The following is a 66,220-nucleotide window of genomic DNA, read 5'->3' as shown; positions in this document are numbered from 1 at the left end:
CAAGATGTGGTGGACAGAATAAGGTCCCTAAGGGTGCCTGAGTGGCTCAGTGTGTTAAGCCTTCACCTTTGGCTCAGGTCATGATCTCAAGGTCCTGGGATCCAGCTCAGTGGGGAGCCTGCTTCCCCCTCTATCTCTGCCTGCTGCTCTGCCTACTTATGATCTCTTACTCTCTGTCAGATAAATAAATAAAATCTTAAAGAAAAAATAACAGTCCTCAAATATTAGGTAAGAGTCTGAGGAAAAAATTTCAGCAGTCTTACGGTACTGAGAAAACAAAAACTGGAGTTCAAGACCTGTCAAGAAGGAGGACCCTGGTTAACACCCCAGGATTTCAGTTAGGGCCCCTGGAGAACTTATACCCTCAGACAAAAGTTGTATGAGTAGGGTTCTATAAATCACACAAGAATTTGAACCAGGGAAATTTAATATAAAATTTCAACTCTAATAGGGTATTAGAGTACTGAGAGGTTGGCTAGTAAGAAGAAAAGAAATTCTAAAGACAGGGGTAACAGATACAAGAAAGAGCCACTACCTCTAAAGCTGGAATAAAATGTCTGGGAAGACCACCCACCCTGCCCAAACTCCCAGGGCTGACATCCAGACCTAACCTAGAGAACTTAAGAGAACTGTGACTCACTAGGGGGGCAGAGGCATCACTGAGATGCCGAGATGCTGCCCCTCAGAACTCACTGCAAACCGGTCCAGTTATTTAGGGGAAGGTGCTTCATCCACTGCAATTCACTGGGAAGCCACCCAAGAAGGTGCTAGGTGAAGCTGTTGGTCCTCGGGCACTGCTGATTGCCTTGTTCTGTAGGAGTCAGCACTGAACAAGTTGTACATGCCACTGGAGCCTGGCCAAAGAACACCAGAACTAGGAAGAGAACTCCTCCTCCTCCAGTGTTCCTCCAGCACCCTCTACTGACAATGCTTTACCTTGTGCCAGCTGGCAAAAGAGAAATAGAGGATCCAGCTCCAATATTGCAAAGCAGGAAGCAGAGGGTGGGTTCAGAGCAGAGAGTTAATTGACAATTGGCACAAAAGACAATTCAGAAAGAGGAGAGCCCAGACTAAGACTGAAATGCAGCTCAAATCAGCTTGACCCCATACTGGAGGAAAGTGATATTCTTCTATTCTAATTGCCTACCAGAAATAGAAGAATTATCTCTGAAGAAACCTAGTATTATCCAGAGACACAACTATCTCTATGATTTTTCATACAAAATATCTGTCATTCAATCAAAAATTACCAGGCATATCAGAAGAAATCATTAAATGGCTGAAAACCAAGCAGGAAAAAAAAAAAATACTCCATAGAAACAGACCCACAGCCGAACCAATTATTAGAATTATAAGACATGGATTTTGAAATAACTACAATCAACAAGTTTGAGAAAACAAATCATAAGATGCAAAATTTTCAGCTAAGAAATAAAATCTATTAACCAAATGTAAAACCTAGAATTGAAAAAATCCAATTGTCTTTATTTCCCACTTTTCATAGGAGTTGATCCATGCCCAAGTCCCACTTAATTTTTCCCATTCAGGAAATTGCTTTATTTAATAATAATTATCCTTGACAGCCCATTATACACCAGGTACAGTAATATATGCATCATATACTTCTATCCACCTGTTGACCTTACGCAAATACTAGTTTCCCCATTTAATACATAAGAACACTGACACAGATTAAGGAGTTTTCCCAAAGACATACAACTCTGAAATGGTGGGGCTTAAATCCCCACCCAGGTCTACCAGTCTGACTCCAGATCTGTGTTCTTCCCACTGCTCTACACTAGATGTCTCCTCCCTACTTGTCTGAGCAGATGGAAACTACTTTCCTTCCTATCTCTTTAGCACAATGTAGTATCTTCATCTATTCCCCCCACCTTTTTTTTTTAATTTTTATAAAATTATATCCTTATTTTCGTGCAAGCCTATTCCTTCTACAGATGCCCCTGAAACCCACCCTTAGCCACTATTCAGGGTCTTTACTCCCTCCCTTAGGCCTGTGACTCTTCCTTCTACACTGCCACTCCCCCTTCCTCTCCACTGCCCCAAGTCCTCCCCTTTAAAAAAAAGAATCCCTTGATCCTTCTTCTTGCTTCATTTAACATCTGTTCCTCTTTTCCTTCCTTTACTACCAAACTCTCAAGAGTAATCTCTGCTCTCTGCTTCTACTTCTTCAGATCCTACACACTTCACTCACTCAAAGTGAGACATAAAACTTTCCCTCACAAAGGTCACTAAAGTCCTCTTTGCTGGCAAACCCCACAGGCTGTCTTCACCTTGTTCATCATTCTAACAGATGCCTGTGGTGTGCTCATCCCATCTCTGGGTTCAGCCACAGTTGTGGTGCCCCATGTGCCCTGTGCATGAGGCCACACTCACCTTGCATGGCTAGGATCCCCAAGTCTGCTCCTTGACCTACATTCTGCTTTACAGCTGTATGAGTCAGGGTTCTCTAGAGAAACAGAGCCAATATGGTGTGTGTGTGTGTGTATATTTTATTTATTATTATTATTTTTTAAACTTATTTGACAGAGAAAAATCCAGCGAGAGAAGGAACACAAGCAGGGGGAGTGGGAGAGGGAGAAGCAGGCTTCCTGATGAGCAGGGAGCCTGATGCAGGGCTCCATCTCAGGACCCCATAATGACCTGAGATTGTCTCCAAGGCATATGCTTAATGACTGAGCCACCCAGATGTCCCCAAACATATATTTTGGAGATGTATTACAAAGAAGTTGTTCACACAAATATGGAGGCTGCCAAGTCCAAAATCTGCAGGGTGAGCCTGCAGGCTTAAAATCGGGGAGAGCTGAGATCCTAATTCCAGGCCAAAGGCAGGCAGACGGGAGACCCAAGAGCACTGATGGTACAGGTGGAGTCTGAACGTCTTCCGCTGGATAATTCTTTCAACTGATTAGATGACCTCTACCCCTATTAATGAAGGCTGCCTTACCCGGAAGTTCACTGATTTAAATGTTAATCTCATCCAAAAATACCCTCCAAGTTGACACATAAAATTAACCATCACGGGTCATTTTTCCACACAATGGGAGCTTGCTCCCTACCCGTCTCTTTGCCCATTCTAGTGCCCCAGGAGCGATCCTTGAGCAAGGTATACAGACCTGGGGAAAGAATAGTCCAGCCTCCCATCTTTCCTGTGGACAATCTTGGGAGGCAGTCTCTAAATTTGGAAGTTCTGCTGGAAGAGAGCTTCTCTTGCAGAGCACTGCAATCTCGATAAAACACCCTTCTGTTGGCTTTCCCTCCTTCCATTTCCTCCTTCCCTCCTTCTCCTGCTTCCTGCAATCTCTCCCCAAAAGTCTTCCTTGCACCTAAAACTATGCTGAGGTTCCTCTTTGGGGAACCTCAAACTTAGATGCCTTCTCAGTAGCGGTTGACTCTGATGATTGTCTCCTGATTGTGCTCCTGCCTTGCTGACCTGTTTCTCTCACTGGTTTCCCTTCTGTTGGCCTGACCTTGATTACGCTGGGTTCTCTTTGTTATTAACCCAAGAGAAGTGAAAGTATATGCCCATACAAAGGCTTGTATATGAATATTCATAGGGGCTTTATTTGTCATAGCCAGAAATTCTGTCCAGGAACAGGTAAACATATAAAGAAATTGTGGTATAATGGAATACTACAAAACAATAAAAAAGAATGAATCATTGGTAGACCCAATAATATGGGTGGATCTCAAAATAAGCACATTGAGTGACAGGCCAGACAAAAAAAGAGTACAAATTATGTGATTCATTTATATAAAATAGAAAATGCTCTGGGGCACCTGGGTGGTGTGGTTGGCCAAGCATCCAACTCTTGATTTCAGCTCAGGTTGTGATCTCTGGGTTGTGAGATCGTGCCCCACATCAGGCTCTGGGATTAGTGCAGAGTCTGGTTGAGTTTCTCTCTGCCTCTGCCCATCCCCATCATGCTCTCTCCCTCTCTCTAAAATGAATAAAATCTTTAAAAGAGAAAAGGTGGGGGCGCCGGTGGCTCAGTGGGTTGGGCCTCTGCCTTCGGCTTGGGTCATGGTCTTGGGGTCCTGGAATCGAGCCCCACATCAGGCTCTCTGCTCAGCAGGGAGCCTGCTTCCCTTCCTCTGTCGGTCTCTCTGCCTACTTGTGATCTCTGTCAAATAAATAAATAAAATCTTAAAAAAAGAAAAAAAAAGAAAAGGAAGCTTTGTGGTATGATAAATACATTCCCCATCGTAATCATGGTGATGGTTTTATGGGCATAAACATATGTCAAAATTCATCACGTTGTACATGCACTTTATTGAATACCAATTCTACATCGATAAAGCTGTTAAAATATCTTAAAAAACCCAATAGTCTCACGTGATTCAAAGACCTGCTTCCAGATTCTATCAAAGGACCTCACTCATAAAGGCAAGTAGCTAAAAGAGCAAAGATCTGAGTTTAAAACCCGCTCTGCCATAATGCCGTTGTATGACCTTGAGCTGGTTACTTAAATTCTCACAGCCTCCAAATAGCTTCCTCATCCATAAGATGGGGTTAATAGTAATATGCCTCACAGGTTTGTTGCTAAAATTTGAGGGCAATAACAGAGAATCCCTAGCACATCCTAGACTCCAGAATACAATTAGGTCCCATCTCTGAGGCAGTTAGACTCCTTTCTGTTCCCTTCCTCTCCCCTCTCCTTCCAGACAGGGAGGGATCCTAGTCACAAAGACAATCAGAGGAGAAACAATGAGGAGGAAACAGGGCAAAGGGCTTGGATTGTGTTCCCCTGAAAACAGTGCCTGAGACCAGAACTCGAGACTTCCTGGAGGGTGGTCCCAGGGACAGGGGGGCAGCGTTGGGGGGGGGGGTGCAGAAAAATGTGAGTCAGGAAAAGAGAAAAGGCCAACTGACAGGTGCATCTTGAACTAGCCACTAATATGGAGCTCAGCAGTCAGAGACCCTCTGCGGAATTGTAGAACGCACTTCAGAATGGACCCTTGAAGGACAGGAGGCTGGGGCATTGGCCCGTGTCCTCCATGGCATGAGTGTGGCCCTCAGTATTAGCTCCTCATGTCTCACCACACTTCTGTTAACTGAGGCAGAGACAGGCCTGCTGCCTGAGGCACTGGCAGGGTCAAGGGACCGTCCACACAACCTCAGCTCAAATCAAAGGTGGCCAGAGGACGTGTGGTGTGGGGCCCCAAAAGTAGCTGCCTCAGGCCCAAAGCCCATGCTGCAGTCAACGACATGGAGTACCTCCACACCAGGCACACAACTCAAGTAAGTACCTTTTAGCTGAGAAGCTAGAAACCCGGGATTAAAGTCCTCTCTCCCCAAGACTCCAGGAAGGGACACAAGTGACTTCCTTAATCCCTCCCTCAGGACATTTGTCTGGGAGAGAGAGGAGAGAATACAAGAGATGTGAGTCACTGAAGGGGCCCTGGGCGGAAAGGGTGGGGCTGGGAATTTACCAGAAGAAGGAAGAGCTATTTCACTGAGCAGTAGTTCAATCACTGGTCTCTGGTCTACAGATAACTCTGTGAACTAGAAGTGTTCATCAGGTTGAAAACACAACAATGTTTATTGCATGAGTGCCTATCACTAATGAAGCACATAATTTGTGCCTGGAAATGCCCCACGTTCTTCCATGCCTTCTTTCACATCAGCCCCACAACAATCCAATCCAGTAAGGACTATAATTAACTGAAGCTCAGAGAGGAAATGTCAAACAGCTAGTAACTTGCAAAGCCACAATTCAATCCCACCTAGTCTGACCTCAGAGCCTGGACCTTTGACCATCAGGCTGCATTCAATTCCCTTTGTTCCTACCTATCTACCTACTTACTTACATACATACTCCAGCTGGAAAATCAATTTGAAACAGTGACCTGCCCTCCACCTCATCCCCAGCAGGGATGAGAGGGATGAGATCCTGTGATGAAAGGGCCTGGGAGATTATCAAAATTAGATCTTCAGCATTAACTAGACACAGTGAGCAAAGAGAGGAGGACTCCATATAGATAGAAAGTACATTCTGATTGTCATATGTGTGCGGATCATTGATGGCTGTTCAAAATCGTTTTAGTCCCATCTCACTAAGGTACAGTTAAAAAAAAAAAAAGATTACCCTTTTCAGCCTCCCCTGCCTTGAGGATGCCTGATGGGCAATTTACAAACTGCCCACAGGACATCATGCCCACATTTGCTGTGAGGAAATAGATGACAAATGAGCAGGGATTCCATTTTGCAGGGGCAGATGGCCCTAGGGGCAGCATGGTTCTTTGTGAAATCATCATTCTCTCACCTTTGCTAAGGAAAGACAAGTTAAAAAGGGCCTTTGATCTGCTTGGACTGCTAAAGGATCCTAGGCTCCAGAAAGGGCTCCCAAAACATCAACCCCAAGGGCCGAGAGTAGCAGGGAATGTTATATCCGAGTTTTTGCATCCAAGAGACCACCAAGGAGCCAACACTGATGCAATCACACAAGGGTTTATTTGACAAGCTTAAGCTTGGGCACAAGTATATCCGACACAGCGGAGTAGGGACTTAAACCCCGAGCTTAATTAAGGCAGGGGTATTTATGGGTTCCTGTTACTAAAGCAGGGTGGGGGTTCTTGTTACTAAAGTAAAGTAGGGGAAAGTTCAGCCCTTGGGCACAGGGGTCTGAGATGGCTGCTGGAGCTAAGATGGCTGTACTTATGCTAAGGCTAAACCTGAGGTGGGATGGTCTTAATTTTTCTCGGCCTCCACATTACCCCCTCTCAGAGGAACCTAAGGAAGGACCCAATCATGGGTCTAGGCTGGTCTCAGCAATAAGGTTCAGTGGTTGGTATTACTGTCTGAGCTGAACTGTACTGTCTCTGTCTTTGACAAAAGATACTAATCTATTGACTATGTAGGACTCGAAGGTAAGGAGGAGAAGGAGGATAATGAGGGTTACTTTTTACTCCCCGCACTGGTGTAAAAAGAGGGAATAGTATAAGTAACATTAGTGGGGTACGTGAGAGCGGTGCAGTCTCAGCTTTAGGGATTGTCCTTGTCTGGCTGGCTCTTTCATTCTGGAACAAAGTCCTTGAGTCCTTGAGTGTAGTGGATCCAGGGAGTAATCCTGTCGACCTTGAGAGTGGTGGGAGTGGTCAGGATCACGATGTAGGGTCCCTTCCAGAGAGGCTCCAAGTTTTCCACTTGGCGGCAGCGCATCCAAACCAAGTCCCCGGGTTGATAAGGCTGTGGTTCCAGCTCCGTCTCTGTCTCAGTGTGGGCAGTTAGGATCTCTGCGTGGGCTAGACAGACTGTGATACCTGCAGTGACTGGGGAGGCTGCTGGGAACTCTGCAAGCAAGGTTATCAGGCCAACAGTTCCAAAGGGCTTTATGGCTCCAGGTTTTATAAAGTCAACCTTAGTTCCTTAAAGCTGTCCGATCATATCTGAGTCTTTTCAAATACGACATTCCAGTCAAAGCCTTGGTAAAATAACCAGTGTTTCCAATGGTGTCCTGTTACAAGGAGAACAGATTCTTATTGAATTTATGCAAATGACTGATTGCCATGGAAGAAAGAATACTTGCTGAGACCTTTTGGTTTCAGAGGGTTCAGATAGAGAAAAGTTGAATGCCTTGATTCATTTATAAATGAATACTTTTACAGCTCTGTAAGTTTACAGATAACTTAAGAAAAGTTTCCCTAGTCTGGAAGAGCAAATATTACAGAACCAGTCATGTTTAAAATAAGACAAAACATTAAGAGACATGACGTTACAATTTCCTTCAGTTTATCTAGTCTCATGTTGCTAATTCTGGTTTAGTCTGAATTTAGCCTTTACTTCTGGAAATTCTTACCCATTTCAGTTCTGATCTTAAAGATATTGAATACCTGGTCTGTCCTGAAATTCTTTTTATGAATCTCCTTGAAGATAAAACTTTTACAAGAGAATCAAGACTTAGTTCTAGATTTAAATCTTGGGGAAGTTTGTTAAAACCTTTTAAAGCACCTGCTTAGATAGGATTAGGGATGTTAAAGATCTGATAAAACAAAACATAGAAACTGGTTTTTCTGGGCAGGCAAAGAGAAAACCATTTACATTTTCTTAACAGCAGATCAATTAATCTAAGAAAACTTTGTCTTTTTAAACAGCAAGAGAGGGGCGCTTGGGTGGCTCAGTGGCTTAAGCCACTGCCTTAGGCTGGCTCGGGTCATGATCCCAGGGATCTGGGATCGAGCCCCGCATTGGGCTCTCTGCTCCGCAGGGGGCCTGCTTCCCTCTCTCTCTCTCTGCCTGCCTCTCTGCCTACTTGTGATCTCTCTATGTCAAATAAATAAATAAATAATCTTAAAAAATAATAATAAAAATAAACAGCAAGAGAATTTCAGTCTTATACCAATGTACCTTTAAAACCCATTCATTTCAGTCTTAGTCCGTCCTGACCATTCTAAATTCCATTCCAAAGATTTCCCTTCTCAAACCTACAACTTTCTTTGCATTCAGGTTTTGTCCCAAGTCATTTCCTTCCAAACAACCATCTCATTTAGGACAAAATTACCTTCTTTTACTTTCAACAAAATCTACTCCCATTCCTTAAATCTTTCTTACATATCTTCTACTTTCCTACATACAGAATTGCTTCCTTTATTTCCATCAGTCTTACAGTTAGAATTTTGTACTCTTAGAAACACCTTTAGTTATTAACCTCTAGCCAGTTATTAATCAATTGTGAATGGTTATAACAGAATTCTTTAGATGCCAATTTATGAATCAGTTAAGCACAAACCATGCTTACTAACAGATTTAAATATTCTTATTTTCTTTGCTGTAGGAAGTCAAAAGCACAAACCTATGTTCAGTAATCAATGACTTAACATTTTATCCTCTTTGGAAAGGACCTAAATGTCCAACAAATTTAATTCCATTTGTCATCCAAGCAAAACTTTAAACTTTCAGGTTACCAAAGACTTTGAAAGCTATCTCAACAATTACCCATTAAAACTTTGAGACAGACAATTAACCATCAGTTTAGTCATTTCTTTGCTAACAGATGTTAACAAATAACATGAGCTTATTTGACTTTCAGTAAACTTTGAAGTTTCACATTTACTGCTAATAACTTAAAAGACATGTATATCTTAATTAAACCAACAAACTTAACTTAGTTCAAATACGGATTTACGTTCCACCTGGGCCCAGTCCACTTTTTTTTTTTTTAAGATTTTATTTATTTATTCGACAGAGAGAGATCACAAGTAGGCAGAGAGGCAGGCAGAGAGAGAGAGAGAGAGAGAGAGAGGGAAGCAGGTTCCCTGCTGAGCAGAGAGCCCGATGTGGGACTCGATCCCAGGACCCTGAGATCATGACCTGAGCCGAAGGCAGCAGCTTAACCCACTGAGCCACCCAGGTGCCCCTCCACTTTCAATGTTTACCTGAGACACGGGTGGGAGGATCTGGAGTGGGGGGTGTGTTAGGTCCAGGGGGTGTTCTTCTTGCTTCTTGACAGTGAAGAGAGAAGGAGCCATGATGCATGATCTAGAGGCTAGTCATGCAGGCTGCACACACATTGGGGCAGAAACATTTTAGATTTCTGTTTGTTTGGTTTTTTTAAGATTTTATTTGTTTATTTGACAGAGAGAGAGATCACAAGTAGGCAGGCAAACAGAGAAAGAGGGAGAAGCAGGCTCCCCGCTGAGCAGAGAGCCCGATTTGGGACTCAATCCCAGGACCCTGAGATCATGATCTGAGCTGAAGGCAGAAGCTTAACCCCCTGAGCCACCCAGGCGCCCCAAACTCCTGGTTTATTATAAAGGATTTAACTCCAGAACAGCCAGATGGAAGGGACACATGGAGCACGGTGTGTGGAAAAGGGCACGGAGATTCCCTGCACCATAAGAGCCCACTGTCCCAGCACCTCCTGTTCACCAACCCAGAAGCTCTCCAGAGGTCATCCTTTTGGGGTTTTATGGGGCTTGGTCACACAGTCTTGAACGACCAAATCATCAGCCCCTGGGGATGGATTCAACCTCCAACTCATGTCCCTTCCCACCGAGATCAGGCTGGAACTGAAAGTTTCAGCCCTCCAGTTACAGGAGTGGCAACCAACCCCGACAACCGACAACCGGCCCCCTCCCTTAGGTTATCTCCCCGCTTTCCGAAGGTCATCTCATTAACATAACAGAAGACACCTCTTTCCGCTTTCCTCACAGGAAATTCCAAGGGTTTCGAACGCTGTTCCAGGAATGGGGGTCAAATATCTATTTCTTATTGTAAATCGCAATATCACGGATCTCATTCTGAGTGGAACAAACCCTGGCGTTTGTTTTGTGACTTTTCCAAGTCTTGTGCAGTCCAGTCCCCCAAAGTGACAGCTCATTTGTCTACCATTCGCCCTTGCCCCTCTGATGAGGGATTGTTTTTCAGCAGCTGGGAGCAGAGATAAGGGTGCCCCCCCAAGGAGCAGGAGCAGCTTTGCATGGGGTGGGGGGAGCAGTCTGCACTGCAGCCCTAAATAGCTTCCTGATCACTTTCTGTTTGTTTTTCACATCCAGACAAAAGAAGGAGGACTCTGTGCTTCCTTATCTACAGAACCTGATGGGAGGTCCAAACCCAAAGAACTGAGGTGACTTTCCCTAAGTGCTTTGAGAACTATCAAGTGTAAAAAAGACCAGCTTTTGTCATCCTTAATGACAGAGATGAAGAGAACAGTGCTTGGGGGAGAAAAAAGTCACTCAGCCAGTCTGAACTCCTGCCTTTTCCAAAGTTCATGTTGTGAACTTTGCACGTTTTTTGTTTTTTTTTAAGATTTTATTTATTTGTTACACGAGTAGGGAGAGGGAGGAGCAGAGGGAGAAGCAGACTCTCCACTGAGCAGGGACCCTGATTGGGGGGGGGGGGGGGGGCTTGATCTCAGGCCCCCGGGATCATGACCTGAGCTAAAGGCAGATGCCCAGTGACTGAGCCGCCCAGGCAGCCCCACCACCACACTTTTTTTTTTTAAGATTTTATTTATTTATTTGACAGACAGAGATCACAAGTAGGACAGAGATCACAAGTAGGCAGAGAAGCAGGCAGAGAGAGAGGAAGATGCAGGCTCCTTGCTGAGCAGAGAGGCTGATTCAGGGCTTGATCCCAGGACCCTGAGATCATGACCTGAGATGAAAGCAGAGGCTTTAACCCACTGAGCCACCCAGGTGCCCACACACACACCTTTTTTAAAAAAGACTTTATTTATGTGAACTTTGCACCTTTGCTCACAACATCCTCTCTGACTGTAATCACCTCTCCGGGGTTTGCCTGTCAGAATGCTACTCATCATTGGACTAACAAGGGCTAAATTCAACTAAGTATCCAAGATGATGCCAGTAGTCCTTAACAGCTGCAGGAAACCAAGAGCCCACATTTCCAGGTTTTGGCAGGTGGCAGGCCCTCCCCCCCTCCCCGCAAGCAAAGCGTCTACAACTCTGGTAGGTGTCTTGAGGGGAAAGAAGAGGCTGAAATGTAGTGTAAGGACCTATTTAGAAACTGTCCCTGCTCCCCTTCCCCCAGGGGATTTACTTGGAGACCTGTCCGGGAAACCAGCTCCCGGTAACAAAGCCCAGATACAAAGGTGGGTCAGGCCAGGTGGAGACAACCGATGGTGGGGGGGTGCATACTGTCTCCCTCGTTACCAAGGAGTATGGGCCCCGCCTTTCGGGCACCAATTCCAATCAAGGTGTAATAGGCTGGTTCAAATGTCTGCTAGGGTAAATTGTAACTCAGTTGGTCACCTAGCATCACTGTGGAGTTTCCTGTGTGTGTTACAATCTCACTGGCCACCTGTGCGTGGCCAGGCCCGACCGCGTGGCCTTTGCCCTTAAAAGCTAGTCTGTGAAACAGAGAAGGGCCAACCTCTCTTCTAAGAGGTGCGGCCCCCAATGTTCAGTTAGATTCTTGATGCTTGGCGCGAATTAAAGCTTTGCTTGACCTTCGCTTTGTATCAGTCTCGCTCCTTTAATCACGGACCCATTATTGGGGCATAACAGTAGTATCTGTGAATTCATTTTAGGAGAGTTAGGAAATGCAAATAAAAAAATACAAATGTAACACATAAAATCAAGATCACCTGTAAACTCACCCACCATAACTTTAAAATTTCTCTATTTGTCCACTTAGATATTTTTCTAAATATGTATTATACATTACAATATAAAAAATGTATACATATTATCATATTTTTCAAAATATATAAATTGATGTGGGTAACAAAGGAAAAAGAAAAATTAAACTTACTTTTGACTTACAGTCCTTTGACAAGTCCTTGAAACAGGCAGAGTGATATTCTTCTAGGAACTCAGCTGCCTCGATGTTAATATGTTGCTAAAGGCAAAAGGCAATCTTAGCCAGACCCCCAGGATCCTGTAAGTCTACTTTAATATATAAAAATGCCTTTGGACACTTCCTTAACTCTGTCCCCCAAGATACATGTTGGCAGTCATCCTCTAAGCATATGACCCACTGATATACATCTGAGGGGTCTCATGACTAAGGGTTTATTAGACAGTAATAAATGACATTTTCCCAACATTAGCTAGCCCCCTCAAGGTCCTGGAAACTTTGCTTCCAAAATTCCTTAGAGACCTGTGCTATCTCTAACACCCAACTTGAAAGTATATCATGGGCCACTCTTGATGACCCCAGTGCAGCTATTTCTGCCCACAGGTCCTGTCCTTGTGCTTTAATAAAACCACCTTTATCACCAAAGATGTCTCAAGAATTCTTTCTTGACCATCAGCTTTGAATCTAACATCTTTCCTACATCATATATTATATATAAATACATACTTTTGCTTTTTCCCCAGTAAAATTTAATGTTTAAATCAAATAACTAAATAAGTCAAATAACTTAATGTTTATTAACATAAATCTTCACATCTCACTATCTAAAACATGGAGCCATCATTTTAGGAGGTGTTTGTTTTGGTAAAACCCACACAAAATTGGGAGACCTGGGTGGCTCAGTCGGTTAAGTGCTGCCTGCAGCTCAGGTCATGATCTCAGGGTCCTGGGATTGAGCTCTGAGACTGCCTCCCTATTCAGCACCTCCACTCCTCTCTCCGCTCTTACTCTCTCTCTCTCTCTCTCTCCCTTTCAAATAAATAAACAAAATCTTGATGAAAACATACATAAAATGTACCACTTTAATGATGTTTAAATATAATTCTAGTGGCATTAAGTACGTTTACATTATTCCAAAACCATCACCACTTCCAGAAATTTCCCCTCCTTTCATCTTCCCACTTTTCATCTTTCTTTCCAAACTAATACTCTGTACTCATTAAACAGTAACTCCTCATTTCCTCCCCACCCTCACCCCTGGCAACCACTGTTCTTCCTCTGTCTCTAATGACTAGAATTTAATTATTCTAGGTGTCTCCTGTAAGCGGAGTCTGTGACTGGGTTATTTTACTTAGCATAATAGCTTCAAGGTTCATCCACATTGTACATATGTTAGAAGTGTATTCCTTTTAGGATATGGCTCAGAGGGTTGAGCCTCTGCCTTTGGCTCAGGTCATGGTCTCAGTCAGGGTCCTGGGATGGAGCCCCCTCAGGCTCTCGGTTCAGCGGGGAGCCTGCTTCCCCGTCTCTCTCTGCCTGCCTCTCTGCCTACTTGTGATCTCTCTCTCTCTTTGTCAAATAAATAAAATCTTAAAAAAATAAAAAGAATTGTATTCCTTTCTAAGGCTGAATAATATCATCTTTATATATATATATATACATACATATATAGATATGCATATATCTATATATGTATATATATATATATATATATATATAATATCTGCATACCCATTCATCCATTGATGAGCATTTGGGTTGTTTCTACCTTTTGGCCGCTGTGAATAATGTTGTGATAGACATTGGTGTACAAATATCTGAGTCCCTGCTTTCAGTTCCTTTGGGTATATACCTTGAAGTGGAGTTGTCGGTGGAGGTTTTTATTATTTATTTTAATCTTTATTTTTATTTTTTAAAAGATTTTTTAAAAGATTTTATTCATTTATTTGACAGGGAGAAACACAGCAAGAGAGGGAACACAAGCAGGGGGAGTAGGAGAGGGAGAAGCAGGCTTCCCACGGAGCAGGGATCCTAATGCGGTGCTCCATCCCAGGACCCTGGGATCATGCATGACCTAAGCTGAAGGGAGACGCCCAATGACTGAGCCACCCAGGTGCCCCAAGATATTGATTTTTAAGTCAGCTCTGCACCCAGTATGGGGATCTAACAAGAGTCCCATGCTCCCCCCACTGAGCCAGCCAGGGGCCCAGGTAGAAGGTCTTTTTTAATTTTTTAAAATTTTTATTTATTTATTTATTTATTTTTAAGATTTTATTTATTTATTTGACAGACAGAGATCACAAGTAGGCAGAGAGGCAGGCAGAGAGAGAGGAAGGGAAGCAGGCTCCCCGCTGAGCAGAGAGCCTTATGCGGGGCTCCATCCCAAGACCCTGGGATCATGACCTGAGCTGAAGGCAGAGGCTTTAACCCACTGAGCCACCCAGGCACCTCAGAAGGTCTTTTTTTTTTAATCAATGAGCGGACCTCTCCCATTTCTATGGGTCTGATGGGATGCTGATTGGTTTCCTGATTGAATTTTTGGGAAAACTGCTCTGCTTTCTTGCCTTTCACAGGTTCTGTCTGACATATAAGTTTTCCTTACCTTCTTGGTTCACATCCATTAGAATTTCTTCAGGGTTGGGTCTGATGGTGTTTAACTCAGTTTTCATTTATTTGAAAATATCTTTTTTTTAAGCCTTTGTTCTTGAAAGAAATCATTTTTCTGGGTATCCAATTCTGTGTTGACAGACTTTCCGCCCCCCCTCTCTTTTACCACTTTCAGTCATTCCAGTGTCTTCTGGCTTCCACTGCGGCTCCTGCGAAGTGTGCTATTGGTTCCGTTGTGTTCTTTTATAGAAGCTCTGTCTTCTCTCCAGCTGTGAGATTGATCCCTGGTCTTAATGATTCTGCAGTTTTGCTGAAGTGTATCTAGATGTGGATTTCTTTTCTTTCTTTCTTTCTTTTTTTTTTTTTTTAAGATTTTATTTATTTATTTGAGAGAGAGACAATGAGAGAGAGCATGAGCGAGGAGAAGGTCAGAGGGAGAAACAGACTCCCCATGGAGCTGGGAGCCCGATGCGGGACTCCATCCAGGACTCCGGGATCATGACCTGAGCCGAAGGCAGTTGTCCAACCAACTGAGCCACCCAGGCGTCACTAGACGTGGATTTCTTTAGAGTAATCCTTCTTAACATAAACCGTGCTTTCCAGATTTGTGATTCTTGTCTTTCATCAAATCTTGAAAAATCTCAGCCATTATCCCCTCAAATACTGCCTTGCCCCCATTTTTTTTTCCCCTTTCTCTCCTCATGGGAATCCAGTCAGATTATTGTGAGGCCTCCTCATTCTTGATTCCTCAATTTTTCTATCTAATTGTCTCTTTCTGCTGCATTTTGGGGAATTTCTTCAAATCTATCTTTTGGTACGCTCTTTCTCTCTTCAGCTGGGTTTTCGATTTAACCAAGCATTGCAACTTCAATTTTAGTGTTACATACTTTTTAAAAATTTCTTGATGTTCTTTTTTTTTTTTCCCCTAAATCTATCAGGGCATTTGGGGGGGGGGCATTTTTTATTATCTCTTATTCCTTGCTCATTTTTTTTCTTCTTTTTTTAAAATTTTATTTATTTGACAGAGAGAGAGACCATAAGGAGGCAGAGAGCAGGCAGAGAGAGGAGAAAGCAGGCTCCCTGCTGAGCAGAGTGCCTGATGTGGGGCTTCATCCCAGAACCCTATGATCACTACCTGAGCCCACTGGACGCCCCTCATTTTTTTTTTTCTATTCCATCTTTTATCTTTTTAAACATTTCCCAGAAGCTTTAGATTCTTCATCTGATTACTCCAAATTCTGAAGTCCTTCAAGTTCCAAACCTGTTGATTTTTTATCTTGCTGATACTCCCTCATGGGGCTTTGAATCCTTACATATTTAGAATATTTTGTGTGTGAGCCTATATATGGCAGAATTTAATCCAGAAGCTTGGGTTGAGCTGGGGTTGAGCATGCTTTCCTCTAAGGAGGATTCAGTTTGCTTCTGCCAGATTCCAGAGGCCATTAATAATCCGGGGTCACTTACATTTTTCAGTTTATGATTTATTGATCAAAGGAAGAGTAAAAATTCCAACCACAGATCCTTGTGAGAGCAGATCTCATGTGGAAACCAACTTTTTTTTTTTTTTTTTTTTTTAATTTGACAGAGAGAGGTCACAATTAGGCAGAGAGGCAGGCAGAGAGAGGGGGAAGCAGGCTCCCTGCTGAGCAGAGAGCCCGATGGAGGTAGGGGAGCTAGATCCCAGGACCCTGAGATCATGACCTGAGCTAAAGGCAGAGGCTTAACCCACTGAGCCACCCAGGCACCCCGGAAACGAACATTTTTTATTAATTTTAACATCTAATGCTGCAGCCTAGACAGGCTTCCTTGTAAGTTTCCTTGGTAAGCAGCTGGACTTTTTCCTTTCCACTGAGAATGTAGCACTTTTGAGGGTCCAGCTCTTTGGGGAATAGGGTGTCTCACAATTAGTTCTTCCATCTTCCTAAGCCCTATGACAGAGTCCCTCAGTGGTTCTCTCCCAACCTTCCATATCCCTTTCCCTGTCCCTAGATTACCTTTCTTATCTTGGGAGCTCACTAAAGAATTTTTTTGTTGGTTATGTTTTGTGTAGTATTCAGGGGGCACCTGGGTGGCTCAGTGGGTTAAAGCCTCTGCTTTTGGCTCAGGTCGTGATCTCAGAGTCCTGGGATCAAGCTCTCTGCTCAGCAGGGAGCCTGCTTCCCCCTCTCCCTCTGCCTGCCTCTCTGCCTACTTGTGATGTCTGCCTGTCAAATAAATAAATAAAATCTTAAAAAAAAAAGTGTAGTATTCAGGTATCCTGCTATAGGTTTTTGAGAGCTCTGACATAGTATTGGAAGAGAATTTTTGAAACAAACAAACAAAAATGTGATTATATGATACATACTGCTTTATAACTTGCTTTTTTCTCCCCATTTGATTTATGATAAATACCTGTCATATTAATAAACATAGGTTTAGGGACACCTGGGTGGCTCAGTGGGTTAAGCCTCTACCTTCAGTTCGGGTCATGATCTCAGGGTCCTGGAATCGAGCCCCCGCATCGGGCTCTCTGCTCATCAGGGAGCCTGCTTTCCCCTCTCTCTCTGCCTGCCTCTCTGCCTACTTGTGATCTCTCTGTCCAATAAATAAATAAAATCTTTTTTAAAAAACCACATAGGTTTAGAGCATCATTTTAAAGGCTACATGGTCATCCACTGCATAATTTATTTATAATCTTTATATATATTTATTTATGTACAATCTTTTCCTATCATTGGATATTTAGGGTTCTATTTTTTTCACTGTGCTAAACAACACTTCAGTGAATATCTTTACAGCTAAATTACTGCATACATATGGTCTTCTTCCTTCCTTAACAGCTTATAAAAGTAATATATGCTAATAGAAACTATTCAAACACTAAGGAAAATGAAAATTCCCCATAATCGTTTTTACCATCACCTCAGTTTATACCATTTGATCTATAATTGGAATCTCTTAACCAAATGACAGAGGAGAATTAGTTAGGGCTAGAATATGTAAGAAAAGAAATACATCCTTTGCCCTCTCACCCCCACCACTAAGGATAGGGAACCAGAGCAGTTACAAAGGATGGGCCGAAGGTAACCAAAGACAATCAGGAGCAAAGAACTGAAGGGATGAGAGACACCTAAAAAGATTCCAAAAACCTGGGACAGGGACGGGGCAGAGGCTCTGGTAGGGGGTCAGTGGCACAAGGCCTCAGGAAAGGCCATGGTTCCCAAACCTAGGGATCAACTCTGTTTCACTAGGTTCCCTCCACTGAGAAGCCGAGAAGCTGAGGGTCTCCTCAGGCACTCACTCCAGGCTCCTCTCGCTGCCCCTCTTTCTTGTAAATGGGTTTGGTTTATTTTGAGTCAAAAAGGAGTAGAGGCTCTGACACTCTCCCCAGCCCCACGCTTTATAGCTGCTGACCCCTGTTGCTCAGGGCCTTATCCCAATTGGAAGCTATTTAACAATAAAAAGGTTGGTAAGCACCCTTCTCATGCCTTTCTGCCTGTTCCCCCTCAAGGGGAGCCCAGGGTCTTCTCCCAAAAAAGAATCTTGAAAAAGATGGCTGCCCTCTCTGGTGGCTCTTGACTCCCGACTAGACTTGAGGACCTTCTGCACTTGCCTTGATGATTCGTCAAGATACCACCGTGTCTCTGCAATAAAGTTGACTTCAGGTGGCTTCTGTCAACCATGCAGATACAGGAGAAAGCCCCCAAACCGTAGAGAAGCTCAACCTCCTTTTTTCCTCCCTATAAGTATGGAGCTTCAGCTGGAGTGATCAAAGTTGTAAGGAAGCCCCCAGTCTCAGTTGTTTATGTGTTAATTCAATTCAACCAATATTTACTGGGTGCCAAAATAGGACAAACTGATGCCCCAAACTGGAGTTCCCAACCGCTCTAGAAATCACAGTTAACTGCTGGCCCCTCTCGCTCCTCCCAGCAGAGCCCATGGACTACTGGATGGAATGGAAAGTACGTAAGAGTCCGGTCTCCCCATGAAGGACTGAACGCCTAGGACTGGCCACAAAGAGTTTCCACAACGTCCAGCCACGGTCAGGCTTGGATATCCAGCCCAAGGATGGAGAGTAGGGAGTGGGTAAAACACAGACACTTTTTGTCTACCCTAAATCCTTAAGGATTCCCAAGCTCCTGAGTTCCCAAAGCCCCTTGTCCAGAGTATATGCTTGTTGGGAACACATGTTAAGCAGGGAATTTGCATGGAAGAGTTGGTATGGGGGGAGAGGGCAGGGATGCATTTCCCCTCCCGTGTCCACCACAATGCCAAGTGCCCTTGGCTAAGCCAGTTCATCTAGCTGACCACCATGCCCTAGGAGTCAAGTTACTACCAAGGCCAAGGTCTTGCCTCAGCAAGAACACCTGTCAGGGATCCTTCACAATACTATTCACACCTTCTTTAGCCACATTTAGCCTGCTGGGAGGTAGAGCCCAGAAGCCTGTCTGAAAATAGGAACACGTGATGGTTCTGAGGCAGGCTTAAAGTCAGCTCCACACTGACTTGAGTACGGTACTTAAGCTACTTTAAGTACCTCAGTACTTTTTCCCTCATTCATAAAGAATAAAAGTAGGACCAATCCGCTTCGGGTTGATGCGAGCAGCTGGTAAGCTAATACAGGTACCTAACACATTGGAACTTTACAGAATTGTTAACCATGATCGTAGGGGCATTTAGGGGATTGCTGAGCGCAAAAGCAACATAAAACCCTCCTCAACACCACTCCCTCCCCACCCCAGGCTGGGTAGGTGGTGGAGCCCAGGAATCCCTCCAGCTGCAGGAGTGGACTGTGGGCTCCTGAAAGATGAGGACTCCTTCTGCCTTCTGTGGCCCTCTAAATGTCCAGGGACAGCTAAGCTGACTGAGATCCGTAGCAGATGCTCAGAAAAGCTCTCACTTCCGGACTGCCCCCAGTGTCCACCGTGTTGTCAGATGCTCTGGGCTGAGCCAAGGCTTCCCTTCTGTCTCCCTCCCTGATGGGGCGGCACCTAGCTGCACCCGCCCAAGAAGGAAGTGGTTTAGTGACTGGGTAGGAGGGCAACTAGGCAGTCGGAAGTCAGAAGCCCTGCAGTGACATAGAGATTGACCCCTCTGAAGACCCCCTGCCCCTCTCCGCCACAAACCCCGCTCCCAGAAGTCACTCCTTCCCTGTGGACTTGCACTTTCCAGCCCGATGTCTAGCGGCAAGTTATGGTTAGTGGAGGGCGGGGATATATGCACAGTGGGGACCCTGCCCCGTGGGGCGATAGGAGGGGGGGCGGGGGTGGGAACTAGACTTTAACTGACCACATGGAGTCACGGATGTCAGAACTGAGCAGGTGGAGTCACTGGGGTCACAGAGGTGGGGCCAGTATAGGGAGCAGCTGGAAGACCAGGCCTCCTCTTTCAGGCCCAGCAGTACCCCAGCCTCTCTGGTGTCTGTCGAAGAATTGGAGAACCCAAAGTTCATCGGTGCAGGCAGGTTCGGGGTGGTGTTCCGGGCGCGACACAGGACGTGGGGTTTAGATGTGGCTGTCAAGATCTTGAAGGGGTAAGTGACCTGAGCCGTGGGCCTCCCAGGGTCTGCCCAAGGAGGAGGGGTGAGGCGCTGCATGCATGCATGGGGAGGGGAGGGATTTTCCAGGCATAAGGGGCGGGACTCCAACCCTTTTCCTGGAGTGTAGGAAGGCGATATCCAAGGAGATGAAAGCCATGGCAAGTCTGCGTAACCAGCACATACTGCTCCTGCTGGGGGTCACCCAGGAGCTCCAGTGGGAATCCACCTGTGGGCCAGCTCTGGTGACACAGTTCATGGAAAATGGTTCCGTGGCAGGGCTGCTGCAGCCCCACTTTCCTCGGCCCTGGCCTTTCCTCTGCCGCCTGCTGCAGGAGTTGGTACTGGGGATGTGTTATCTGCACAGCCAGAACCCCGCGCTCCTACACCGGGACCTCAAGCCCTCCAACGTCCTGCTGGACTCAGACCTGCACGCCAAGGTCAGCCTATCCATATACCAGAACAGCCTCTGGGCACAGAACTTCTCAACTCCATACCCCCAGCATCTCCCTCTGGACACAGGGCTGCTGAGGGTCAAAGCCCAACCAGGAGCTTTAGCCCCTACCCTGCCAGGTGTGAGCAACCCTGATCCATATGGTCAGTTCCACAGGCCCATCCACCATTCCATCCAAAGACCCATGGCTGACCTTGCCTGGGAGACTTAGACCTTGACCTAAATCCCTGAAGAGGGGACCCAGACGTCCAACCCAAGGGTCCCACTGGTCCTACCATTCCCCTAACCCTCAAAATCCCCTTTATAAGGCTGGACCTGTACCTTGTGGTCAGAGAAGGGATTATGGAAGCTGACTGGCCCTGTCCATCCCCAACCTTCTCCCTCTTTCCTCTTTTTACAGCTGGCAGATTTGGGCCTGTCCACATTTCAGAGAGGCTCAAGGTCAGGGGCTGACTCCCCAGAGCCAGCCTACTTGGCCCCTGAACTGTTGTCTGATGTAAACCGAAAGGCCTCCATGGCTAGTGATGTCTACAGGTAAGGTACCCACTCCAAACACACATTCCACATTTCTGTACCACTCTGGGCCCTTCTAGGGGGCCGTGTGTTGGAAAGGAATCTCTGCCAGCAGTTGGGCCAGGCCTCAGCTTTGTGTCTCCTGCAGCTTCGGGATCCTAATGTGGGCAGTGCTAGCTGGAAGAGAAGCTGAAAGTAAGACTCCGGGCAGACACTGGGATCCTTAACTCTGGGTGCCCTCCTCCTGTAACTCTCCAAAACCCTCTTCTTCCAGCTTACCCACTCAGACTGCCTGACTTTCTCCTCACCTCCCCTTGGACTATATTCCTTTCCAGCTTCCACCTTGGAGCAAGTGGCCCCTCCTACCCTGAATGTCTTCTCTTTGCATCCCCCACCCCTACTCTAGCAGTGTCTGGGACATCACTTGAGCAGGAAGCAGGGTGTGAGAGGCAGATTCGGCCCCCGCTGACCAAGTTACCCCAACCCAGCGCTGAGACTCCTGGCTTGGCAGGACTGAAGGAGCTAATGCAACACTGTTGGAGCCAGGAGCCCAAGGACAGGCCCTCCTTCCAAGGTGAACTGGCAGTTCAAGTGAACTTCAAGGTGAACTGCCAGTTAGCTGGCAGCCAGCGTAGGCCTGGATCTGTCAGCAGGGGGCTTCTCCTTGGGAAAGTCTGGCTCATATGCCTGCCACCCACTCTGCCTTGTCTCCAGAATGCCGACCAAACACCGAGGAAGCCTTCAACCTGGTAAACAAGGAGATAGATGCCGCAGTCTCCACAGTGAGTGTCCAATGCCACCGCCCCCCCCCCCAACCCAGGAGCTGGGCAAGGATGGCGTGACATGGCTCCCTTGGCCACACGATGCCTCCTCACTGGCCACTGTTCTTTGTGCCTTATTCTTTGTCCTCACTCTCCCCACCTCAGCACTGAGTTCCCAGGTAATAGATTATGGACCAAGACACTCCTCTCTTAGGTTTAGGCTGCTTCTCCCACCTCCCTGCCCAGAAAGCTTCTTATGTCCTTACAGGTGAAGCAATTCCTGCATGAAAACCAGGGCAGCAACAGGATGTCGTCTTCGCCTAAGCCAGGCCCAGAAGGGACAGAAACGGAAGGCCCTAGGGGAACCACAGGAAGCCATGACATCATAGCCACGGAGATGCTAAACAAACTAAATCTGAAGGAGTTCCCCAGCTCTGTTCCTAAAAAATGTACAAACCTTCCCAAGGGGATCAGGGCACAGGGAGACAAGGTTCAGCCTGCCAAGATAGCAGGAATGCCTTTCAATTCAACAGCCTCATCTCCCCAGACTCCAGAGACCTCACCTTTAAGAAATTGGGTACCCAGCGCCAAGTTGGCTTGGACCCCAGGTTCCGGACCTGCAGGGAATCAGGTGAGACACTGGCAGGACTAGGGGATGCACTAGGACTCCCATGAATCCTGTTCCCCTTGCCAGGGAAGACTTGGGCCTGAGGGGAATGCAGCATGGGAACTAGTCCCAGGACAGGGAACCTAAGAGAGCTGTGTTGTTCGCAGGGGGCTGAGAGACGTAGCACCAACTGGTCTCCCAGGGCACCACAGCCCAATCCAATACCAGGTACCTGCTCCTCACTCCTCCTTTCTCCTGCTCAATTCTTCCAGTGTCTTCTTCCTCAAGACCATCTATAGATCAGGGGTACCTTAGGTAGCACGAGGGAGAAAGGGCTAGTGGCCACCTACCTCAAGCTTCTGATGTCATAAATGAAGAAACTGACACCCGCTGGGACTGGGTCCTGCTGGGGCCACACAACAAAGTCTGGATTTGCCCTGGGCCTTCCGACTTTCCCCAGAACCAGCTCTGTGAATCCCTAATTTCTGCCATTGCTATGTTGGTCCAGAGAGGCTCCTAGAAGAAAAAACCCAAATATCAGGGTCTCAGGTATTAGTTGCCACTCCTGAGCTTCTGCAAACGCGGTTTCGAAGGGGCAGCACAAAGGTGAATGCCCAAGGCACATTTGACGCAGGCACAGGCAGCCCTAGAGACCCAATACTTGCATTTCCCCAGGGTGGACACAAGGTGCCGCTGCCTCTCCACCCCGCTGCTCCTCCTAATTTTGAGTTAACCATCCCACCAACACCACAATTTCTCTTAAAGGTAACCCTGTTACCATACATGACAGCCACGCGGTGCAGGTGGGAGACAACAACTACTTGGTTATACAAGAAGGAACTGCTTTGCCAACGCAAGGCCTGGAGCCCTGGGGCATGGGTCGAGGCTGGCCGCGTGCCCCACACAAGTAGGTTGGAAAGGAGAGCCACAAGAACCAAGAAGCCTGGAGCAGACTGGTGGCAGGGCCAGTATGATGCAACTTCTGAGCTACCTCTTGGATGTGAGGTAATTAGCTGAGACTTTCTTTGAAGGCCAAATGATTTGTGCACACGGAAGTCAATAAACATGATGGATTTTTTTTTAAGTTTTTATTTATTTATTTGACACACAGAGAGAGAGAGAGAGAGCAAGGACAAGTGGGGGGAATGGTAGGCGGGGGAGAAGCAGAGCCCCCTCTGAGCAAGGAGCCTGATGTCGGACTCAATCCTAGGGCTCTGGGATCGTGACCTGAGCTGAAGGCAGCCACTTAACCCACTTAACCGACTAAGCCACCCAGGAGCCCCAAACCTGATGGATTTTTAACCAAAGCGCCACTCTTGGGAGGCTAAGGCTTAGGCCAGGGGCGGGCGGTGGAGACCTGTATGGGAGACCGCAGAACTGATACGGAGGGAGGCAGAGGCCCTGCAGTCTAGCTGAGGCCGGAAGCGGGATGCTCAGGGCTGGGGGTGGGCAGGCGTGGCACACCAGGTCAGGGCCCAGCTGGTGGCAGGAAGGAATCTGGGAGGCCTGGCTCCTGGGGCCACTATAATCTCTGGGCGGAGCACTTCCTCTGGATCGGGTGAGACCTCACCCTAAACCCAAAACCTGGGGATAGCCTCACTGCCACGCTTTTCCTCTGGGCTACAGAGAGGCCACAGTGGGGTTCTGGGGAGGGGGCTCTCCCCGGGCATTGGAAGACAGCGGCACATCTTTGCCTCGCAGTGCCCCCAGCCTCTCAGAGGTCAGCCGGCATATTTATTTCCCTCCACCACAAGCACTCACTACCTACACTCCCAGGCTCCTTGTTTTCCAGGCGGAGTCCTTTGACTCTCAGCTGGGGTCTGGAATGTAAAGCTAAGGTTCCACAGCAGCTGCATCCAGTCAGGAGGGGAGGGGAACAGGCGCACCCCAACCCTCCATTCCAACCTAAATCCTAGCCCCATTCTGCCCAAAATTCTTCCCTACATTCTGGCTAGCCTTCACTCTAGCACTCCATTCTCCCGGTGCCCAAGGGCTCCACCCCCATTTTGACATCTGCTGCTCAGCCTGGCCCAACCCCTCACCTCTCCCAAGGTTGCAGTCGCCTTTCTGGAGGGAGCTGAAAGACGAAGGCTACGACGGTGTTAGGGGAGACAATGAGGGAGGGAGGAGGCCTGGGGAGTCCGCCTCGGCACGGGAAAGGGCCGGGCAGTCCCGTCGGGGAAGTGGGAGGGGAGCCCCCCTCCCGGCGCCGGGCGGGAAGCGCCTGCTGCCCCGGGCTCTGAGCCACTCCACTAGCTTCTCGGCGGTCGATCGGGACTCCACCACCAGCTGTCCTGGGCTCCCTCCTCGGGCCTGGCCCATTCAAGCCGCGGTAGAATCGCGGGCAGTGAGTTTGGGGGGCGGAGGGAGGACCTCGAGGCTCCTTTTCTTCAATCCCAAATCCTGCTTCTCCCGGAGACGAGGCTTTTGCTAGGGCATCTCTGCGGTCTGGGTTTGAGGGGGGAGGAGCGAAAGATGGGGCAGTCTTCTTACAGCCTACTGAGAAAAGGCTGGGAGGCTACAGGAGTGCCTGGCGGATGGGACTGCCGCGAGGCTGGGGAAACGGGGTGGAAGTGGCTTGGACCTAGTGAGAGAGGCACAACTGGGGTCCGGACCGGCCACAGGCAGTAACGCTACACCTGGCCCTCTTCAGCCCCGGAGTCCGCCCTCTACCCCGGCTAGGCACCGGGGCAGGGAGGATCATGGCTCGCCTCTTCAGTCCCCGGCCGCCCCCCAGCGAAGATCTCTTCTACGAGACCTACTACAGCCTGAGCCAGCAGTACCCACTGCTGCTGCTGCTGCTGGTGATCGTGCTCTGCGCGCTCCTGGCGATGCTGGCTGTCGCGTCAGCCAGCGGCAGGGTGAGCGGGGTTGCTTCTGGTGGTGCGGGGCTCCCTCCCCACGGTGGTGGGAGGGTCACCGCCTAGAGGGCGTTTTCTGGGTAGGGACTTAGGGCGGGGTCTTTGCTGGAATCCAGGAGGGAAGGACCGAGCCTTGCTAGGAAATGTAGTGACCCTGGACAAGTCACTGCACCTCTCAGGTCCGTAGTTGCTGGGCCGCTGGGAGAAAGCTGAGCTCTGGGTGCTTTTAATTTTTCTCAGGGTACTGACAGACCTTTTGAGCTTCTGTGATCTACTGGTTCTAGAGTGAATTCAACACCGGGTTTTCCCATTTTCCAGAAGGGAAATTACACTGGGCCCCGTGGGAATCCGTTTCCTGGTTTTCTTTCTCTCAGAGGGGCTGTGGGGCAGCTGTACCCATAGACTCTCAGAAGGCATCCTACATCCCACTCACATTTAGTCCCCAAATAAAGCCATTTCCAGTTTCTTTCTTTTTTCTTTTCTTTTCTTTTTTTTTTCTTTCTTTTTTTTTTTTTTTTTTTGAGAAAGGGGGTCTTCAATTTCATTTCTGGAAATATCTTCCTCCAAGTTTTCTTTTCACTTTTCGGAGGCAAGTTGGGGAAGCCACTAAACTGACCAGTTCTTGCTGGGCCACCTGGAAGTCCAGAAAGAGGTGGAGACACAGGACAGGGACAGGGGCAGGAGGTCCACGTCCAGAGGTGGGTGGTGAAAGTGTAGGGCTCCCCCACCCCACTCCCCACCTTGCCGGGAGGGAGGTTCCAGGTGCCCCTTGCTGCTAGAGCACTTCTTGGGGCTGGGAGGGGCTGCTCCCAGACCTGTGCCCAGGGCAGGAAATCTCCTTAAGCAAATTGGCCAGATTTGGATACACTCATTCCTAAGTGTTCCATGAGGTAGGATTTTTCACTTGCATGGGGACCCGAGGATAGTATTCTAATTCCGACCTGACAGATAAGAAAACAGGCTCAGAAAGGTCCTGGATTCACAAATGCGCCATAGGGGTAGACTCTGGGTAGATGGCCCAAGCCTCCCCCATCCCGGCTGCCAGTGAGATATTAGGTTGAATCATATGAGACAGCAGGCTCTGTAGATTAAAAACAGATTCTTGGCAACTTCCTATGGTTCAGCCTAATCTGAATGGCCGGCCCAAATGCCCTGTCTCCTTTTCTGTCTTGAGTTAAAGACACTTTCCAGAAGCAGCCTGGGGGGCTCCCTGCTCTTCAGCTTGGAGGAGCTCCCCAACCTCCACACTCCAGTCTTGCCACAAGCACCCCGTCCCCACAGGATCTAGTTTCAGATCCGGGCTTCCTGACCACTGTGCTGTGTGCACTGGGTGGCTTCTCGCTTCTCCTGGGCTTGGCTTCCCGTGAGCAACGACTGCAGCGCTGGACACGTCCCCTGTCGGTCCTCGTGTGGGCAGCGCTACTTGGGCTAGGCCATGGCTTCCTGTTCACTGGGGGCCTGGTGAGCGCCTGGGACCAGGTAAGAGGAGCAGCAGGTGGAGCGGGGAGCAGGAGCACACCCAGGCCAAGAGCAGCCAGCAGCTTCCGGTGCCTCTGCTTCCCCAGGTGTCCTTTTTTCTCTTCATCATCTTCACTGTGTATGCCATGTTGCCCTTGGGCATGTGGGATGCCGCAGCTGCGGGCCTTGCCTCATCACTGTCCCACCTGCTGGTCCTTGGGCTGTACCTTGGGCCTCAGCCTGACTCCCGGCCACCGCTGCTGCCACAGGTGAGAATGCGCGTAGCACAGGATGCGCCCAGGGGCCCGGCGGCGCGCAGGACTGGTTCTACTGGCCGCTATTGGTTACTCTGAGCATGCGCTGATCTCTCGCCCGGCTGCGACTCCACGGCAGGGCGCCACACTAAGCACAGGATACAGACCCATAGCCCCAGACGGTGCCCTCAGGGAGCTGGTACATCACTGCAGCCAGAAGCTGCAGACACTAGAAGACGCCTCTGGGCCCACGGGGAAGGGACTTCACCAGGGGACCAGAGTTGTGGGGACAGATTTGAATGACAGAACCTTCACAGAGAATGTAAAAATTGGAGCTTGAGTGGTTTTGGGCTCGGGGGCCGCGGAGGGGCTTAGATGGTGGGGTGGTATTCCAGGCAGAGGAAACGTGAGTGCAAGGGTTTCTAGACCTAGGAGGCCTCTTTGGTGCACAACTGAGTCTAGAGCAGGGATACTGGGGCCGGGAAAGCGCCCCCTACGGGCACGGCAGTGTGGCACCGATTGCCTGGAAATACTTAGGTCTCTAACTGTGGAGTCCTACTCAATCCTCTCGGAGAAACTCCAGCTGCATGCGTCACCGCTGCCCCACCACCTGCGGCCAGCACCCTCTAAGGCTGATCCTCTCCCGCAGCTGGCAGCAAACGCCGTGCTGTTCTTGTGCGGGAACGTGGCTGGAGCCTATCACAAGGCACTGATGGAGCGTGCGCTGCGCGCCACGTTCCGGGAGGCCCTTCGGTCCCTGCACTCGCGCCGGAGGCTGGACACTGAGAAGAAGCACCAGGTATGCTGGGCCTGGGAGGCTAGGCGGGACCAGGGTTTGAGAAAGGAGTTGTTTATATCACACAAGGGGGCTCCTTTGCAAGGCGAATGACTTTGGGCAAGCTACTTGCCCTTTTCTCTCCTCCTTTGTAAAACGTGGCTACCACCCACCTTGGGGAGTTAAGTCTCAAAAACCCTGAAGCTTGTAAAAGCAGTTTTTCTTTTTAACATTACTCCTTTTTTTTTTTTTTAAGATTTTATTTATTTGACAGAGAGAGAAAGATCACAAGTAGGCAGAGAGCAGGCAGGGGACAGGGAAGCAGGTTCCCTTCTGAGCAGAAAGCTGGATGCCGGGTCTCGTTCCCAGGACCCTCAGAACATGACCTGAGCCGAAGGCAGAGGCTTAACCCACTGAGCCATCCAGGCACCCTGTAAAAGCACTTTTATGATACTAAATGAAAAACTTTAATTCTGGCATTGGTGCTGGGAGTTCAGTCCCTAAAGGTGTATAGTGCAGGATGGGTGCTGAAGCCCAGCTCTATGTGATGGGGAGGACCTGGGGGAGTACTCTGGGGCACACTAGTGGGGCTGGGGAAGTGGGTGAGCTCCTAGATTGTTGGGAGGCTGGCTTTAGGTTGCAAGAAGCTGGTTGTTCATAGTGATCTCCTCTAGGAACACCTACTCTTATCCATCCTTCCTGCCTACTTGGCCCGAGAGATGAAGGCAGAGATCATGGCACGGCTTCAAGCTGGACAGGGGTCACGGCCAGAGAGCACCAACAACTTCCACAGCCTCTATGTCAAGAGGCACCAGGGAGTCAGGTATGAGAGAGGATGGCCAGAGGGGAAGGGGGGATGGGCCGAGATCTTGGCCCCACTGACACCTTCTGCCCTCCCCAGCGTGCTGTATGCTGACATCGTGGGCTTCACACGGCTGGCCAGTGAATGCTCCCCTAAGGAGTTGGTGCTCATGCTCAACGAGCTCTTTGGCAAGTTCGACCAGATTGCCAAGGTCAGAGGGGACCTTCTTCCCTACCCAGGGACCTTCAAATGCCCACCCTGGAGAACCCTTTACAAGGGAAACTCCTGCCACCTATGATCCCAGTCCCATTTCAGAGCCCATGTATTCTAATGGAAGATATCCCAATGGAACTAGGAAATCCTTTCAAACAACCCCAGGTATGGAGCTGCTCACCACACACCTCAAACCTGGAGAGACTTCTCAACAATGCCCCACAAATGCCCCAATGACAACACCCCCAAACATGCTCAAGTCCTCAGTGTAGGGGATCTCTGGACACTACAACCAAATCTAGAGAGGTTTTCAGATGTTTTAATCTTAGATTTTCCAAGGGAAGTCTCTGCCTCATGCAACATCAGTCCAGGCCAATACTGCCTCCTGTTCAGACCCCAGGGATGCCCCCCAACAAACCTAATCTTGGGTCTCCCCCAGAAAACTGCAGTTTTGAGGCCACACTCATATGCTCAAATTTGAATACACCCTACACGTGCCAAAGCTGGGGGACAGCCACCAACCTCAGCCAGCCCCATATCAAGTTAAGGGAATCCCTAGATCTGACCCAGAGACTTCCAACCTCAGAATTTGTTCAGGAATACCATTTGCTCCCACTTGTCCCAGCCCCCTCGTGCCTCCTCTGACCTCTAACCAGGTGCCCCCCCCCCCCCCTGCACACACACACACTCCAGGAGCATGAATGCATGCGGATCAAGATTCTGGGAGACTGTTACTACTGTGTCTCTGGGCTCCCACTTTCTCTGCCTGACCATGCCATCAACTGCGTGCGCATGGGGCTGGACATGTGCCGGGCCATCAGGTCAGCTCAGGTGGGCGGGCAGGAGGGCTACCCAAGGATGGATGTGGGGGAGGAGCAGGCAGGGTACTGGAGGACCTCTTGGAGAGAGGGAGGTGTATGGCAGCGTTCAGACTGTCCCCTGAATACCCTGCTCAGGAAACTCCGCGCAGCCACTGGCGTGGACATCAACATGCGTGTGGGCGTGCATTCGGGCAGCGTGCTCTGCGGAGTCATCGGGCTGCAGAAGTGGCAGTATGACGTCTGGTCCCATGATGTCACACTGGCCAACCACATGGAGGCGGGTGGCGTGCCAGGGTGAGATGTGGGGCTGTAGGAGGCCACGGGAAGTAGCCACCCGGGCCTCACACGTGCTGCCACCCTATTCATAGTTCCCTAAAATGAGCACAATCCTACCTGGGGCTCAGGGAGATCCTGATGTGCAGGGAGGAGTGCTGGGAGACACCTCTGGGAGCACAAGGCCTTGTTTAAAGTCAGACCTCCAGGAAGGACCCTGGGAAAAAATGAGAGGTTTGCAGGCCCTCCCTCCTGACTCTCACTGACCCCTCTTTCCAGACGAGTGCATATTACAGGGGCTACCCTGGCCTTGCTAGCAGGGGCCTACGCTGTGGAGGATGTATCCATGGAACACCGGGACCCATACCTTCGGGAGCTAGGGGAGCCCACCTACCTCGTCATCGATCCCCGGGTAAAGGCCCAGTCTGGACCCCATGGGCTGGCCCGTACTAACCACCCACAGCTGACAGGCCTGATCTCTTCTCCTATGCCAAACATTGAATTCCTGGATTCCAGTGTGTGCATCAGGGGGGTGGAGGGCCAACCTTCTAAGGGGTGTGGGGAAAATGTAGAATGCATTTGTGATCTTGACTCTCAGCTCTCATATGCCCCAGGCTGAGGAGGAGGATGAGAAGGGCACTGCAGGAGGGCTGCTGTCCTCTCTCGAGGGCCCCAAGATGCGTCCATCACTGCTAATGACGCGCTACCTGGAGTCCTGGGGCGCAGCCAAGCCTTTTGCTCACCTGAGCCACCTAGAGAGCCCTGTGTCCACCTCTACCCCTCTCCCAGTAAGTGCACCTCCATCTGAGCCCAAGTACTTAATAACCCCACCCTCACCGCCCCTCCCGACTTCCCTGTCCTCACCACCAGTGAGTCACTTGATGACATCCCGAGGCCCTGAACTGTCTGGTTGCCCCAGTCCCTGGTTCAGGCCTTTCCTTGCCCTTCCTTCCAAAGAAAGGGCAAAGATCACTGCCCTCTGAGCTCACCTGAGATACAAAATCCTATAGACACTATCTATGTCCATTGTTCCCCAGCCTCCACTCGGGAACCCCCTTCCATCAGTACCACAGAGGTATAGCCCACACTCATCCTGGGTCTGAAGCCAGGGCTTACAGCCATTCCCACTGGGAAATGTCTCTGTCCAACTCCATTCCTGAGATTAGACCCTCTCTTTTTATCCCCACTAGGACTAGGAAGGTGGGGGCAAATCGGTTCTTGTCCCACTCTCCAGCATTGGTGTGAGGATAAAATGAGGTGACAGTGAAAATCTCACATGGCCTTGAAGGAAGTCATCCTGATCAGGCAGGATGACTTCCTTCAGGCAGGGGTCAGGCAGAGAGGGAAGAGAGGACACCAGAGCACTGTAGATTCCTGGTTGATCCTGTGCTTGTCATCAGGATCAACTCATCAGTGACCCTCAGCTCATCGGTGACCCACTAGCTGATGCAGGAAGCTTTATCTCCCCAACTAGCTGGCTCTCAGGGTTGGTGCTTGGTAACAAGTGCCAGAACCCTCTCTTGCAGGGACTGAGGCCGTGTCCCCAAAGGCTTGCCCCAGGAGTAGTTTCCTCAGCCTGCTCTCCTCCACTTCACCTCTTCCCCAAACTTTCCCAGCCACCTTTCTGCAGATCTTCTGCTCAGAATCTTCTCTACTGGGTAGACCCAATTGAGTATGTGGGATGACTTCAGAGTACACTTTCTGTGTTCTATCTCTCCACCCCACCCACCCAGCAGGAAAGCCGGCCAGAGATCAGTGAGCACTGTAGAGTGGGGCAGGGGCGAGGGGATCCTTGGCAGCAGTGGTTCAGGAGAATACCTAATACTGAGCCTTAACATAGAGTAGGGGAAGGGCCAGAAGGGCTTAGTGGGCAGGAGGGAGAGGAAGAAAGAATCCAAGACCCTTCTGACCCCTGTAGGATGAAGCCCCCCAGGGGGAGATAGAGTAGAGGGCGGGCTTTGATGGGAGCCCAGGAACTGTGAGACAGTGTTGGGTGCAATACCTGTGGTGAGATGCCCCCAGGAACCCACGCCACATCTCCCCAAGACCCCACTAGTGTGTGCAGGCTAGGAAGTGTCAGGGTAGAGAGTTAGGAACCCCTAATTCAAGGGTATCTCCCAAGTCAGGGCTTCACCAGCCCAGAAGTTCACTTCCCACCCCCTGAAGTGCCAAGCCCTCAGTCAGATGTTAGAAAACCTGAGAATCACATCAGCTTACCCCTACAATGGGGACCTCTGGGGTGTTGGCGCATGGTTGATACTAGTATATACCATCCATCCATCCAACCATCTATCCATCCATTCATCCTTCCATTCTTCCACAGTCTTAAACCACTTACCATATGGCAGGCGCTAAGCTAGTTCTTGAGAAGACAGAAATGAATAAAACGTTTTCCCTGCCTTCGAATAACATATAGGCATTGAGCAAGGTAGAGAGGCAAGTGGGTAGTTGGAAAAAGTTAGGCTCAGACCGAGATGCATAGACGGGCTCCTACCTAGAACATCCCTTTTAATCTCCCTTCTCCTCCCCTCTCCCTCTCCTATATGCCAAGTTTGGGTCTGTGGGGACTATGTGATGTGGCCCCCTGTGACCCTGCTGCCTTCACTTAAGCCAGGGGAGCAGGAAAGCATAGTCCCCAGACACCTGGCCCTGTGCAGCGGCCGCTGTGCTTCACTCTCTTTCTTGGGGCTTTACTTGTCTGCTTGCTTTTGATTCTTTGCACACAGCATGCCTTCCTTTTACTGCAGAAAAAAATGACTGTGACCAGGTTTGGTTTTTTCCTTCCTCCTTCCCTTCCTTCTAGGTTTTTTGTTTTCTGCTCCCACCACGCCCCAGCTCAGCCTGACCACAAGGGAGTCAGAATGTTTGGCATTGTCCCTCAATTTAAACCAACAAGGATCTTTGGGCATGCTGAGGGGATAGGCAAGTCTCCGCCTTTGGGATTTGGTTAGTCCCTAGGAAAGATGACCACTCCTCAAACTTACAGGGTTGTCTCATTAAGTGGTAGAAACTGGGGAAATAAGAGCATAAGAACCCTGGGTGTCTGAAGAGTCCGGAAGAACCTTTAAGGAATCAATGTGGTTTGACCCTTCCCTTAAGGGCAGGTGGGATTTGATGGAAAGAGGAAGTCATCAGAAGCAGGGGAAACACAACAGATGCTCAAGGCCAAGGACGTGTATAGATACGGAATGCCTCACCCTAGAGAGGCTTCAGGGATGCTCAGCATTGCCTCGTCTCCCCCCTTCCCTGTGTTCTCCCAACAGGAGAAGGCCCTTGCCTCCTTCAGCCCCCAGTGGAGCCTGGACCGGTGAGGAGGCCCCAGCATCTCTGTCTGAGTGACCTGCCTCCATCCTCCCTAGGGGGGCTGCTCCTGCTTTGCCCACATGCTGTGGAAGGTCTCCTGTGGTGACAGACTGGGCTCTCACTGTGCAGGAGCCGTACCCCCCGAGGACTAGATGAAGACCTGGATACTGGGGATGCCAAGTTCTTCCAAGTCATCGAACAGCTCAACTCTCAGAAGTATGGAGAACAGAAGGCAGCTGGGAGGGATGTGGGGCTGGGCCCCCAGGTAGCAAACGGGTGTGTTCCCCTGATGACCCAGCAGGAAGGGAGCAGCTTCTCTGCTCCAGCCCAGGAAAACACACATCTGGCCACCACGGCCCCCCACCTGCCTTGCCCTGCCCTTTCCTCTCTGGGGCTCACTGCCCCCCACCTCCCGCCAGACAATGGAAGCAGTCAAAGGACTTCAGCCCACTGACACTGTACTTCAGAGAGAAGGAGTTGGAGAAAGAGGTAGGTGTGGGGGGTGGCAGGGGAGAATTTTCTAGCCTTAGTTCCAAGGCCTTTGTGGCCTTGGAGAGCTGGCAAGCCCCATGGTCATACCTCACCCCTCAGCTCTGCTCAGTTTGTGATTCTAGGTTGAGGGACTTGTGCCTCTCTCCAAATGGAGGTAACCCTATAGATTGGATTACTAGGTGGGGATGGGAGGGAGGAGGCCGGCTCCTGGGAGAGCCGTAGCAACTACCTGAGACTGAATGGGAGGCTGGGATACCTGCTCCTTGCCTGCAGTGGACACTGCCAAGGTTACCGGCAGCCCTGGTCGCTCCTGCCGCCACACTGACCCCTGTCCTTCCAGTATCGACTCTCTGCCCTCCCCGCCTTCAAATACTATGCAGCCTGCACCTTCCTGGTCTTCCTCTCCAATTTCATCATCCAGATGCTGGTGACCAACAGGTGAGAGCCCCAGGCAAGGGTGGCCCTGAGTCTCAGCCACGGACCACCAGGCTCCTGCTGATCCTTGACCCACACTTTCTTCCTTTACCCACTTCCCCTTGGCTTCAGACGCTGAGCCACAGAGGAAGTATGTGTTCTGGGGAAGCAGTGATAATCACAGCCTTCATTTTGACTACCACACATCCTGTGGACTGTCTACGGAATCTGAGCACTTTCACATGCCTATCTCTGGGTCCTGATCACTTTTCCATGAAACAGGTTCTGTTTCATTGAGAAGCCCAAATCTCATAGCAGATGAGCCTAGGAAGCAGGTCCTCATTTTTACCCCATGGCTGGGAGGGTCTGCAGCCAGGTGGAAGAGCTCTGGCCTGAAGGCTCAGAGACTGGCTTAATGCAGCCTCAGCCCCTCGTGAGCCCCCTGCCGCCTTCCAGTACTGTTCCTGCCCCCACCCCACCACCGCCCTACACTCCCTCGGCTTTCCTGGCTTTCCTGGATCGTTGGCATGCAATGCCTTTTATCAGCGCAGACCCCAGTGGGGGCCAGTTCAGATCCCCAGGACTGTTCCTCCCCACATCTCCCAACCAGGGTGCACAGCACCCTCCCAGCACACAGAGCATCTTCTAACCCTTCAAGGCCTCACTCACTCTTGTCTCCCTTTAGGCCCCCAGCTCTGGCCATCACCTATAGCATCACCTTCCTTCTCTTCCTCCTCCTCCTCTTCGTCTGCTTCTCAGAGCACCTGACGGTGAGGTGGGCTTGGGGGATGGAAGTGGTGAGCTGGGCCCTTACCATGACCTGGCCTGAGGTGGGGTACCCCAGCCACATGGCTAAGGTTCTTGTGCTCCTTCCACAGAAGTGTGTCTTGAAAGGCCCCAAGATGCTACACTGGCTTCCCACACTGTCTGGCTTGGTGGCCACACGGCCCGGACTGCGAGTTGCCCTGGGCACTGCCACCATCCTCCTCGTTTTTGTCATGGCTATTACCAGTCTGGTGAGGGCAAGAGGGGGCCCCAGGCAGCCCCATCAGGGCCTTTTGAACCCATAAGAGGCTGAGTGGGGACCCCTGGATTTGGGAGAGCAGCTGCACTGAGGCCAGGGGATTCTGGCAATGTTGGATGCAGTATAAAGAAAAAAATTAATCTGATACCTGTATAATTGTTCATAATTCTCTGGTGGACCTCCTTCCCATCTTTTCTGTGTAGACAGATATTCGTTGTTTAGCTCACTCACTGTGATATTTATTGTAGCCGAGTCTGGCGGATTTTTCAGAACATACAGTCACTCCTAGAATTCTATCCCTGAAAGACACCTTAGGAATCATGCCCTAGCCAAGTCACAGAAGAGGAAGCTGAGGCCCAGAGAGGTTAAGTGGCTGGCAAGAGATCACACAGTGGCTCCACTGGCAGACTAGCTCTCAGGGCACCCTCTCCTCCCATCCCTGACTGTCCAGCAAGGACCCCAGCGCTAAGGCTCCCTCACCAGCCAGAAATGGCAGGATCTACCCCTTTGGAGGAGTCTGGCCCTCATCCCTAGGTCAGCCGAAACCCAGCACAAGCCACCACTGGGCCCCAGGAGCTGCCTGCCCACCTCAGCTCTTCACCTCCTTCTGCAGTTCTTCTTACCGGCAGCATCAAACTGCCCTTCCCGGGCTCCCAATGTGTCCTCCGTGGCTTTCAACCTCTCCTGGGAGCTCCCTGGGTCCCTGCCTCTCATCAGCGTCCCGGTGAGTGTTCCTCACAGCCCTGAATCACTTTATCCAGAGCCTGCCTTTGCCCGTCTGCTACCCCTTTAGTTAAAAAACATTCCATCCTGTGAATTGGGATGGATATAAAACACACATGTGTGTGTTTGTGTGTATGACACTCCTTGTCCCCAGATAGGACCTGGGCCCTGGGAGGGGTGGGACAGGAGCCCTGTGATATTCTCCCACCCCGGCATGTGGCATATGCCCCGCCCCTTGACAGCCCCACCCCACCCCACAGTACTCTATGCACTGTTGCGTGCTGGGGTTCCTGTCCTGCTCCCTCTTTCTGCACATGAGCTTTGAGCTGAAGTTGCTGCTGCTCCTGCTGTGGCTGGGAGCCTCCTGCTCCCTCTTCCTGCACTCCCATGCCTGGCTGTCTGACTGCCTTATCGCCCGCCTCTATCCAGATCCCTTGGACTCCAGGTGCGCATCGCCATGGGACAGAGGTGCCCAGAGCTGTCCTCGCCTCACTGAGCTGAAAGGGGGAGGGTGGCTAAGGGTTACATGGGCACTGGGGGTAGGGAGGAGGCCATCGGGAAGGGGCAGGGCAAGGGGCAACCCTGATCCATGGCCTCCTCAGGCCAGGGGTGCTGAAGGAGCCCAAACTCATGGGAGCTATCTCCTTCTTCATCTTCTTCTTCACCCTCCTTGTCCTGGCTCGGCAGGTAAGTCACCCAGCTCAACCCACCAGAGCTTCCCTTTAAAGGGGGAAGCGGGGTCCCCATATTTGTGACTTGGTCTCTCTCACCGTTGCCCTCAATCTTAACATCTTCAGGGTTGAGCCCAAATAGTGTGTCCACCGGAAGCTTCTAAGTGAACCTTCCTGCTCCCTTTCTTTCTCCTTCACTCCCCAAGGGAGGTGCCCTCAAATTCTCCCTCCCTCGCCCCTCCCACCCCAAGTCCAGGAAAACCACCCATGAGAAAAAATCTGCCAAGTCTGTCTGGTTTGAATCTAGTTCCAAGGTAGCCTCCCCAGGGTAGTTGGCCCTTAGGCCTTCTCTCTAGACTGGGGAGTGGTATGGTTTGAGGCATCATGGAGTGGGTGGGGGGTGAACACTCAGGAGCTGAGGCTCCCCCTGCACTGTGTCTCCACTTGGGCCCCTGGTGACCTTGCCAGAATGAGTATTACTGCCGCCTGGACTTTCTGTGGAAGAAGAAGCTGCGGCAGGAGCAGGAGGAGACAGAGACAATGGAGAACCTGACTCGGCTCCTGCTGGAGAATGTGCTCCCCGCACACGTGGCCCCCCAGTTCATCGGCCAGAACCGGCGCAATGAGGTGACTCCCACCCCTGACTCCTGAGCCCCAGATGCCACAGGGACTAATTTTGGATGAATATCTTGGCCCTCAGCCCATCATCTCTGGACTCCTCCATATTGGGTTGGGTGGCCGCCCAGTCCCTGTCCCTATCAGGTAGATGCCTCCGTTTTCATAAGCTCTTAGGCTTAGTCTGCTGAGCACATAACTTCTGCATTCCAAGTACTTACTTAGAAGGGTGCTTCTCCAACTCATGGCCACTCCATACCTTGCAGAAGCTTCTTCGAGTGTTGATGGGAGATGTATGGAGAACATACACCCAGCCCTCTGGACCTGCACTATCCAGGATGGTAGCCAGTAGCCATGTGGGGCCATTTACATTTAAATTAATTAAAATGGAACATTCAGGGTCTCAGTCTCACTGGACACATTTCAAGTGTCTAAGAGCTGCTTATGCCCAGTGGCAACCATATCAAACATCACATACTCAGAACTTTCCAACCACAGGATTTTCCATTGGTAGATGTTAATCTTCATCCTCAAATGCTCTCTGGTCAGACCATCAGAGAAGGTCACCCACATATTAGTGCCATTTTGTCTGTACTGCCTGAACTTATCCCTGTCTGCTATGGAGATACTGTTGGCCTGTCTTGAGGAATGTTAAAAGAAGCAGGTCAGGGTCTATTCACAGCTTTATGTCCCCACCAGTTGCTCTCTGTGCTTAAGGTTGGCAGTAGATCTACTTCCGCTGGTTTCTACTCTTATTTATACTGGGACTCTTGTAATTCTTCCTGTTTCTGTCTTCACATGGGCTGCTAGAAAGCCCAGAGCCAGAACCTAGGACTGACAAGGACTTTGTGTCACCCCTTTTATGAACCAACTTCAAATAGGATTCCATCTTTCCTGTCTTACTTTTATTTTTCCTTTTGTCACATTTCCCCTATTATTTTATCTTCCATATTGAAGCTATCTTTGTAAACTGAGTTAACTGGCTTAACACCCATTAGCAGTAAGATAGGACAGAAAGACAGTTCCCACTAATATGATCCCAGTTCTTGAAGAGATGCCTCTCACATTGCTATGAGGTGACCCTGGCTCCAAACCCCTATCTCTCCTGGAATCATAATGAGACCCAATCTTTGACTACCGAGTCACACATCCAGGTAACCTGGCCCTACCCTCTCCCTCCTTTCCAATCCTTCTTGAATAGAGGAGTAAGAGTATGGACACAGGGAAGGTGGCCCATGCAGACCCACGGGGGAAAGAACGTGGCTTGCTCCCTCATCCCAGCCTCCCACCCTCCAGGACCTCTACCACCAATCCTACGAGTGTGTCTGTGTCCTGTTCGCCTCCGTTCCAGACTTTAAGGAATTTTACTCTGAATCCAACATCAACCACGAGGGTCTAGAGTGTCTGCGGCTGCTCAATGAGATCATTGCAGATTTTGATGAGGTGACAGCTCCAAGGGTCCCCCAGGCCCTTTGTCCTGGATGCTAGAATTTCCCACCAGTCCCTCCTGCTCACTTGCTCTCCGGCCAGGGGCCCATGCTCCTCCTCTCCCTGGCTCTGCCGCTCCTCCTCTGATCCCCAGCTCTCCAGCAACTCTTCCCATGATTCAGTCTCCCTCCTGCCACACTCCCTAACCCCACAACCTGGTCCTTTGTCTCTAAAGGCCTGGGGCTGGGCTTCTGAGATGGAAGGGAGGGAATAAGAAAGACAACCTCCTTTCTGTACAGCTGCTCTCAAAGCCCAAGTTTAGTGGGGTGGAGAAGATCAAAACCATCGGCAGCACCTACATGGCAGCCACAGGCTTAAATGCCACCTCTGGACAGGACACACAGCAGGTACAACCTCCCTTCCTCGCCTACCAGCCCCCCTCTGGGCTTGCACTGCTAGGCCCTCACTGCCCCATCCTGGTGGACCGGCCCATTGCTAGGATGCTGAGCGAAGCTGCAGCCACCTGGGCACCATGGTGGAGTTTGCAGTGGCCCTTGGATCAAAGCTGGATGTCATCAATAAGCACTCATTCAACAACTTCCGCCTGCGTGTGGGTGAGGGCCCTCTCTTGCTGGGCCAGTCTGGAACTTCCTCTTCACCTTCTTAGGCTCTTCCTCCCCCAAGTCGTTTGTTAGCTACTCTCCAGCTCCTCCCTGGACCCCCTCCAGCCTCATCCCTGGAGGCAGAGCATGAAGCTGCTGGGCCAGGATCTCTGGGGCTCAGCTACCCCTTCCCTAAGCCACACCCCTCCAGACCCATTCTCCTTTCTTTCTTTCTTCTAAGATCTCCAGGTTCTTCACCATAAGTCCTGGAGCTTCCTCCTCCTCTCTCCCTCCTCAAATCTTCCCCCCACCACCTCCCAGGGCCCCTCTTTACCATACCTCTTGTCAGGGTTGAACCACGGACCTGTAGTTGCTGGAGTGATTGGGGCCCAGAAGCCTCAGTATGACATCTGGGGCAACACGGTGAACGTTGCGAGCCGAATGGAGAGTACAGGAGTCCTGGGCAAGATCCAAGTGAGGAGGCACGGGGTTGGGGAAGGGGATAGGGCCACCCCCATACTCCAGGCTCACACCCTTTCAATCACAGGTGACTGAAGAGACAGCCCGGGTGTTGCAGTCCTTAGGCTATACCTGCTACAGCCGGGGCATCATCAAGGTCAAAGGCAAAGGGCAGCTCTGCACCTACTTCCTGAACACAGATTTGACACGAACTGGCCCTCCCTCAGCCACCCTAGCCTAAGACCCCCACCCATCCTCTCCATTCTAAAATCTTCAATAAAAAGACTCCGGGGGCACCTGGCTGGCTCAGGGGGTTGAGTGCCCGACTCTTGATCTCGGCTCAGGTCTATCTCAAGGTGGTGAGACTGAGCCCCACATTGGGCTCAGCACTGAGTATGGATCCTGTTTAAGATTCTCTCTCCCTCTCCCTCTGCCCCTTCTTTCTCTCCTCTATCTATTAAAAAAGCAGCAGCAGCAGCTCCTGGTATAGCTACAGAACACCTCCTTGCCTCTCAGCAGGATGCTGCTTCCCAAGCTAAACTGAGTGTCCATACACAAGTATGATCGATCATGAGTGTATTAGAAAGGAGTAATTCTTCGCAAGCTCAGGAAGAGGACTGCCTCAGCCTCCCAGCCTGATTCCAGAATTTTGTACACCTCGGAAGCATAAAGAATTTTAGCCACATGGTTCAAAATAAGGATTTGACTATTCCTGTTTCCCATCCACAAATATTGGCTAGGAAAATGTCATTTGACCTTTATTCATTCAATAAACACTAAATAAGCATCTATTCTGTGCTTCCAAGGCAGCATGGGCACTAGAGGCCTGGGAAATGATCTGTTGGGTCCCTCCCTGTTGTCAAATTGACCCATGCTTTCCAGCCAAGACCTGTAGACAGTTTGGGGCTTCTCTTGTTCTCAGGTCCCTCAGATACCCTCTTGCTTCCTTCAGCAGGTGCTGATTTAGATGGGTCCTGGAGCATCCCTGGTTCATTGCTCCTTGCTCATATTTGGAGTCTGTGAGCAATATCTTGACACCCTAGGTTTGTTACACGTGGATTCTTGGTTCTTCTCCTAGTTGCTTGCTCTTTACAGGAGAGATTACGAAAGTACACTGCTGCCACTTCTTCTACCATCTTCCTAAAATGCAGTTGGACCAGAACCAGTCTCAGGCTCTCTAAAACAACAGTCATCCCTCAGAAAGAAAGACTTAACTCTTTCACTTACAGGAATCTTAATTTCCTAAGAATGACCAGGGTTACAGAGGGCATCAGAGTGTATTTTGGGTACTGGCAGAAAGCTGATGTGCAGAATTCCACGGACTGAGATCTGATGAGTTTGTTTTCAAGTGAAACCTCTTTGGAAAATGGAGGAAAGTCCCTTAGAACATTGCACACTGAAAGGACAAAGATGAGTAGCAGGAAGTTGGAGTCATGGTAACAGTGATACCCATCACAAGCTTCAGGGGAGAAGTCCCACAGCAGTGCTAAGTGTACTTAGAACATCCGCTGATTCAAGGAGTCTGGAGTGATAGGCACTCATGGGTGGTCTTCCTTGGTCAGCTCCTTCAGGGGTCTGTAGCCCTGTCTCGTTCTAAGTATGATCTGCAGCGCTTCAGAATGGGGGAGGAGAGGGGATTCTGGTTTCTGTACCTTTGTGTCCCTTTCCAAACTGAAAATCATGGGAAACTAAAGGATGTGCCTCTTACCTGTTGAGAAGGACCCCCTCCGCTAAGAGTGCCAGGAGCATCCCTCTTGCCCCTAATGCACGTGCCCCACACAGGGCTGACCCAACGTGATACCAGTTTTAATCGCAAAGCTGCTCCAGGCTATCACTTTGCCCTTACCTGCCCTGCCCCGCCCCGCCCCGCCCCTCCCCTCCCTCCTCTTCCGCTCCACCCCACTCCTGTTCTACTCCTCCTCCTCCTCCTCCTCCTTCTCCTCCTCCTCCACAAGGTAAACTGGGTCAGGCCAATGTGGGGAACATTCTGCCACGAGGACCGCCAGCGTCCTTCTACCAGCAGTAGCACCACCACCACCAGCAACCCCCAGGGCTAGTTCAGTTCGTTTCACTGGAGAGCGTCGATGGAGTCGGCGAGGCTCCCGGAGGGGCCAGCCTCGGAAGGCGCGGGGGTGCCCCTCACCGTCTGGCCGAGGGTGCCCCCGCGGCGGGTGCTGGACGCCTCGGAGCCGGTGCCCTCCAACAGCTTGGCGACGAAGCCCACGCCGGCCGAGCGCAGAAGGCCGCCGCCGGCGCACGCGTACAGCACGGGGTTCACGCTACTGCTCAGGAAAGCCAGCGCGATGAACACGTGGCGCGCCAGTAACAGCGGGTCTCCCATGGGCGCAGCGCCCCTGCCGGCCAGCACCCTGCCCGCGTCGACTAGGTTCACCAGGTGATAGGGCAGCCAGAAGGCGGCGAAGGCCAGGATGATGAGCACCACCAGGCGGCCAGTGCGGCGGCTGCGGCGGAAGCGCCGGGCCAGCAGCCGGCGCCTGATGTCCGAGTAGCTGGCCACCACCACCAGGAAGGGCAGCAGGAAGCCGGTGAGGGCCTCAAAGAGCAGATGGAATGCTCTGGCTCGCTTGCTGGAGTACGTTAGGAGGCAGCCGGTCTGGTTGTCCTGTCTCAAGTCCACGTTGCGGTACACGATGACAGGTATGGCCAGCAGAAAGGACATCACCCAGATGCTTGCTAGCACCCACCAGGCAACGGCCTTGGTACGAAACTTTTGGGACACGAAGGGGAGGGCGACTGCCAGCGAGCGGTCCAGACTCATAGCCGTGATCAGCAGGACGCTGGCATACATGCTGACTCCACAGGTATAGTGAAACAGGCGGCAGCCAAACAGTCCAAAACCCCAGGCGCCCTGGGCCACAGAGTAGAGGAAAAAGGGGGCGGTAAGCAATACAGCCAAGTCTGCCAAGGCCAGGTTCAGCACCAACAAGGCAGTGACAGAGCGCTTCCGCATCTTTACCAGGATGCTCCACACCACAAAGCTGTTGCCGGGAAGCCCCACAGCCAGCGCCACTGACAGTAGGATGATAGTCAACGGAATGATGAACATGACCCCTAGTGAAGAGGTACTGCCCAAGATGTAGGGTCTGTGGCCACTGCAAGGACCTGGAGGGTGAGGGTGAACACAGGCATGAGGGTAGGGGACCAACGTTTCCTGATGCCTAGCCTGAGTACTCTAGTCCATCTCCAAGATCAGCATTGGCAGATGCACCTCTGCGATATATTGCCTTCAGCACTTCATCAGTGGACCTGTCTTCAGGGGACCTGGCAGAGCACAAAGACTGGTTTTCTAACTGGATCATGGGGCTCCTTCCTGCCCACAGACCCAATTGCAAAATATGGAACAACAGCAGCGGCAGTACTTTCATACCCTTTCTGCCTCCTTCCTTTCCGAGACCCAGAACCACATGGGGGAGGGGGACCTTCCTTACCAAAGCTGCACCCCTCAAAAGCCTAATTTCTCTGTCACGTGCCAGGCCCTCTCAGTCCCACTGACTTCCTCCAGTCACTGACCAGCTCTCTCCGGAGCTGCCCAGGGCCCACCAGGAAGAACAACGATGGGGAGGAGTCTGAGGCTACAAGACAAGAACAAGTCCTCCCCCGTCCTTTTAACCACTGCTCAGGCCTTCTTTGGAAATTCCTTTGCACCTTCTCTCACGGTTGTATCCTGCCTCATACCTCCCCTACTCCTAGGATACTTACTTCCAGGCTTTGCCAGGTACCGGTGGGAAGCTGGTGCCAATCTGAAGACCAGGGCAGAGTGGTGTAGTCTATTCCCAGACCTGCCCCTGTTCCAGGGTCCCCAGCCCCAGGTCTGGTTGCTGTCGTCTAAGTCCGCCAGAGAGGAAGTACCAAGAAGCAGAGGAGGGGGAAGACACATCATGCTGAGGGTGGGGCTGAAAGTCCTAGCCCTCCCTTCACTCTGGGGTGGGGGAGAATAGTCTTTGTGTTCCAGAAGAGCCTAGCAGGGAGGAAGACTCCTCAGGGGTGGGACCAGATGAGAAGAGCCCAGGAAGGTGCAGTGAGAGGAAAGGAGTGAGGGGAGTGAGTAGGCTGGGGTGTGGCCTCAGATGCAGGTCTAGACTGGAGAGTTGGATAGAGTACTAAACTGTCATACAGGAGAAGGAGGGAGGGATGCCAAAGAAGCGAAATGGGCTCAGATTGAGAGGCCAGAATATGGTTATCTTTATTTATTTATTTATTAAAGATTTTATTTATTTATTTGGTAGAGATTACAAGTAGTCAGAGAGGCAGGCAGGAGGAAGCAGGCTCCCCGCTGAGCAGAGAGCCTGATGTGGGGCTTTATCCAGGACCCTGAGACCATGACCTGAGCTGAAGGCAGAGGTTTTAACCCACTGAGCCACCCAGGTGCCCCTATGGGTATCTTTATACCACTGTGTAAATAATGTAGATTTTTAGATTAATAGGAAGTGTAGGTTAGACCTTTGGCTAAGTTATGGGTTAGGGTTTAGGTAACGGCATCCTGTCTTTGGCTTGGGTTCAAGTTGGAGGGGGAGGGCCCTCCTCCAGCACCTGCATCTGTTCCCTCATTTAAAGCGGTTGCTTCAGCTCTAGGTCAGTCAGTTCTCCCTTCCCTTTGGCAAAAGCTGAAGTCCAAAGTATCTCCTTAGTATCCCACAGAATTTCAGTTTCTGCCCCCTTCCCCAGCCACTTGCCTTGCACTTGCCCATGTGGCTTCCCTGCCACATGAATCTGGATTTAAGATCTGGGCACTGGTCAAAGAGGTCAGCAGCACCTCTTTCCTACCTTCCCATAGTTGGCTGTCAGGTCCCACCTTAGACACACAGAAAAAGTAGAGGCTGAGCACAAGGAGAGGAGGTAGCGGCAGTGGTGCCTCATACCTGCCCTGCCAGGACGGGAAACCAGGAATGTGCAAGGAAGAAAAGCCCCCCCAAATGGTCACTCTTCTCCCTTCCTGGAGGGAAAGCAGTCTCCCGCTTTGACCTCTCCTGCAGGGGCTAATATCCGAAACATCTTTCCTTCAATCTGACTGTGAGACTTCCTGCTTCCCTGCCAACTCTGTCACTTGTCAGGAAAGATGCGGCCTGTGATGGTTGTCATGGAGGTCCTTACCCTTCGCAGCATGCCCACTTTCTCTGCTTTGAGGAAAGCCCAGTGCAGAGCCGACCCAGTAGCTGTGAGGCAGAGGATGTGATGCAAAGAAATGGGCTGAAACCGCAGCAGGAAGGCAGGGTTGAGGAAGGGCCTTCTGACCACAGTTGTGAAACGGGGACTTTGGAAGAGAGGAAGTTAGGGAGCCTCTGCCTCTGCACATGAGAGCCAGAAGAAGCCCCTGCCGTCCGTGTCTGGGGAGGTTCTGACTCAGGGCTCCAGGGTCAACCAGAGGCTCCATCTGATAGAAGCTGGGCTGTCTTTGCTTCCTGTCCCACATTACTCCCCAACTCCATGTCTCTCAATGGCCTTTCTTTCTCCACCCCAGACTAGTTTTTCTAAGCGTACTTCCTGACCCCCAAATCCAGAGCTCCACCCTGCCCCAGTTTGGGTGGCCCTGGCATGACCCTGAGGACTGAATTTCCTTAGCTATTTCTTGGCCTCTGCCTGGGTGGTGTAAACAAACAGTCACTAAAGCAGAACCTGGGGTGACGGTCCGAGGCAGCACTTAGGTAACCGGCCAGTGATGTTTGCCAGGGACTGAGGGGACTGGGACAAGAGGCTTTCAACACTAAAACTGGGAAAGTCTTGGGCTAACCAGATGAGATGGTCAATCTAGTGACCACATGTGTGTGCACGTGGACACCCTCTAAAAATGAATCCTATCCTACCTCCCCAAACCCCAAAGCGTCTGGATCCAAAATAGCTTCAGGACCTAGAGATGGAAAGACTCCCAAAGATGGGGGCCAAGAAGTATTGGAGAGTGCTGAGTTCTTGGGGGAGTCAAGATTTAGCAGAGAGAAAAAGGAGACAAAGGAGGGGGGTGCCTCCTTGAAAAATTCTTCCTGTCCTCCAGCCATCCACACCATTCCCCATACCTGCTCAACCCCAGGCCCCAAACGTCCCCAGGGTGAGCATGTGTAGGCTCCTGGGGTCCTTTTTGAGTCAGGCGACCTTTGGGGGAAGAGTCAGATTCAGAGGGGAAGACAAATATGACACCCAGGACTCCTTCCCCACTGTATTAGCCACAAGACGGGAAAACTTTCCTTCCAAGCCCCACGGATGGTCTTTCTTCTTCCAGAGCCAGGTTTTTCTCCCCTCAACTCTTTCAGACCCCAGAGAATGGATGCCGTCCCCATGTGTCATTCAACTACCCATAGCTTTCCTTTTTTTCTCCCTTTATTTCCAGAGTGGTTCAATGGGTTGGCCTGGGGGAACGAGGCCACCTGGGCTGGGGAGGACAAGTCAAGATGCCACTGAAGGCTGGCAGTGCCCAGCCTTGGGCTGACCCAGCAGAGAACCAGGTGGCTTGGGTACAAGTCAGGCATGATGAACCACCAGTGGGGGCATGCTTACACCATCACGTGATGCCCCCCCCCCTTTATTTCACAGTAGCTTTTGACAGCAAGTCAGCAGCTTTGGCACAGGGGCCCAGGACAACCTGCAAGCAGGCAACACCATCACCACTTGCAGTCACTCTGTTTGGAGGGAGCTGGGCCTGTCCAGAAAGATCCAAACTGTGGCCAGAGAAGGGTCCCCAAACCCTCCAGAGTGGTTCCTTGAGTTCTGGGGGAGGGGTGATGGAAGGGGACAGGGAAGAGGCAGGCCAGGTCATGGGCTTTGGTGTCAAGGATCCCATCCCTGACTGTCCCTTTCCACTCTGTCCCAGGGGTCTCCATCGCCCCGGCCCTGCCCCACCACTTTAAGCCGAGGGGTAGCTCGGAGCTCCATGGTCCCCTCCCTAGAGTGGCCGCCCCCTCGAGCCTCTCCCGAGCCCTCAAAGAGCCGCGTGAGGAAGCGGGGGCCGGCCCGGGGCAGCAGATCCCCGGCGGTGAAGACGTAGAGCACAGGGTTGATGCTGGAACTGAAGAAGGCCAGAGCGGTAGTCCCGGCTCGCGCCGCCTGGCCCGCCCCGCCCAGTCTCGCAAGGGCCCCGCCGGGCGGAGCCAGCGCGGCCGCCACCTGCAGGAGGTTGACGGCATGGTAGGGGGCCCACAGCAAGCCGAAGGCGAGCACTATGGCGCCGACCAGCCGGCCCACCCGAGTCCCATGCTGCCCAGCGCCCCAGCGGGCGCCCCGCAGCCGCGCCAGCGTCAGGCCGTAGCAACCGAGCACCAGCCCGAAGGGGAGCACGAAGGCTGTGAGCGTCTCCAGGCTCAGGTGGGCGGCGGCATGGGCCGGCGACGGGTGGCACAGCTGGCACACGCGGTCTCCCCACAGGTGGCGGTAGACGGCGGCCGGCGCGGCGAGCAGCAGCGCGGCCAGCCAGACGGCCAGGAGCAGGCGGCGGGCCAGGGCTGGGCTGCGCAGCCGGGGCGCCAGGAACGGCCGGGTGACGGCCAGGCAGCGTTGCAGGCTGAGCAGGCTGGTGAGCAGCACGCTGGCGTACATGCTGAGCGCGCACGCGTAGTACACCGCCTTGCAGCCCGCCTGGCCCAGCGGCCACGCCTGGCCCGCCAGGAAGGCCACGAAGAGAGGCGTGAGCAGCAGCACCGCGCCGTCGGCCAGCGCCAGGTGCAGCACGAGCGTGGCCGCCAGCGGTCGCCCCCGTGCGGGCCGCCAGCCCACCAAGCTCCACACGACGAAGCCGTTGCCGGGCAGCCCCAGCAGCGCCGCCAGCAGCAGGAGGGCCGTGCCCGTGACCCTCGAGGCCTTCCAGCTCAGCAGTGTCTCGTTCCCTGGGGGTCGGTAGCAGGCCAGCATTCTTCCACGCCTGGGGGGGGTGGGCACGGAAAGGGCCATAGAAGGCATTGAGGGGGTGGGGCAAAGGCTCCTTCTGCCAGGGGAGAAGGGACTGTGTCTCCCCCGCCCTCCCAAGTCTAGGAGCCTTGACTTTACTTCCAGGTGGACCCTAGGCCCAGTTCAAACACTGCTTCTTGGGACCCAAATCCCTGCTGTCAGTCTGCTGACCACCCCCCACCTCCCAGTCTGATTCCCGGGCTCTCACTACCTCCACCTCCACCCTTGTAGCTGGGCCCTCCTTTGCCCAGCCCCATTCCTTCTACCTCAGCGAAGGTGAGTGGTGGGAAGTCCCAAGTGCATGAGCAGATCGACTTACCCAGTCGGGAGCTAGTAGGATCCTGGGCACATGAGGAGCCTGGGGAAGCTGAAAGCCACAGCCACAGTGGGTGATGTGCCTGCTCCTGTCCGACGCCTGTCAGGTTTGCCCTGTGAGATGAGAATGGGGAGGGACAAGGTGGAGCTCTTCTCCGGCCTTTCACTGGGGCCCCTCCGGCACTCTCCTCTTTCCCATCACTAACACGTCCAGGCGTGTGAGAGTCCGCCTCCCTAGGAAACAGGATAAGCTGCAGGGTACAGATTAGGTTCCCAGATCATGTAGGTGAGTAGGGACACTGCTGAGTCCTGAGTTGGGGTCCTGCCTCTGCATTCATTCCTCCCCCACTTCTGGCCCCAGTTGTCCCAGTCCTGCTGCCCGCCTGTTACATGCTCTCAGCCTTCCCGGGCCTGCACTTAGCAGAAAAGGTGACCCAGATTACTCATTCCCCTGGCTGCTCTGTCTTGGCCCATTTCCAGACTTCTGATCCTGCTGAGCCCTCGTTTTTCCTCAGTTTCCTACCTACTCCTCTCATCTCTAACCTCAGGCCCTGCTCCTGTCCTCCCCCAGCCCCCACCAGGGTCTCTCACTGGGCTATCAGTGACAACTTCCAGTCATGGTGCTGAGTTCTGGAGGACTCATGGAGGGGCTTATAACCTCCTTGAGGAATCACAACATACAACCTCCAAGACACCCTGCTACCAGGTTCCACCAGGATACAAGCTAGGAAGAAAAGAAATGGTGCATTGGTAGAACCATGCCGACAAGAAACTTCTCTGGGTGAAGAGGTCAGGCAAAGCCTGGAAATGCAGAAAATTCAGGCGGACCTGGTACACTGATAAAAATGGAAGTAAGGGGGAAGATACCTGCCCAGTCAACAGCTGGAACTGGGGCCTCCCAAGGAGCCAGGACACCAGTGCCCAAGCCCTGCCCACCATCCCACCCTCAGCCGGGCCTCCCTTTTCCAACAAAGCTGCAGTTTGTGGCTCTCACAGTAGGTGGCAGCAAGTCCAGCACAAATCACAGAACACCACTGAGGGCTGGGAGCCAGACAATCCCTAGAAATTCTCTCCATAGAAAGAAAAAGACCAGAGATCATTTCCTGTCCTCTTACATCATTCCCATTTATCCTCAGCACACGCTGCCAACACACACACACACACACACACACACACACACACACACACAAGCTTCAGTGACTTTTGCAGGGAACTCTGGACCTCAATCCCTCCTCCATGAGGAACGCCAGGAACCTCCTTCTTTTCTCCCTCCCCTTTCCCTCCCCTTAGACTTTGCCCTTATTACTGGCCTAGCGGGGGAGGCCAGAGTCTGGGGTGACTCATCCTCCATCTCACTGGGGCTGAGATCTAACAGAAAACACCACCACTTCAGCCCCAGCACAGCAAAGAACCACGGAGCCCAGAAGTCACTGGGAGAGGCAACACTCCTGCTCCTTCCCTCCACCATGGAGTACCTCTCAGCCCTGAACCCCAGTGGCCTGCTCAGGTGATTTCTAACCCTCCTCTCTACCCTCCAATTCTGAGGATAGTGCTTGGCAACCAAATTCCATTCAGCCCCTAGGAGACTCAGAGACTCATGTACCCCTTCCCGTCTCCCCTCCCCACCACTTTCCACAGCGGGCTTGTCCAGCTATGGAACCACCACTCACCACCCCCACTCCATGGTCTCTCCCTCTCTCCCTAGGCTGCTCTGATCTCCAAACCTAGATCCCTCCCTAACTGGTGTTGGCCACCAGTCCTTTCTGGCTCTCTCCCACCCTCAATCATCCCCACTGCAGTCACCCAACTCCTCGTTCTAGACCTTTCTTCCCAACTACCAGGTCGGTATCCAGTATGGGCTCTGAGTTTGGCCGGAAAGTCTGGACTTCAGCTTCACCACCCCAGCGACCTTTCCGAGTCTGTGATCACAAGCGGACCACGCGGAAAGGTCTAACAGCTGCCACCCGCCAGGAGCTGCTAGACAAGGTAAGTGAGCCAAATCGCGAAGTTTGTATTGCAGCGGCAGCCAGAGGGCTAGAGAAGAGTAAGAACTTGGAGTGAGCAGAAAGGCTGCCCCTCCCTCTGAGGACTAAAAGGGGGTGGGGGGAGAGGGTCAGCCCAATGACCAATGCTGTACTTGGATCAATTCATTTCTTTTCCAGGGGGTAGAGGAAGGAGTAGAAAGGGAGGGCATTCAGAAGTCAGTGTGGAGTGATTTGTATGCCAAATCACTGATTTGTGATTCCATCAGGACTGGCTGGTTTGCTAATGTCAAACTGTAGGAAGTTGTTCAATCTATCAAAACTTCAGTTTCTTCATCTACAAAAAGGAAATAAGGATACACCTTCCTTCTAGAGAGTTACTGAAAGGAGTCAAAGAGGACAATGTATGTAAAGTGCTACATAGATGTGTGACACTAAGACTCAAAAAGGTTAAAGGTCATTATTATTGAAAACAGCTCTGGAGGACTCTCTGAGGGGTTCGGGACAGTGAGGTAGGACACTGGAGATAAGACCGAAGGATGGACCTCAACAGAAGCAAGCGAGCTTTCTCAATTCCAAGCCAGTAGGAGTGGCTCAGAGGGGAGGAGCAGGAGAAGACAATGGCGTGGAGAATGACATAGGAACAATTAGGAAAAGAAGTCAACCCTTAGTGAGGGCCCACCAGCAACACCGAGAACACTGAGCGTGGGAGACATTTGAAGGGATAGCAGTTTTCCCAGAAGTAGAGTTGGCATATCAGCCAGTATCTAGGACCAACCAATGGATGCAGGGTCGCTGGAGGGGGAAGGGCATGACTAAGCTCTGCCCTTTCCCTCCTGCTTCCGGTGGCCGGGCAGGCATTGGAGGCCCTGCTCCTGAGCGGGATGCTAACACTGGTGCTGGAGGAGGATGGGACCGCTGTGGAGAGTGAAGACTTCTTCCAGCTTTTAGAGGATGACACATGCCTGATGGTGCTGGAGTGTGGGCAGAACTGGAGCCCCAGCAGGGTGAGAAGCCCACAGTGGGGCTGTTGTTGGCCACCAATCCTTTCTGGCTCTCTCCTAGCTTCTCTAGCCCAACCATGATCTTGGGCAGAGGCACTGGGAGAGGCAAGGAGTTTGCCAACGACCCCTTATAGGGGACAAACAGTCCAGGCAAGGGTGGGTCTGACCCAGTGCTGCTGGGGCATAGTGGTGGCTCCCTGTGTGGGGGGTGCATTGCACTGATGGAGGTGCCCTACAGAGTGGGATGCGGTCATATGGCCTGGGCCGGGAGAAGCCCAAGCACAGCAAGGACATCGCCCGCATCACCTTCGACGTATACAAGCAAAACCCTCGAGACCTCTTTGGCAGCCTCAATATCAAAGCTACATTCTATGGGCTCTACTCCATGAGCTGTGACTTTCAAGGACTCGGCCCAAAGAAAGTACTCAGGTCAGAGACCAACAGGTCATGTCTCCCCATCCCCCTACAGTTGCAGCCCCCTAATTCCTTCTGCACTCACCTACCCCATTAGCTCTCCCTCGTGGAAAACCCCCTCGATGGCCTCCTCCCACCCATCTGACTCCATCTTGTCTCTGCCCTTCAGGGAGCTCCTCCGTTGGACCTCTGCACTGCTGCAAGGCCTAGGCCATATGCTGCTGGGAATTGCCTCCAGCCTCCGCCATGTAGTAGAAGGGACAGAGCAGTGGCACTGGCAGCGGCAGGGTCGCCTCCATCCCTATTGAGAAGAGGCTCTGAGCTTTCTACCCCTAGACTCGTTCCAAGAGACACACTGTGAGGACTGTGACAGCATTGGCTTTGGAGATGTGAGGACAGTGCAGATGAGATGACTCACCTGATTTCCCCGCTGTCTTCTAAGCCCATTGTTATGGCATACCATTGTTAAGGCCTTCTAGTCCTAGCCTATACCCTGTCCTGAAGAATGCTCTTTCCTTCCTAGCCATCTTTCAGGCCTCCCACTTACCCTGAAGGACCAAAGGCCCATCGGCATGCATTTCGATTCCACCTTGATCATTGCTACATCTCGATTCTTTGCACCTCCTCCTGCCCCTCAGCTTCCCAATGCACTGAATTCAGCTCTCTCTGCCTCTGAGACCTTGATTTCTTTATACCCTTCTTTCCCAAATAACAAAACAGTTCCAATAAAAATATAAAAAAGTATTTATTATAAAGGCTTTTGACTCCAACTTAAACTACAAAGGGGACAGGACAGATATGCCCTTTACCACTCCCCCATTACCACTCAGTCCGATATCCAAAGGCCTCAGTCTTCAAGTATTGAGTTCAAAGCCCGCCTCCGCTTGGCCACTGCCCCCTGCTGCTGTTCCCAAGCCTCTCGGCGCTTCAGGAAAGTAGTCAGGGCTACATTTCGAGCCACATGGTGGCCAAAAGGGTCTCTCATCAGCTCCTGGTTCCGCTCACCTGCAAATGGAACCACTCGTGTTCAGTATCGTCATGCCATCACCCACCATGCTCAAAGGGACTCTCCCTGAGTGAAGGCCCCTCCACGTTTCCTAGGCCCTGGGATGGTCTCAGGATAACTAATATCTCACTCTCTAAAGAGAAGCCAGGGGAGGCATGGGTGCACAGGGCTGCATAATCAACAGAGGAGAAGGGGAGGAGAGCAAACTGCTAAGAACTCATGGCCATCATCACCCTTTAGAAATAAAGTCTTTGCTAAATTTAAGTCCCTTCTCTAGCTACCCAGCCATCTGAAGTAAGAAAGTTTGGAAAGGTCAGAGAAAGGGGCCAGTACTCACCCAGCTCAGTAGCAATTTCCTTCCGGGCTCCCAAAGCTGCTCCACTCCAGATGGCATCTAGTACACGGCTGCCATGGCGACTACAGGCCAGAGCCACATATTGTCCCTGCAGTGAGACAAGCAAGGTAGGTCCCCTTAGGGCAGTCCACAAAGGTGTGCTGGGGAGGGCAAGGGGGAAGTGAAGTTTCCGAAGTCTACAGGTAGAGTCAAGAGAATCTGAGAACTATATATTCTCTCTCTGACTCTGAAGGGCAGTACTGGGGCAAGCTCATGTTCTCATAAATGGATGCTGGTGGGGGCACAGAACCTTTAGGGTCTTCAGCACACGGCGGCGCTGCTTGCGTGTCACAGAGGGGCTGCTCAAGACAGCATCAAGCACGTGTGAGCCAGCAGGGCTCTGGGCTAGAGTCAGAAGCTGTGGTCCCGTCAAGGCACACAGACTTTGAAGTATGATACCAGGACTAGAGAAATGCAACAGATGCTGGAGCAGGAGGGACCCCAGGACTGTCACGTCCCCCAGGGCCCTGGCTGTGGCCACGTCCACCTGGAAGGACAGAGAGAGGGCATTAGGAGACAGCCACTGAACTGCCATCTCTGCCTGGATGAAGCCAGAGACCTCAACACCCTCACCACAAGGGTGAAGGACTTTTTAAACCCTGGCCCCCAGTTAGTCACTGGCTTGGCCCCGCTCCTACCTCACCTGGTGCTCTGCAGGCACCGCCCCCTCCTCCTCCAGCAGTCCATAGTACACCTCATAAGCCATCAGAGTGGCGAAGAGAGGCACACAGGCCACTTGCCGGGAAGAGGGCTCTGCACAGTGGAAGGCCTAGAGGGGAAGACAAAACATGATGAATCTGAGAACAACTCCATCCCTAACCCCGACTCTGTAGACAGGGGAAAGCATTCAAGAGACGTAGGAGTATAAACTGTGGGAAAGGGCAGGATCTCATCTGCCTTGCTGTATCCCCAGCCTCTATGCACATGACAAGGCTGAACAAACATTTAGTCTTTAAGTTGCTTAGTCCTAGGAGACAATTTTCATGCCATGGCTATGAGATGGGTTTGGCTTCATTTTGCTCCATATCTGTGAACTCCTCAGGAATGAGACCTTCTGAGACCAGCGATACAACCACCAAAGATAAGAATTTGAATGGAGGGCATAAACAGGTGGGGAGTAACATCACCTCCAGCAACAGCTGCAGGACCTGGGCTTGGTGGGCCCCAACTCTGCGACAGGCCCCCACAAGGGCAATGACCACCCCTGGGTGACCTTGAGCCAGCACAGCTTCCAGGGCAGGGCTCAGCTCCTCAAACACAGGTGACAGCTGAGGAGAGACACAGAAAGAAGAATATTTGGCATTTTGTACCAGTGGACTAAGTTATTCAGAGAAATTCTACTGAAAACTAAAAACATTAGATAAACATTGCCAATAGCAGCATTTTGGTTTGGTCACACAAAGTCCAGGACCAGGATGCAGTCTTCGAGGTACCCCCTCACTTGGGGGGAGCAGGGTACTTTAAATAGCCACCCTCTCAGATAAGAGAATAGTGGAATTAAATATGCCCTTCTTATTCCAACTCCCAACCCATGAGGTCACAGGCAAGCATGCATTGGTGCTAAGCAGCAAAAGCAAAAAGAAGCTGTGGCCACAGCTCCAGCACTCATACAGATCTGTCGCTAAGTAGCCAGGGTCTGAATGGACCATGGAACCTCAAGCTGCAAATCTGGATTAAGCCAGTCTCCTGCCAGGCACTTGAGAAGCTAACGCAAATCCTTTCTGGGAAGAAGGTACTTTTGTCCTAAGCTCTGAGAAAACCCCAGGAATAACCTTTCCAAGGGAACGGCCAGCACACAGTCAGAGACACCAAGGTAGGCACACGATAAAATAAAGCCCAATGAACAAGAACTAGCAGAAACAACAGGGTACAGAAAGAGATCCAGCCCCATTCTCAACTCACCAGCTCAGGGGTAGTAACAGCATCCAGTAAACGCTGCAAAGGGAAGTTGGCAATTGGGTGTGCAGCCAGGGCCTGTAGCTGCCCTTGGAAGTGATCTTCAAAGAGGCTCTGGAGCCTCAGGGGCTCCAATACCAGCAGGACCTGCTCCAGGAGTCTGGAGCTTGTCTGATCCCGCAGAAATAGCAGCAGGGGGCTAGGGACAAGGAGAAGGTGATCAGGCAGCCTTACTCTACTTCACCTAAAATACCCGCGTCACTCCATTCACTTCACACAGTCTGAGCATACCTGCCATCTGCTGAGGGGTTGCGGCTACTCAGATAGCTGATCACAGCACTGCAGACATGAGCACAAAACTGGGGCAGTTTGCGGTGTAAGACTTGTAAGGCCACTTGAAGGCAGAAGCTGGAGATCTTGTCAGTGATAAATACTATGGAGAGAGCAGAAATAATCAAAACAGCTCTTCCAAAATCCAGACAACGTGTACAATCTCAAACCTCAAACAGTAAGGTACCAGGGACTATAGACATAAAGGCTCTATACAAAGTCTGCAATATAAACCAGATCAGATTCGAAGAGAAATATGACTGATCTAAGTTAGGGCTTTGCATGATGACAATCACCTCCAGAAAAATGGGTCCTAGACCCTCCTTCTCTTAGCCTCCTTACCAGCAATGTCCTTCAGGAAGCAAGAGCTCAGGTCCTGAAGGCAATTCAAGAAAGTTTCAGGGACCTCAAAATCAGTTCGCTTACATTCCCGAGCCGGGACCCTTTGTGCATCTGAAAGAAGAACAAAAACCTGTGCAGTTCTGGGATCAAAAAGGACCAACAGGAGGGAGAATGAGTCCATAGGTGATCAAAGATTTGGCTTGGAGATGCAGCATATGTATGAATCTGTCTTCTCATCTGGATGACTGAACTGAGACCATGTTTCTGTTTTAATTTTTCTAAATTTCAACCAGCTCTCCAGTGGTCCACAAGAGATAGGCCAAACTCTCAATCAGGAATTCAAGCTGTTCAGAAATCAGGCCTCCTTTAAATTCTAACCTTATTTCCCAGAGTTTTTTAAAATGTAGGGCACTGCCTATGACTGCATCATGAAATCACTTTAGTGGATCTTAACCAGGTCTTTTTCAATGGAACAAAACAGAGAAGGGGCGCCTGGGTGGTTCAGTCATTAAGTGTCTGCCTGCCTTCAACTCAGGTCATGATCCCAGGTTCCTAGGACTGAGCCATGCAATGGGCTCCCTGGTTGGCGGGAAGCCTGCTTCTCCCTCTCCCTCTGACCCTGCTCGTGTTCCCTCTCTTGCTGCGTCTCTATCAAATAAATAAATAAAACCAGAGGAAAAATATCAATTAATAATATTGTTTCTCAAAGTTCTGGTTTGAGTCCAGTATCTATATACATACACATAGGCAGTTCGGTGATGTTTAAAAAAAAAAATTACATAAGTTGTGGTCAAAAAGAAATTGACATCCATTGCCTGAATGAATTACCCCATTCCACTAGCTGTCCCTCAAACACACAGATGCAGCCTCACCTCTGGGCCTTTGTTCACACTAATTTTTGGTTTGTTAAGCTTTGTTCTCATTTCTCTGCTAATTCTTCAAAGTCATGAGGAATTACTCCTCTGCTTACTCTCTCCTTTTGGACTTCCTAAACTCTCCTCTAGGTCCACTTTCCTCTCTTGTAATACTTACCAGGTGACTGAGAGCCACGGTGTCTGGTTCTCTCAGACTCCAGAAGAGTCCCTCCCAACACCTGCAGCAGAGTTCTAACCACGAAGCTGGCATGTATGTCTCCACAGTAAAAAGGAAAATCATCACACACTTCAGAGGCTAGTCCCAAAACCAGCTCCTCCAGGGTCTCCAAGGGACCATCCTTGCCATTCTCCTCCTCCTCCAAGTCCTCCTCCTCCTCCTGTGCCGGGCTCCCCAGCAATCGAGGCAGCTGCAGCAAAGCACTCTGCAATACATGCACCCCGCATCGATGACAAGCCACAGAGCGCAAGCTGGAGCGCAAAGCAGCCCAGACTCGACAGAGCGGTTTCAGGGGACTGAATCCCAACAGTTCCTGCATAATCTCACTGCCAGTCCTGTGTGTGGCCAAGGCTAGGGCCTGAGCCTCCACTTCCTTCAAAACATTGTGCACCATCAGTTCTGGATAGACAAGAAAAGAAATATTTTAGAGACTGAGAGGAAAAGAGTTTATGTTCCATCAGTTAACCGAGTGAGGGAGGGGGGGGGGAGCGCTAAAGAGGGTATGGGAGGTGAGACTAAGTCCCTTCGCCCTGGGGACCCATGAAAATTCCCCTTCCTGTCCTGGAATTTATGCCCAACGAAACCCTCCTAGTCCCACCCTGCAGTTGCTCCCCACCTCGTTCTTCTCCGGTCTCGGGAGCTTCTTTCAGCGCGGACAGCGCCCGGCGGAAATACCCGAGAGCTTCGGAACTCAGGTGAGAGTGCGCATCGAGTGCCGGCTCCGAGCTCCCGTCCGGAGGCGAACTGGATGGCCGCTGGCGGCCTGGTCGGGGGCGCCCCGATCCCTTGGCCCCGCGCCCTCGTTTGCCACCTGCTGGGAACCGGCGCCCCGCCTTGTTGGGGGAGCGCGGACCCAGCCCCATGGGTGCTAAAGCCAGTGTCCGTCCGCCAAAGCTTTCCCAGCGAAAAGGGGACCTCAAGCAGCCAGGCGCGTGCAGGGACTGGAGCGCACGGAGTTTAGAAACGCGGTCGCGCTCAGGGAGCCGCGTATACGTCATAGTCCCGCGACAGCCCCTTCCCCGGCGGCAGTGGGCGTGCTCCCAGGTCGCCCCGCCTCCGTTCGTCCAGCCCTGTCCCTCCTGAGAATCAGCCCAGACCCACCCTCTCCTCCACGCCCCCAGCTGATCCTCGACCGGAACGCAAACTGGCTCCGCAGCCTCATACTGTGACTCGGTTTCAGTCACCCCTTCCTACCTCCGCGGCTGGAACTGAAGTTCTCGAAGACCAAGGACTCTGCGAGCCAGACGGCGCCGAGACTCCAAGACCGCACCAGTAGCAGGTAAGGAGTGCGAGCTCCCACTACTTAGGACTCAGGGTCCCTGGGCTTCGTTCGCGCTTACCCCGGACCTGGAAGCCGCGCCTCCGTGCTAGGCCTGACAGGGCCAGGCCAGAGCCCAGAGCTCCTGATAGCCCAGCAGCCTGCGTGGACCCGCAGTGTGGGGCAGCTGCGCCAGAACCCCACTTTGTCAGCCGCTTTCAGAGTCCCGGTAGGTGTCTAGCCCTGGACAGTCCTACTCAGCCCCTGGGGTCATATAGTGCCTTGACGGCTCCTAGCCAGCGGCAAAGGCCAACTCGTTCACCTCCCAGAAAGGACTAACAGTCTTGCCCTGTACCCTGCGCTGTTATCCCGCTCTGAAACTTCTCTCTGCTCAAAGGATTCTAATCTTACCTCTCCCTCCTACCACTATCAGGATCACCCTTGCTCATTCACAGTTTGCAGGCCTCCCTAGAGCAAGTCTTCGCTTCCACAGATTTCCCCCTTTTGCTTCTGAGTCATGGCAGCGCCTATGAAAGGCCAAGTGTGCGTGGTGACCGGTGCTTCCAGGGGTATTGGCCGTGGCATCGCCTTGCAACTCTGCCAAGCAGGTGCCACAGTTTACATCACTGGCCGCCATATGGACACCCTACGGGCCACTGCTGAGGAGGTGGGTGCTTCCCCTGGGACCACAGGAGCAGAAACCACTGAGGAAGCCCTTCCCATTAATCACTCTGTCCACTAATCCCTTACTGAAGCCATAATATCCCTCAACACAGTGTCAATATTTATTCAAATTAGAATAAATAAAGCCGATAAATAACTTCAGATCAGGTCAAAGTTTGCCACTGAGTTTTATGAAGAAACTTTCTGTTTAAGACCTTTAGGAATTGCAACTGAAGGGTTGTGGACCTGTGGTTTCCTTTATTTTAGGCAAGACTTTATTGAGCTGTGCACTTTCACTTGACTTTTCTACTGGATTTCGGTTAAGTAAATATTTGGTTTGCCAGACATTGCATGAAGCACTGAGGTTAACCAAGACTAGTGAGATGTCACTTCTACTTTTAAAAGATAGGGCCTTAGCAGGAAATCAGAGGCTCAGAATGCTCTGGGAGATTGGGCGAGCAGTTAGGAAGCAAAGAGGTAAGAGGGTGGGACCCAGAGCATGGATCAGGAGAATAGGATTGATCTTGAATAAAGTGTTTTTCTTCCTGTGAAGTTGGAGGATTGGGACACATTTATGGAAGGTAAGATAGAACGGAAGGTAGAAATAGTTCATAGCTGAGAGTTTTGGTTTTTCAGTTGCTAGGTGGGAGCACTGGTGAGGTGACTGTCAGAGAGCGGGGACTGAGTAGGGGTTGCAAGTGAGTGGTGAAGGGTGGGAGCTCAGAGCAGGAGAGATGGGAATGACTGAGAAGAAGGAAAAAGAGAAATACTCCGGGGCACCTGAGTGGCTCAGTGGGTTAAGCCTCTGCCTTTGGCTCAGGTAGTGATCCCAGGGTCCTGGGATTGAGCCCCACATTGGGCTCTCTGCTCAGCAGGGAACCTGCTTCCCGCCCCCTGCTTCTCTGCCTACTTGTGATCTCTCTCTGTCAAATAAATAAATAAATAAAATCTTTAAAAAGAGAGAGAGAAATACTCCTTTCTCAGGAGCAGCCCCCCTGCCTTATTTGTGCCTTGCCTTCCACTAGCAGAGTACAATGCCTTGCCGGTGGTAGGCCTCAGTAAATGTAGATTTTAAACCTGAAATCCCAGTACTTTGGGGTCTGTAGGAAAAGGACCTAGCATTCCTGAAGCTCCTCAAACAGACACCAGAGGGCGATATTGCTCATTGGCTTCCCTCAGTGCTGGCTTTGATTCCTCCTCTTGCCCTCTCTGTCCCCCAAGCTGGGAGTTGAAGAGAGTTGCCTCATGTCACACATTCATGTGCAACTATAAACTCATATCCCCTCTGTCCCTCACCAGGCACAATCTCGAGGGGGCCAGTGTGTTCCTGTGGTGTGTGATTCAAGCCAGGAGAGTGAAGTGCAAAGCTTGTTTGAGCAAGTCGATCGGGAACAGCAAGGGCGTCTGGATGTGCTGGTCAACAACGCCTATGCCGGAGTCCCAGTACTCTTTAAACTTAGATTCAAGCTCCACATTCCTAACCTCCCCCTCTGACCCTGGAATGCTCATTCCCACTCACCGTCCCTTTCATTATCTAGCCCCTCATGCTTTCCTGCCTTCAAATTGTCCAACTCACCACATCTCCTGTGCCTTCCAGGCACTTATGAAGAACATTAAGAAGCCATTCTGGGAAGCCCCTGCCTCCATCTGGGATGATATCAACAATGTTGGACTCAGGTGAGTGTTCCCTTTCTCCCACCACAAGGGCTGGGTATGCCTGGACCTCTTCCTATGTGCCCTCTCCTTGTCCTTCTGACCTCCCCATCTCTTCTCCTTGTCCCACTCATTTTATACCCCTGGAGAATTTCCATCCAGGTGGCTCTGTACCTGGGAACATTGAGTTTTACCTTGTTTCTGTCAGTAATTTCATCTGAACTTCTCTTGGCCTCTCTCCTGCCTTATTCTGCACATCCAAATGCATGGCCCAGAAGGGAGCCTCCTTTCCTCAGTCAGGCACACAACCTGTAGTTGATCTTGACAAAAATGCTTATAGGAAGAAGTTCTTTTGTTTTAGATCAAGAGACAGTCATTGAGAGTGAGTGCCTGCTGTTTTAGCCTCCATATCTTCACTCCAGATCCACAGGCAGGGACACTCCCACGTCAGAGTTACACATACTTCTGGCATGGGAGTGAGATGAAACACAGCAAGCAGAGTTCCCCTAGCGTGATACACCAGTTGTGTCTCTTTTTTTAGTATTGGAACGATGGTGCCCTTTTGGAAACTGCTCTCCGTGGGCGTGATCAGCCACCTGTGGGAGTAACTAAGAGATTATCTGAAAAATCTGTGACTAAGGCATTTAGGAACACTCACAGCTACTAGTGGCAATCCCAGGGAAGCAGGATTAGAATCCAGTTGTGATTTCCAAGGTAGAAGAAAGATGATGAGGACAGGGAGGGGTGGTCAGCTAAGAGGCAAGAAAAGAAAACCCAAAGACTGGTACTGGCAATGCCCACATGCTTAGCCCTCCAAAGGGAAAGGCCCTCCACACTCTCTCTCATCTTTTTTGAGTCAGGGTTATGAGCCTATAAGGCAGAGAGGTCCAGACCTTGGCCCCTGAGCCCTGATGAATTTTCCAAAATAAAGGCCATTTGGTGAGCTTCTTGAAGCCCAGCAACATGTCTTCACCACCCCCACACACACATTCATGTACACATTGATCGTGCCTTTCCTCTGTATTATCTTACATTGGGCTTTCCTTTTGAAACTATAATTCTCTCTTTTTGTTTCCACTTGGAGGGACCTGTTTTCCATGCAAATGAAATGTTTTTCTGGTTACCAAGTATGTGTACACTGGGTTTTCCCTACATAGAAAAGTGGAAAACTAAGTTTTTTCTCTACACTCATCCATTGGTGGTTCATTTTACCAGTGTTCGTCTCAGAAAGTGGCCCCTAGCCCCCGATTCCCCAGGTCCGTGGCTGCCCCATGTGGCCTTCTGTCAGCTGTCATAGCCACTAGAGGGCAGAGGAAGCTGCCAGGGCTACTGCAGCCAGGCCAGGGGTGGACATCATTTATTCCTTCTCCTTCCTTGCCCCCCCCCAGAGGCCACTACTTGTGCTCGGTGTACGGAGCGCGGCTCATGGTTCCAGCTGGCCGGGGGCTCATCGTGGTCATCTCCTCCCTTGGGGGGCTACAGTATCTCTTCAATGTCCCCTATGGCGTGGGCAAAGCTGCGGTGAGGATCCAATAGCACGGGGATTAGGGAAGCCTCAGACTGTGACGGTACCTCTAGCTCAGGAGCTACAAGTCCCAGTGGTCAGAGTAGTAAGGCCGACTGGCCCTCTCCTCCACCCCATGCCCCTCCATAGACAGCTCCTCTGCCCGGGCTCCTCCTACATGGCCAGAATAGGCAGCACACTGGGGAGGTAGACAGCTGAGACAGGGCTCTGGGAAGGGTAAGGGGGCTGGGCGTCCCCAGCAGAAGCAGGGAAGGCAGGGGAGGAAGGGGATGTAGCCCCATGCCCTGGCTCTTACCCTGCCTTCTGTCCTACAGTGCGACAGGCTGGCTACGGACTGTGCCTGGGAGCTGCGGCGCCATGGGGTCAGCTACGTGTCTCTGTGGCCAGGGTTGGTGCAGACAGAACTAGTGAAGGAGGCGGTGATGAAAAACAACGATACTGATGACCCCCTGTTGAAGGAGGTAGGCAAGGGGAGGGTGAGGGAGGCAGAGGAGGCAGAGGACTCAGCCTCTCCATCCCCAGTGATAAGACAGTAACACCAACAGCCAATCCCCTGGTGCCTACTGTGGCAGGAGCAGGGCTGAGCACTGGACACACGTTATGCCCTTTCATCCTGTAAGGGAGATACTATCTCCATTTTCCAGATGGCAAAACCAAAATGTTAGAAACTAGCTCAAGGTCATGCATATCATAAGTGGAAAGGCTTCGTGCCCTGAAGCCCATGCTCTTGACCCCTGCACTGAACTAGCCTAGGTGGTCCAGACATAGTTGGCATCCCAAGATGCTTCCACTTAGGAGAGGCAGTGGGTCCAGGCTTCACCTGGATGTAGGGAAGAGTTGCTCCAGCACCTTCCGGGATTCTGAGTCCTGCAAGTGCAGTGATGAGGGCCTGTGTCTCCTGGAATAGGAGCTGAAAGTGGGGAAGAAATGTGGGCAGTTCTCTTGGAGATTAGCCCTTTCCTTCTCTGCCCCTGTGTTTCAGCTCAGATCTAATTTCTCCTCCGCGGAGACCACCGAAATGAGTGGCAAATGTGTGGTGGCTCTGGCAACAGGTAAAGAGGTTGGGGCAGGTGGTAACAAGGAGGGGGCTGGAGATGGGACATTCATGAGGCTCAGTCGGTTAAGTGCCTGCCTTCAGCTCTGGTTGTGATCCCAGGGTCCTGGGATTGAGCCAGCATCGGGCTCCCTGCTCAGGGGGAAACTGTTTCTCCCTCTCCTTCTGTGTGCTCTCTCTCTCTTTCTCTCTCTCTCAAATACACCTAAAAAGAAGAAGAAGAAGAGGGGCGCCTGGGTGGCTCAGTGGGTTAAAGCCTCTGCCTTCGGCTCAGGTCATGATCCCAGGATCCTTGGATCGAGTCCCACATCGGGCTCTCAGCTCAGCAGGGAGCCTGCTTCCTCCTCTCTCTCTCTGCCTGACTCTGCCTAATTGTGATCTCTGTCAAATAAATAAATAAAATCTTTAAAAAAAAAAAAGAAGAAGAAGAAGAAGAAAGGAAGGAAGGAAGGGAGGGAGGGCAGACCTGGAGAATCTGCAGGGAGCTGGTATCCAGTCCTGAGTCCTGGCTCAGGAGGCGGTAGAGGAACAGGCCCTTTTTTTCTCTGGCTTCTGGAGACCCAAAACAGCCCAGTCTGAGGTTTTGGGAACCTCAGGAACTGGCTTACAGGAAGTGTAGCCAGGAGCCAGAGGTCTAAGAAGCTTCCTAGGAACCGAAACAATTCTGGGCACCTTAGCCTGTTTCAGTGGTGCCCTGTCCCATTGGGCCCAAACCTTGTCACACTGCGTCACTTCCATGCCTCCTCAGCTGTATCTGTGCTCACAGACCCGAATATCCTGAGCCTGAGTGGGAAGGTGCTGCCATCTTGTGACCTTGCACAACGCTACAGCCTTCAGGATGTGGATGGTAAGAGCTCAGGCCTCCCATCCTCTGTTGCCTGCTCACTCCTCCTCCCACACTCTCTTCCAGTTCCTTCTTCCCTCACATCCCACTCAGGGTTTCAGCCAAGGAGGAGGTGTCTAAGGAGTGGGAAATGAGGATCTAACCCTCCTCCTCTTCCTGTGGTCCACAGGCCGCCCCGTACAAGACTATTTGTCTTTGAGGTCCGTCCTCTCCCATGGCTCCAGCCTGGGCTGGCTGGCCTCCTACTTGCCGGGCTTCCTCCGTATGCCTAAATGGATTATGACCCTCTACGCTAGCAAGTTCTAAACCTCCTGGCCTGACGTCATAACTCTGCTCTCCCTCGGCTACGCGATAGGGCCTCTTGGTGTGACAAGGCAGCCCCTCCTGCCTACCTCATACCCTTGCTAGGGAGAGAAGGCCTCCTCTGTGTGTCTTGCGTGAATCCTGGGGACTTTATGGATCCTCCTTTATGCCTTAATTGTACCTGCTCCTACATATTACTTCTTGCCTTAGTATTGGAAAACACTCTGGGGACTAATAAGTCTCATTTCTTGGGGTGCCTGGATGGCTCATGGGTTAAGCCTCTGCCTTCAGCTCAGGTCATGATCTCAGGGTCCTGGAATCAAGCCCCACATAGGGCTCTCTGCCTAGCAGTCTCTCTCTGCCTGCCTCTCTGCCTACTTGTGATTGATCTCTCTCTCTCTCTGTCAGATAAATAAATAAAATCTTAAAAAAAAAAGTCTCATTTCTCTTTCAGCAAGTTTTGACTATTGATTGTGTGCTCAGCAAAGTGTTAAGAGCTTGAGAGAAAAACTCCAAGGTCCTTTGCCAGGACAAAGCCCCTTTCCTCCAGATGTGTTCCTGCTCTTTCCTGAGGAGCTGCCCATCTCAGGCCACAAGGCCTGTTTCCGCGCCTCCCTGGGGAACAGGGTCCCTTTGCAACCTGAAGCAGGCACATCCCTGTCTTGCAGTCCTTTCCCACCCCCACAGTCCACCATCTCCTCAGGGATGCCCGCTGCCTTCTAGCTGGGTCTGATCTCAGGGCGCCAAGGGCAGATTCCTTGGTTTTATGATTTCCTGGCATTTGGGGGGAAAGTACTGTCCATATCGTAGCGAGAGGCGAAGGAAGAGCTGCAGACACTTTCCTCTCGGGACAATACTACCCGAATTGCTTCCCGAGGAATTGGCAGCAAGAGGCCTGTAGCGCTGCCTGGCCTGCTCTGAGAGCTGTCCCAGCCTGAGGCAAGGCCACCTGGGGTGTGTGGCCAAGGGGAGCCCAGGGCCACTGTGAGGGAGCCTGCCTAGCAACAGCCTAGATGGCCATCAACGTAATGGGACAGCCACTGTCCATCAGAGGCACAAAGACCATGTCTCCTCTTTGCAAAAGGCAGAGTGAGAGCTAAGGCTTCTCAAAGCTGCCATAGCCTGAGCAGAAACTGGGCTTCCTGTGGCTTCTGGGGACAGCACTGCTTACCCACCGCTTTTCGTGCCAGCAATGTGCGCGAGGGCAGCTCCCTGTCTCATGAGCACTGACTGTGCTCTTCTACCTCTGCAGTCCATGGTGACTTCAACATCTGAGGCTTGACTTTAGCCTCAGCGATGGTATGCATGCCACAAAAACCAAGAAAAGCTACTAATCAGGACTTCTATTTATTTATTTATTTAGAGCGGGCTTAGCATGTGATTAGAGCCATATACCTAAATCCACCTTTTGGCCAAGCTCCCCATGTAGATCGCAGTGATCAGATGTCCTCAGCACTGTCTCGCCCCATCTCACTCACCCCCTCTCAGTTCCTGTTATTTCCTAAGGTTGGTGAGGGGCAGAAGCATTGCCTATATGCTACAATACCAACAATACCAATAAGGACCTCTTGACCTGCAGCCTTCCACAGCCGTCATTAGAACAAATCCTTGCGTGATGGCATTGCTGCCTAAAGGCCACAAGGAAGATTTGGAAGAATGTGGGTTTCAGATTCATGCAAATCTACATAAAAATTTTGGCTCAAACACTTTGAGAATGAAATGAAGTAACATGTATAAAACCCCAGGCGATATGCAGCCTTCAAAGCTGTCAGTTCCTTCTCCTGACAAATATTTAAGAATATGCCCTGTACCAGTCACCATTCTCGGCTTTTGGAACACAAAGCACAAGACAAACCAGGCCCTGGCCCACAGAGGGTTTCCACTTCAGCCCTGGAAGAACTTGGAAGCCATCTTGACTTTCCGCTGATGAGGAAGGGTGTGAACTGAGGCCCCCAGGGTCTACAGGACATGGAGAGAGACCTCAGTACTGGTATCCCAAGAATCCAGAGGGGCAATGTTCTTCCCAGCACCCCACGTTGCTTCCCTCAAACAAGTGTCAGTCACTCTTCAGAACAAGCAATAGAGTAACAGCTCAGAGGGAATGAAACATGGACAGTGGGTTTTGATTGGAGGTGGAAGAGAATCAAGATCTGAGAAGCCCAATAGCAGAGTCACAGGACTTTGGTCCAGGGGATCGATTCCAAAATTCATCCCCAAAAAATGTTTGTTTATGCCTACACACAGCACCATGTCAGGCCCGAGGAAGACTAGTTACGTTTGTGAGATGGGTGCCATAGCCAAGTTTACACAGAGTACTCTGAGAATACAGGTGGGAGCAACTAGCTTCATTAGAGAACTGGTCAAAGACTTAAAAAATAGGGAGAGAGGAAGAGTGGGAAGGTTTAATTATTTCTAATTAAGAAAATAAAGGGCAGGGGCACCTGGGTGGCTCAGTGGGTTAGGCCTCTACTTTCAGCTCAGGTCATGATCCCAGGGTCCTGGGACCGAGCCCTGTGGTGGGTTCTCTGCTCAGCGGGGAGCCTGCTTCCCCC

At 51.1% G+C, this 66,220-nt stretch overlaps 7 protein-coding genes across 17 annotated transcripts; 4 read left to right on the top strand and 3 right to left on the bottom strand.

Annotated features, from left to right (window-relative positions):
• Positions 1–19,674: 19,674 nt before the first annotated feature.
• RIPK3 (receptor interacting serine/threonine kinase 3) lies at positions 19,675–23,599 on the top strand. Of its 5 annotated transcripts, none has more exons than XR_009398851.1 (11): positions 19,675–19,840; positions 20,037–20,177; positions 20,311–20,620; positions 21,035–21,168; positions 21,296–21,342; positions 21,554–21,721; positions 21,862–21,929; positions 22,177–22,357; positions 22,456–22,539; positions 22,683–22,743; positions 23,281–23,307. XR_009398851.1 is itself a non-coding variant. In XM_059371229.1 (11 exons), exons 1-11 carry the CDS (start codon positions 19,821–19,823, stop codon positions 23,424–23,426), a joined length of 1,374 nt encoding a protein of 457 aa, XP_059227212.1. In that variant the 5' UTR covers positions 19,675–19,820; the 3' UTR covers positions 23,427–23,599. The 5 variants fall into 5 exon arrangements, 4 of the variants coding, with proteins under 4 accessions (XP_059227212.1, XP_059227213.1, XP_059227211.1 ...); XM_059371229.1 differs by having other exon boundaries at positions 22,442–22,539; positions 23,281–23,599; XM_059371230.1 differs by having other exon boundaries at positions 20,516–20,620; positions 22,177–22,539; positions 23,281–23,599.
• A 1,097-nt stretch (positions 23,600–24,696) lies between these two features.
• Positions 24,697–40,036, top strand: ADCY4 (adenylate cyclase 4). 3 transcript variants are annotated; one of them, XM_059373002.1, is made up of 26 exons: positions 24,720–24,847; positions 25,169–25,376; positions 26,658–26,855; positions 26,942–27,103; positions 27,738–27,887; positions 28,538–28,686; positions 28,765–28,876; positions 29,572–29,699; positions 29,835–29,993; positions 30,252–30,384; positions 30,587–30,760; positions 33,236–33,279; positions 33,405–33,491; positions 33,695–33,764; positions 34,108–34,205; positions 34,867–34,951; positions 35,060–35,197; positions 35,819–35,929; positions 36,189–36,373; positions 36,531–36,615; positions 37,068–37,226; positions 38,511–38,657; positions 38,942–39,049; positions 39,142–39,256; positions 39,594–39,718; positions 39,792–40,036. In XM_059373002.1, exons 2-26 carry the CDS (start codon positions 25,218–25,220, stop codon positions 39,942–39,944), a joined length of 3,234 nt encoding a protein of 1,077 aa, XP_059228985.1. In that variant the 5' UTR covers positions 24,720–24,847; positions 25,169–25,217; the 3' UTR covers positions 39,945–40,036. The 3 variants fall into 3 exon arrangements, with proteins under 3 accessions (XP_059228986.1, XP_059228985.1, XP_059228984.1); XM_059373001.1 differs by having other exon boundaries at positions 24,720–24,862; XM_059373003.1 differs by lacking the exons at positions 38,511–38,657; positions 38,942–39,049; positions 39,142–39,256; positions 39,594–39,718; positions 39,792–40,036 and adding an exon at positions 37,481–38,398 and having other exon boundaries at positions 24,697–25,376.
• A 412-nt stretch (positions 40,037–40,448) lies between these two features.
• LTB4R (leukotriene B4 receptor) lies at positions 40,449–43,604 on the bottom strand. The gene is made up of 2 exons (XM_059372139.1): positions 43,424–43,604; positions 40,449–42,826 (listed from the first exon to the last, which is right to left on the bottom strand). The coding sequence occupies exons 1-2, from the start codon at positions 43,602–43,604 to the stop codon at positions 41,772–41,774; spliced, it is 1,236 nt and encodes a 411-aa protein (XP_059228122.1). The 3' UTR covers positions 40,449–41,771.
• A 2,789-nt stretch (positions 43,605–46,393) lies between these two features.
• On the bottom strand, positions 46,394–48,001 carry LTB4R2 (leukotriene B4 receptor 2). Its single transcript, XM_059372995.1, has 2 exons — positions 47,913–48,001; positions 46,394–47,567 (listed from the first exon to the last, which is right to left on the bottom strand). Exon 2 carries the CDS (start codon positions 47,555–47,557, stop codon positions 46,481–46,483), a length of 1,077 nt encoding a protein of 358 aa, XP_059228978.1. The 5' UTR covers positions 47,558–47,567; positions 47,913–48,001; the 3' UTR covers positions 46,394–46,480.
• Positions 46,926–52,052, top strand: CIDEB (cell death inducing DFFA like effector b). Of its 2 annotated transcripts, XM_059372999.1 has the most exons (6): positions 46,934–47,014; positions 49,302–49,415; positions 49,750–49,894; positions 50,748–50,897; positions 51,133–51,323; positions 51,478–52,052. In XM_059372999.1, the coding sequence occupies exons 2-6, from the start codon at positions 49,375–49,377 to the stop codon at positions 51,614–51,616; spliced, it is 666 nt and encodes a 221-aa protein (XP_059228982.1). In that variant the 5' UTR covers positions 46,934–47,014; positions 49,302–49,374; the 3' UTR covers positions 51,617–52,052. The 2 variants fall into 2 exon arrangements, with proteins under 2 accessions (XP_059228983.1, XP_059228982.1); XM_059373000.1 differs by lacking the exon at positions 49,302–49,415 and having other exon boundaries at positions 46,926–47,014.
• NOP9 (NOP9 nucleolar protein) lies at positions 47,934–57,359 on the bottom strand. Of its 3 annotated transcripts, XM_059372993.1 has the most exons (11): positions 56,985–57,358; positions 56,309–56,767; positions 55,277–55,387; positions 54,896–55,037; positions 54,611–54,803; positions 53,836–53,976; positions 53,352–53,477; positions 52,959–53,195; positions 52,652–52,757; positions 52,132–52,313; positions 47,934–48,022 (listed from the first exon to the last, which is right to left on the bottom strand). In XM_059372993.1, the coding sequence occupies exons 1-10, from the start codon at positions 57,229–57,231 to the stop codon at positions 52,156–52,158; spliced, it is 1,920 nt and encodes a 639-aa protein (XP_059228976.1). In that variant the 5' UTR covers positions 57,232–57,358; the 3' UTR covers positions 47,934–48,022; positions 52,132–52,155. The 3 variants fall into 3 exon arrangements, with proteins under 3 accessions (XP_059228976.1, XP_059228975.1, XP_059228977.1); XM_059372992.1 differs by lacking the exon at positions 47,934–48,022 and having other exon boundaries at positions 52,035–52,313; XM_059372994.1 differs by lacking the exons at positions 47,934–48,022; positions 52,959–53,195 and having other exon boundaries at positions 52,035–52,313; positions 56,985–57,359.
• A 75-nt stretch (positions 57,360–57,434) lies between these two features.
• On the top strand, positions 57,435–64,104 carry DHRS1 (dehydrogenase/reductase 1). Of its 2 annotated transcripts, none has more exons than XM_059372997.1 (9): positions 57,435–57,647; positions 58,120–58,293; positions 59,589–59,732; positions 59,887–59,966; positions 61,331–61,463; positions 61,782–61,928; positions 62,450–62,519; positions 63,270–63,368; positions 63,535–64,104. In XM_059372997.1, the coding sequence occupies exons 2-9, from the start codon at positions 58,144–58,146 to the stop codon at positions 63,669–63,671; spliced, it is 960 nt and encodes a 319-aa protein (XP_059228980.1). In that variant the 5' UTR covers positions 57,435–57,647; positions 58,120–58,143; the 3' UTR covers positions 63,672–64,104. The 2 variants fall into 2 exon arrangements, with proteins under 2 accessions (XP_059228980.1, XP_059228981.1); XM_059372998.1 differs by having other exon boundaries at positions 57,438–57,647; positions 63,288–63,368.
• Positions 64,105–66,220: the final 2,116 nt, after the last annotated feature.

This window comes from Mustela nigripes, chromosome 13, assembly GCF_022355385.1.
Source record: "Mustela nigripes isolate SB6536 chromosome 13, MUSNIG.SB6536, whole genome shotgun sequence".
Lineage (NCBI taxonomy): Eukaryota > Metazoa > Chordata > Mammalia > Carnivora > Mustelidae > Mustela > Mustela nigripes.
This window is presented reverse-complemented; position numbering and strand designations above follow the sequence as displayed.

Bases quoted from the DNA above. Each gene is read 5' to 3' on its own strand.
- CIDEB (XM_059372999.1), top strand. From the start codon at position 49,375: ATGGAGTACCTCTCAGCCCTGAACCCCAGTGGCCTGCTCAG. The intron at 49,416-49,749 runs GTGATTTCTAAC...CCCAACTACCAG, and splicing joins AACCCCAGTGGCCTGCTCAG to GTCGGTATCCAGTATGGGCT. The intron at 49,895-50,747 runs GTAAGTGAGCCA...GTGGCCGGGCAG, and splicing joins GCCAGGAGCTGCTAGACAAG to GCATTGGAGGCCCTGCTCCT.
- DHRS1 (XM_059372997.1), top strand. From the start codon at position 58,144: ATGGCAGCGCCTATGAAAGGCCAAGTGTGCGTGGTGACCGGTGCTTCC. The intron at 59,733-59,886 runs GTACTCTTTAAA...TGTGCCTTCCAG, and splicing joins ACGCCTATGCCGGAGTCCCA to GCACTTATGAAGAACATTAA. The intron at 59,967-61,330 runs GTGAGTGTTCCC...GCCCCCCCCCAG, and splicing joins ATCAACAATGTTGGACTCAG to AGGCCACTACTTGTGCTCGG.
- LTB4R2 (XM_059372995.1), bottom strand. From the start codon at position 47,557: ATGCTGGCCTGCTACCGACCCCCAGGGAACGAGACACTGCTGAGCTGG.
- RIPK3 (XM_059371227.1), top strand. From the start codon at position 19,821: ATGTCTAGCGGCAAGTTATG. The intron at 21,930-22,176 runs GTGAGTGTCCAA...ATGTCCTTACAG, and splicing joins TAGATGCCGCAGTCTCCACA to GTGAAGCAATTCCTGCATGA. The intron at 22,744-23,280 runs GTACCTGCTCCT...TTTCTCTTAAAG, and splicing joins ACAGCCCAATCCAATACCAG to GTAACCCTGTTACCATACAT.
- ADCY4 (XM_059373002.1), top strand. From the start codon at position 25,218: ATGGCTCGCCTCTTCAGTCCCCGGCCGCCCCCCAGCGAAGATCTCTTC. The intron at 27,888-28,537 runs GTATGCTGGGCC...GATCTCCTCTAG, and splicing joins ACACTGAGAAGAAGCACCAG to GAACACCTACTCTTATCCAT. The intron at 29,994-30,251 runs GTGAGATGTGGG...CCCTCTTTCCAG, and splicing joins GAGGCGGGTGGCGTGCCAGG to ACGAGTGCATATTACAGGGG.
- LTB4R (XM_059372139.1), bottom strand. From the start codon at position 43,604: ATGATGTGTCTTCCCCCTCCTCTGCTTCTTGGTACTTCCTCTCTGGCG. The intron at 42,827-43,423 runs GTAAGTATCCTA...CTCACCCTCCAG, and splicing joins GTACCTGGCAAAGCCTGGAA to GTCCTTGCAGTGGCCACAGA.
- NOP9 (XM_059372993.1), bottom strand. From the start codon at position 57,231: ATGGGGCTGGGTCCGCGCTCCCCCAACAAGGCGGGGCGCCGGTTCCCA. The intron at 56,768-56,984 runs GTGGGGAGCAAC...TTGTCTATCCAG, and splicing joins CGAGACCGGAGAAGAACGAG to AACTGATGGTGCACAATGTT. The intron at 55,388-56,308 runs GTAAGTATTACA...TTCTTCTTTCAG, and splicing joins CCGTGGCTCTCAGTCACCTG to ATGCACAAAGGGTCCCGGCT.